The 67,371-nt window shown below is 36.8% G+C and overlaps 6 protein-coding genes across 7 annotated transcripts; 2 read left to right on the forward strand and 4 right to left on the reverse strand.

Moving 5' to 3' along the window:
* Positions 1-350: 350 nt before the first annotated feature.
* On the reverse strand, positions 351-4,424 carry LOC142623639 (uncharacterized). The gene is made up of 9 exons (XM_075797083.1): positions 4,118-4,424; positions 3,916-4,029; positions 2,815-2,883; positions 2,277-2,296; positions 2,154-2,206; positions 2,010-2,040; positions 1,780-1,858; positions 919-1,058; positions 351-703 (listed from the first exon to the last, which is right to left on the reverse strand). Exons 1-9 carry the CDS (start codon positions 4,296-4,298, stop codon positions 656-658), a joined length of 735 nt encoding a protein of 244 aa, XP_075653198.1. The 5' UTR covers positions 4,299-4,424; the 3' UTR covers positions 351-655.
* Positions 4,425-5,589: 1,165 nt separating this feature from the next.
* LOC142626217 (signal recognition particle 19 kDa protein) lies at positions 5,590-10,192 on the reverse strand. Its single transcript, XM_075800010.1, has 4 exons — positions 10,051-10,192; positions 7,796-7,988; positions 7,599-7,698; positions 5,590-5,919 (listed from the first exon to the last, which is right to left on the reverse strand). The coding sequence occupies exons 2-4, from the start codon at positions 7,970-7,972 to the stop codon at positions 5,789-5,791; spliced, it is 408 nt and encodes a 135-aa protein (XP_075656125.1). The 5' UTR covers positions 7,973-7,988; positions 10,051-10,192; the 3' UTR covers positions 5,590-5,788.
* A 2,121-nt stretch (positions 10,193-12,313) lies between these two features.
* LOC142625768 (protein GFS12) lies at positions 12,314-21,418 on the reverse strand. Of its 2 annotated transcripts, XM_075799480.1 has the most exons (16): positions 21,010-21,418; positions 20,815-20,903; positions 18,229-20,361; positions 17,658-17,985; positions 17,355-17,570; positions 17,064-17,136; positions 16,767-16,972; positions 16,615-16,677; positions 15,551-15,756; positions 15,337-15,448; positions 14,699-15,208; positions 14,199-14,503; positions 13,861-14,104; positions 13,715-13,788; positions 13,462-13,597; positions 12,314-12,679 (listed from the first exon to the last, which is right to left on the reverse strand). In XM_075799480.1, exons 1-16 carry the CDS (start codon positions 21,136-21,138, stop codon positions 12,530-12,532), a joined length of 4,974 nt encoding a protein of 1,657 aa, XP_075655595.1. In that variant the 5' UTR covers positions 21,139-21,418; the 3' UTR covers positions 12,314-12,529. The 2 variants fall into 2 exon arrangements, with proteins under 2 accessions (XP_075655595.1, XP_075655596.1); XM_075799481.1 differs by lacking the exons at positions 12,314-12,679; positions 13,462-13,597; positions 13,715-13,788; positions 13,861-14,104 and having other exon boundaries at positions 14,413-14,530.
* Positions 21,419-31,605: 10,187 nt separating this feature from the next.
* Positions 31,606-34,768, reverse strand: LOC142623888 (autophagy-related protein 8i-like). Its single transcript, XM_075797369.1, has 5 exons — positions 34,525-34,768; positions 34,373-34,428; positions 32,655-32,707; positions 31,969-32,087; positions 31,606-31,868 (listed from the first exon to the last, which is right to left on the reverse strand). The coding sequence occupies exons 1-5, from the start codon at positions 34,562-34,564 to the stop codon at positions 31,780-31,782; spliced, it is 357 nt and encodes a 118-aa protein (XP_075653484.1). The 5' UTR covers positions 34,565-34,768; the 3' UTR covers positions 31,606-31,779.
* Positions 34,769-47,627: 12,859 nt separating this feature from the next.
* Positions 47,628-48,131, forward strand: LOC142624938 (uncharacterized). Its single transcript, XM_075798659.1, has one exon. The coding sequence runs from the start codon at positions 47,628-47,630 to the stop codon at positions 48,129-48,131; it is 504 nt and encodes a 167-aa protein (XP_075654774.1).
* Positions 48,132-49,692: 1,561 nt separating this feature from the next.
* On the forward strand, positions 49,693-50,436 carry LOC142624939 (uncharacterized). Its single transcript, XM_075798661.1, has one exon. The coding sequence runs from the start codon at positions 49,693-49,695 to the stop codon at positions 50,434-50,436; it is 744 nt and encodes a 247-aa protein (XP_075654776.1).
* The last annotated feature ends 16,935 nt before the right edge of the window (positions 50,437-67,371 follow it).

Below are 67,371 nucleotides of genomic sequence, written 5' to 3' on the forward strand. Positions count from 1 at the left end.
GTATTATTCAACTTTTTTTTTTCTACACTCTCAACAAAAAGTTTACAATTTCAACTAAATAAATTGTTTTCAAACGAACTCATAGATTTAAATTTAGCGAGAGTACTCGCTTTATTAGAGTCAGTCTACCCCCTTTAGAGGTATATTTTCTTCCAACCCACAAGCCTTTAGTTGATATTATTCTATTCAGGCAATCATAGGATAGTTTTAGTTGCTCTACTTCTCTTTAAAAAACCAAAAAAATTAAATCAACACTCTCCTTGCATACTTTTGTGCTTGGCAAAAGTTAAAACAAGTCCACCCACGCAACTTATGACAAAATTCTCAATGATAGACAATATAGTGACATCAATAGTGAATGCATGAGAAAATCAACAACTTCCCAACTTAGCAGTTGTGAAAAATATAGTGTCTACATTACTCAAAGTTAAAAACACTAAGAAATACAGAGCTTCACCATTACATTGTAATTGGCTTGACTTCAATCGCCTCAACTTCTAAATAAAGAAAATCAGAGATTGATTCAATGGAAGGTTTATACTAATGGCCAATTGATAGACATACACCACAAAACTTATTATCACTGTCAGAACAACACATTCCATAAAATACAACAAAAAGAATTTCCAAAATAGTTTGAAGATGCTTATCATCCTTACTCAACTATCACTTCATGCTTCGGTCCTGCTTTTAAAGATTCGTCCTAAGAGAAAAAAGGATAAGGAGAAAAGCTTGTTAAATTGCAAATAAAAGATACACCTTAGACCCATCTCATATTACCAACCTTTTTGCAAGCGAGTGTATAAAACAAACCATAAGTTATTTTACAAGTGATCAAGAAAATTGATATATCAGGTTTTAATGACTAGGGACACAGAGAAAGTAAGAAAGCTATAATGAGACATTTTTATTACCAACCTTAGTACAAATGTATACATAATGGACATCAGGGTTCTTTCCAAGCACTGTTTCCACGGAGCTTCCATCACCATCCAATGGAACAGGATCAGTCAGCTTCCATTTTGGATGTTCAGCACTTTCTTCCAACACAAGTTTCTCTGCATGTGTTAAACAGTTAGCTCGATTCAGAGTATTATATCATATTTTCTTGTACTTATGAAATTCAAGAGGAAGATTACATTGGAGTTTTCCAAAACAAAAATAGGAATACATAGGCAGCGATTGATGTAGATAGTAGAAACACCTGACCCTCTTTAGTAAGTAACATCTCACCCAGTTGTAATAAAAATATATATAATGCATAATGCAGGAAAAATTTGGGTGGAAGTTTGGTTTTCAAAGTTGTAACATATCATTATATCACAAACTTATAAAAAACTTGGCACACAATTATTTCTCTTTTGCAGAGGGGAATTGGGTAGCTGCCTGGAGATAAAGAGAAGAGGGCTTACTTAAAGTCTACATGGAAAACTGACGTTGTCAATAACAACAACAACAACAACAACAAAAACAACCAAACCCAATGGAAAAAATATAATGTGTCTAAAATTGTCCAAAACCACTAGTTCAGTAGTTCCAATTTTAGGCATCATAGTCCCACATGTAAAATGGTGAATGTGAACCAAGAATCTCAACCTCAACGTCTAATGTTCAATACTTCTTAAGGTTATCCTTCCCCTTAGAAAAAGCAAGAAAGCAATGACAGTGGAAACCAGGCTCAACCGAGAGCCTGGGGAGACATACATCTCATTCTTGAAAGAAAGCAAGAAAAGAAATGTAACAGATTATGATAATAACTAGAATAAAACTTTAATCCACCTATCACATGGAGTTTTATTGTCCACAAGCATGAATCTTTCAACAAATTGAGGCGATAAATTGGAGCTCCATATGTGATCTGCAGCATTATTGAGACTAGTCAGATTAAAAAAACTATATGCAAAGACGTATTACATCCCAATAGCTGTTGTAGCTCAAGCAAATGCATGAAAGTTATGAATGAAAAAGAAAATAGAAGGAAGAGAATAAGGTATAGTAACTATATTTACCAAAATATACACTCCTTTATCCTTGAGGACCCTATAGTTTGTCATCAACTGCTTCAATAATGGTGAACAGATCAAGCAAAAAAAAAAGAGAGAGAAGCAAATGTGTGAAACAATTGTACACTATTGTTTATGGTTTATGTTTACCTCCAAACTTCCTCAAGCATCTTGACAGCATTCTGTCGTGAATTATTTCCACACTATGGACAAAAAATTGCTATAAGCATGATTTCAATAAAGATTGAATCATTACAAACATGCAGTACTCACCAGAAGAGAGTCTAGAGTCCCTGAAAGACCATACAAAACAATTATAAAAAAAATATCAGCAAATGAAATGAAAAGCCAAAACAAAAAGAACAAAGTTTCTCTCCAAACTAGTTTGGAGAGAAACCATACAAACTCATCATATATCTTTATATTGAATGTGAATTTTGAAAATCTAACCGTTAGAATGCATGTTCTTTTTACATCCTTAATGCTTACAAAATTTCAAGAATATCAAAAATCGATTGCTATATCATCAAATAAATGTTATAATTTCAAGTTTTTGTGATCTAAAGTTGTATATAAAAAATAAGTTAATCGATCAAATAGTAAATAACATCCAATTTGAACGAAATTTGATACGCATGTTAAGAACATAAAAAACATGAAATTAAACGGTTTGATTTTCAAAATTCACACCTAAAAAAGAAATATACGAAAAGTTTGAAGAGTTTCTCTCTGAACTAGTTTGGAGAGAAACTTTGTTCAAACAAAAGAACAAAGAACACGCAACCCAAATGCTGTGCATAAAGCAAAGAACCTTTGTCAACAATGGCGTCGAAGGAACCTGTCTGAAAAGCACTCATATCTCGAACATCCATTGTCATATCTACCTACTAATTAAGGAAAGCACAGCTGCAACACGCAGAAGAACTTCATTGCAGAAAACTTCTAACAAAATCAAAAAAATTCAGTACAAAATTCATAGAATTTGTACAAGAACTGCATTTATTAATCTATTGACTATTGTGGTCCATACCATTACATAGTCACATTAGGCACTAATTTCTAAAGAAGGTCATACAAAGCTTCCACTTTTGCAAGGTCTGAGAGAGGTGAGAGAGGTTATTGGTAAGTAGCTTTACACCTAATTTGGTTTATTTTTATTTTTTTTGAGGGTTGATTCCTGGACTTGAACCCATGATGTGTCGCTTTTGGCGGAAGGCACTTGCTATCAAACCAAGACCAAGATCCGACCTATATTAGGCATTAATTTCTAACTGAGACAACTAGGCTCATAGCAGTGTAAGTCTTATGCTTCTTTGTCACATCTAAACACTAGCAAGTGTTATTTTAAAATAGGTCCACGCCCCATTTGGACGAGATACCTGTTGTAACACATTTTGTATTTTTAGTAGGTAAAGGATCTATATAAAGGCAACTTCTGTACAGCTATTGACACACAATAATATACAGCATTTTCATAGTTATCCATGTGTTTTCTAGTTAGCTCAACTACTATACCCTCTTGGGATCAAATCCTGCCTACATAAAAAAAGAAACGCATTGGTGTTTTGGGCTAATGTTAAAGAGCTATTATTATGAAATGGACCCAATAAATCTCAAATCCTATTATGTGTGTGTATATATATATATATATTGAGTTGTAACAATTCAAGTAGCAAATAAATACTCTCCCAATAAAAAAAAAGTAGCACATAATTATACTCTTGATAGGTAAGTAGCACATAAATATATAAGCGACTTAGGCCAGTCGGCGTGAGTTCCAGTCAGCTCAAAAAAAAAAAACTCCTATATAAAAAATCGGAACACATTAATAAATAGCAATTATGAAATATAAAAAATTGAAACACATTAATAAATAGCAATCATCATCATGACCGAAAAAAACAAAGGATACATTTGAGTTGTGGACGAGTAGAGTATTTTTTGCGCATAGCGTCAATGACAACAGAGGAAATATCGATGTTGACAACATCCTCGTACCCATCATCCACCATGTCTTGGCTAAATGCTGTGAAAATTTAATATATAAAAAACATATTTTCTATCAAAACATTGTAAATATAAGAGATCATAGGGATCATGAGCGAGAGAGAGACCTGAGTTGCCACATCCAACAACGAGGACAGGATGGTGACGATGTGGGATGTAGAGATGGATGAGAGGAGCTAAGGAAGGGTATTTCTGGTACCAATCGAAGCTTGATGACTCGTTCGAGTATCGGGTGTCCCAGTACCATGCTTCACCGTATGCTTGTGTTGAACATGTCCCCATCGCCATCTCTCTCTCTCTCTCAGAAACTCTGATTGATTCAGTTTGTCATTTCTTCGATCAGCTACTGGGTGGGTAGGCCTAATGAATGTTTTTTGGGGGGCCGGGTTCGGGTTATGGGCTTATAAGGACCGACTCAATCTCAGTCAGGCCGGCACATCTATTTCTATGGTATTATTTGCTGATTTAGCTGAGAGTCTACTGGCCATTGTAGACCGAAGGTATCAAAGATGGAAAAGTTAACGAATTGATTTATGAAATAATTTTGGAAACTTTTATTGAAAAAACAAAAAAAAACTTAATTTTTTTAACTATTTTTTATATTTTTCAAGAAAATAATATTAAAACTTTCTTAAAATAATTCATTATTTAGACAGTCTAGATCCATCAAATATACTATTCTCATTACATATGTTTCGCGCGTACGATGAGGTTTTGTTTTCTTTAGTGTCATAATTTTTCATTCATTTTAATTTGAGATTTACACATTTTCTTATTAATATTACACAATTAGAACTACTAATACAACCAAGTGTCATGAGGTTAGCTTCAAAAAATGAACAAATATTACACGTTTAGAAAATTTAATTTATAAGTGAATAAAACAATTGAAAAATCAATCAGAAAGTGATCCTATTTTTTAGGCAAAGTTTTAGTGGGAGTTAGAGTTGTATCTTTATCAGATTATCCTTTAGTTTATTCTTTAATTTTGTCTCTACTTAAACATTGGAATGTAAAAGCATTTTTAAACCAAAAAAAAAATGAAATTCCAAACTGAAAAAACCTCTTAAATAGTAGTATAATACACCATTCCTCTTTTCTTTAAAAAAAAAAAAAAAGAAGAGAGAAAAAGAAAAAGAAAAAAATACACCATTCCTCTTTTATACCTCTTTATTTAGAGGTTTGTCCAATGTGATCATGACTCATAAATGAGATAATATTTGCGAGCTCTAATTAGTTCAACTGATAAAATATTTTGTTGTCAAATATGATATTTAAAATTTAATCCCTATCTATGGCAAAAAACTTATTATTAATATCTTAGTCTAATAATAAAAAGCAAAACAAACTAACTTTTAGCTTATTAATCGAACGGACTGTTGCTATCAGTTTTTTGTTATTTGTTTTTTTTTGTTTTTTGTTTTTTTTGGTTATTCTTTTTTTTATAAACTTATTTGTCACCAGCTGGTCAAGGCCTAAGAAGGTCCTTGATATATTCCACATTTCAAGCATATTGCAAGTTACAGCCAGTGTTTTCCCAGGCCAGAAATAAAAGTAACAACAAAGCTGAGCACTCAAGTTAAGTCCTGCCAATTTTGTAGTTGTTGGTTTTACCTTCGAGCATAATGAAAATGAAAATTTTCCAAGCAAACCAGACCAAGATGCTAAACCAATTAAAATGTTACAACTGCTTTGATTCAACCCTTTGAGAAAATTGGAAACCTATAGAGAACTGGGTGTCAAAAGTGAAATTCTTATTAGCATTCACAATATTGGATCTATCTCTTCTTTTTGCCACCCTTGGAAGATTTGGAAGGTCCAGCAGTTGATGTGGCTGCAGGCTCCTGCTTCTTCACCCTCCCAGTATGCCGAGGTACCAACTCAGCAACACGGAGCATCAACTGTTTCCCTACAATATAATAAAAAAAGAGATAAGTTCACAAGATGGTATATTCACTTTTACTAATTTGTGCAGATAGCACTTCCAGATAAGTTACTGATATGGCTACATCCTTTTTTCCTATCCTTTCATGATTGCAATTAGTGAGACAATAATTCTTTCCTTTTAAATTTGGTCTCGTCTATTTCAAAGAAAAATAAAATGAAGTACAAAATCTCCCTAACAACATAGTTGGCATAACAAGTGCCAAAAGCCCAGGCAAAAAGTTGAGAATTCAGAATGCCTATAAGCAACCATGATGATTTCGGATAATCTATAATGTCAAAAGGAAGCGGGGGGAAAAACATCCTTCCATACATCCAAAAGGTGAAGTCTTACCAAAGAATTCTAAAGAGCTTTTAAAAAACAAAAATACTTATAACATAAAGAAGATCCCTTTGGACTCACCTCTAACCAGTAGAACCTACGGGCAACTAACCCCACCCATCAGAACCAGTTGTCAGGTACTCTAGGGACATTCACCCTAATGGGCTAAGTAGTTTATGCTCATGCCCAGAAGCAAGTTCCAAAGAGCTATCTTCAAAGATAGAAATATCAAACAAAGGACTAGTTCATACAATCAAGCAATGCAGGATATCCTAAATGCTAAAACAAATTGCAAAAACAAGCATTTTCAAATGAGGTCAACCATGTGTTAATATATTCACAGCTGAAGCACTATTATGCAGGGCTAGTTCACTGAACTGAACATTGTAAACATGCTAGAAAATTCAGACTTTAGCCCACGTGTGCCAGATGAGAGGATAAACGAAGGTGAATTGATTGACCTAAGGTAAACCTTTGGGGGCAAAAAGGAGCAGTTACAATTTGCAAATCAAGTCTCAGATTCATCCACTTAGCAATGACACTTAGGAGGATTCCCACAATCAAAGTTTGTGGAAGATGAGAGGTTGGTAGCAATCAAATCAAGAAAATGATTAAATCCTGCTGCATTCACTAATAAGGTTGATTTCCACTACATTCCAAGGACAATGGAAAACCAATGATTGAGATACTTTATCAACAAGTTTTTATCTTCCCCCTCACTATTAAGAAATAAATCAAACAACAGAGAAAACTACGAAGACATCATGGACTCTCAAAATGGGGCACTCAACCACAAAAAAGGGTGATAACATCACACTTCTGAAAGAAAAAAAATAGAAATTCCTCATTAACCCCTCTACGAAGCCAGATAATAATATGTGCAGATCTAATACAACATCAATAACTGTCCACATCAATTAGCCAACAACAGCAAGCACCCTCTGATGAATATTTAAGACAGGAAAGTACTTGAAACTCAACAGTGGTGCCACAAATAACATGGAACCCCCCACCCAAAAAATAAGCTGCATAATTTAGAAAACCATCATCATTCCTTTACATCAGGTTACATATATTTGAACATAGGTATAGAAGTCCATGTTCTTCAGGCAAGCCGCACACACACATACCGGAAAAGGAAAAAAGAGAGAGAGAGAGAGAGAGAGAGAGAGGATTAGCCTGCAAGCCTAAGTTTTCAGAAAAAAAGGATCACAATGTATGCATAGTTTATTCAGACATATAGTGGTTTTTCAAAGTAGGATAGCCAAGAAAGAACTAATTACAGATTTCCATCTCAAATAGGAAGGGTAATTGGCCCTTACTGGAAGTTATAGCTGGATTGCACAGAGTCCCATCCTCCCTTTTCAGCAATACCCTCACTCTCCCTCTTTGCATGAAATCACGTGGATAAGCCTTGTCTAACTGCAATAGTCAAACACTTCCCAGATCATTAAAAAAAATAATTAAAAATAAAAGAGAAGCATAACCACTTTTCATTCAAAAAAATTAATAAGCAAACCTCGATAGCACAAGGGAGTTTGAGATGGCCGCAACAATCGTTGATCTCAAGACAAGTAGGATTTTCACAAGCATTGCTCAAGCTTATCCGCCTCCCTTCGGCCACTGTCTTCTTCGAGTTTATGTAAACTGGGTAAAATACAGTCCATTTCTTTATATTCGGTGTTTCTCTGTCCATGTCTCCAATCAAAACCCTACCAAAATTATTACATGAAAATTCAAAAGGACCAAAAATCAGATCAGGTAAACCCCAAAAAATTGCAAAGCAGAAGAGACACCAATTCTTAAAAAGGATAACAAATTTTAGGGTCCATTAGTTACAACTGTTTTTATTTTTAATTTTTTAAATAATAATTTTCTGTTTGAATAATCATTGAATGAAAAAGATGAACTGATTGATAAAACTAGTTGAATGTTTGGCAAAATCTGTGAAAAAATTTGTTGTTATTAATTGAGTGTTTTGTTGACATTGGTGTAAAACTGCTATTTTGATGACAAATAACCAAAAAGGACATAAATATTGTTTACCAAGTGTGTTTTTTCCTTTTGGGTAATTAATGTTAACAATTTTTTAAATAGATACGATACAATTTGAATCTATGGCATCTGCTTCATGATGATATCTCTTTATAATCAGGCCACCAATTGGCTTTGTTCTAGGCTGGGTTTGAACCTACATCCCTTGTTCAACAACAAGAAACTTTACCAGTTGAGCTAACTAAAAGTCTAAAACCCACAACATTTAATGCTAGCAATAATTGTAACAACCTTGATGATGATGAATGAAAGCTTTTCAATGCACTTTAAAAACCAGTTTCCATTTTGCTTTTACATGATCCAAACCAAGGGGTCTGAGTCTCAAACAATTACCAAGTTACTTCAAGTTAAAGGTTGAGATTTCAAACACAAAAAGATGAAATGCAGTCATACAGATAAATTATGAATTAATAAAATTACAAATTACCATCACAAAACTGGTAAATACAAATAAAAGAAAGATGCCAGCAGCATCATGTCTTAAGAGACCCGGAATCCACTGTCAAGGAACTAAAAAGCAAACAAGGTCTAATCAAGTCCTAGCCTGAAGTTGATCTCAACAAACATTGAGATGCATAATAAATTAACAACTATTCCCAAAGAAAGAAAAAAAAGAAAAAGAAAAATAAAGAAAAAAAAAAATCTGCCAAACCTCTAAAGTCATCATGTCCAAGAGATTTTACCTTCAATTCAAGGTTCCAATTTCATGTTACAAGCTCTTACTAAAGTTAGAAACAAACGTAAACATTTTTTTTTTTTTAAATCCACCAATCCCCCTAGGATGGTAAACAGACTCTAAACCTAGCTAATAGTCCCATCAAAACAAATCAAAGTCATGCGTAAACAACGTATTGCTGAAATAAAGTAAAGAATGCAAAACAGCTATTCATTCAAACCATTGGATGCGTGATGAATTTCACACACCCCAGGGAAAAATAAGGACTTGTGACTTGTGTAACAAAATGATAGGAATAGTTTTTCAGCAAATAAAAAAGGACTTGTGTAACAGAGCACTGACACAAACAACTGGGATCCCACATTGGGATACCATAGGATCAACAGTGTAACAAACACAATCCAAGAGAAAGACATAGCTTTGAACTTCACTCCCTTTTTTTTTATTTTTTTTAGGTATAACTTTTTCAAACAACTTCTATTTTCAAAAGGCTGAAAAATAAGCTGTACCAAACTGACACTGAAATGGGATTCATATGTATTGACTAATGACTACAAACGTTATGTAAAACAGCTTCTATGCACTTCAAGCCACAAGCCTAAATATTGTTTGCACATCAAATTCTGAACATTCAAAGGCCTCTCAAATACTTCAATTTTCTCCAGAACCCAAAAAAAAAAAAAAAAAAAAAACCCAGATCCATGCATAGTCACAAACCCATGATCAAACTGAGAAACCCATTTCTAAAAGCATATGAAGACCTGATTTCTACCACCAGACACACACACAAACCTGTATCACATTAAGTAAATGTTTGTAATTTTTTTTTATAGCAAATAGCATAAAAAACATGAAAATTCTTCAAATTGTTAACAATTTTTATTTTGATAGTTAAAAAAGAGCAATACCCAGATGAGAGAGTGCTCGAAAAAGCAAAATGAATTGACAACCGAAAATCAAGTATTGAACAAAAATAAATCCAAGGGCGGGGGGAGTTGTTAGGGTTTTGGCAGCTGAGAGAGAGAGGGAGAGAGAGAGATTACCTGTGAGACAAATCCTGAAAATCGAAGGTGAAGAGAGATCACAAGCTTCGTCGAATCTGATTTATAATTGTAGCCTTTTTGTTGCTATTTGAAAATCCGTGTTGAACTTGCATTTGCTCCAAAATCCCTTCTATTTAAACGCAAAAGTGCAAAACATAAAAAAAGAGCTTTAAAAAAAAAAAAAGAAAAAAAAAAACGCAAAAGAAATACGGTGCGCCGTTGAGTGTGTGTGTGTGTTTTTTCAGCTTAAGCATGAGACAAAACGACATCATTAACGGACTCGATGTTTAATATTTATGTTTTTTCTTTTAGATTTAATTTGTAACATCATAAAATATTTAAAATGTAACTTTTAAAAAAAATCTAAGAAAATCCTAAATGCACGTTCAACAAAATAGACTTTTTCTTCTCAAAAAAAAAAAAAAAAAAATTTAAAACTAACATTTATATTTTATAAAACTTTTTTTTTTTTAAACTATAAACCATATCCACTCAGTTTTTTCCCTCACTTAACAAAAAATAAAACAAAAGGAGAAATTGTAAATATGGTAGAATTATGACATTATTTTTCAGTACGAAGTAGGTAAAGAAATTATTTTCATTAAAGCTTTGGGCTGCCGTAAAACAAAATGTATCCTTTTTTTTAATGGCAAGAAAAAGTAAATGTAACTTTGATTTAACTGGAAATAATGCTAATTTTTTGAGGTTTATAATGTCAAATTATGGATTTAAGTGGCAATTTAGTATAATTTAATTTTTTTATTGGTTAAAAAAAAAATATAAACAAAACAAAAATATAATTATCGGAGGTAGTAAGTTGTTAATATATATATATATATATATATATATATATATAGGTGAAATTAATAGAATTCCAAATTAGAGTTTCTAATTTTGTGTCATATGTCTAGATTTATGTGGGAACCACACTATAATTAATTATCCACTTAAGTTTGTGTCATATGTCCACTTAAGTTTTTTAATCTTTGTACTAAATGAGTTGATAAGTGCAAAATACTAAGAATCTAATATTAATAAACTATAAAATTTAAAATAAAAAAACTAATCACATATACTTAATAAAAATCACTACACATTTTATCTTATTAAAAATTAAAAAAAAAATTATCATAAGTAGTATTAAATTATAATATGTGAATAATTACGTTTACTTTTTTAAAAAAATATATAGAATTTGACTAATTATTTATATTTTTATGATAAAAATTGTGTTTAATTTAAATGTATTTATACATATGCATGTGTTACATGCTAGTTTTTAAAAATTATTTGACTAATTATTTATATTTTATAATAAAAATTGTCTAAATTTATGCGGGAACCACACTATAATTATTCACTTAAGTTTGTGTCATGTGTCCACCTAAGTTTTCTAATCTTTGTATCAAGTGAGTTAATGAGGGAAAATTTAAGAATCTAATATTAATGAGCTATGAAATAAAAAATAAAAAACAATTACATATACTCAATAAAATTCACCACATAACAAAAATTACTATACGTTCTATCTTGTTAAAAATTAGAAAAAAAAATGATCAAATTATTAAATTTTAGGTATGAATTTTAATACGTGATTAATTACATACGTTTACTTTAAAAAAAATAATTTGATTAATTATCTATATTTTTATGATAAAAATTAAGTTTAATCTTAAATGTAACAATTAATGGATGCATTACATGCTATTTTTTAATAATAATTTGACTAATTATTTGTATTTTTATAATAAAAATTATGTTTAATTTTAAATGTATTCATGCATTTGCATGGGTTACATGCTAGAAGTAAATAATAAAGTATTGCTAGTGATAAACACTTATTAAAATCAATAATAATATGCCAACTCAACAGGTGTGAAATTTGTTGTCAAAACTATTGTCTATAGCATTGCTCAATTTTATAACACAAGACAAGTTTCTCTACTTAAACTCCTAGAATTACATGAGGGTTCAAAATTAAGATACCCATCATTTATTCATTTGTGATCATAATTCCTAACTGTGATTTAAATTCCACCCAAACACCCCCCCCCCCCCCCCCCGCCGCATGGAAAAAAAAGCTCTATTGAGCACATTTTATTAAAGGCCAGCTAGATGACCATAATCAAAATCCTACATTTTACTTGAATTGAACAAATTTCCTCACATAAATTTGGTTATACAAAATTACAAATGCCTCACACTATCAGATATGTTATTTGCAGCACACTCTGCAAAAAACCCCCCCCCCCCCCCCCCTCTCACCCCACAAACAACAAACCCCTTTTTTTTCTCTCCTAAAGGAAAAAATAAAATAATCTTTCAACTGTACATGCCTAGGGAATAAACTGATGAAGAGAAGACAGAATCTGCACAGCGTTTTTGTAATTACAATGCGAAGCTCCTTTCTCTGAAATTAAGTAAGAGCCATTCTCAAAAATGAAAACATGTAGTCTTTCTTTGTGGTATCAATTTGTATCTAACAACAGATTCTCAGAAAACCGTCCTCTGTTCCAACAAGAAACAATCGTGAGAAAGGTAGAATACTAATACTCGATAACACTGATACATTTTTCGTTCCATGATCTGCCATGTAGAGTTTCTGAGGTATGACCCGATAACGCCCATCCTGCCACATGACAATCACAAAGATCCATTAAAAAAATAAAATAAAATAAAATTCATAATAGAGAAATAAATTCATAACTGAGAAACCATACAACCATATTGTTAGAGGGAGAATACTTCACTAGAATTGCTGTGCTGAAAAACAAAGAGGGCGTGTAATTATTGCTGTCTAACTAAAAGACCAAATGGCCAGGTTAGGATCCTTTAAAACCCTAGGCATTTTCAGTTGAACCTTTACAATCTGGTAAATTATGGTTTGCTTGGCCACTTCATATATTTTTTGCAGTGTTTTGTTCACAACTGTAAATATTTTGATTGTATTCCCGTGTACATACATATACATGCAACTTTATTTAAAATTAACTGAATTTTTTACAAAAATAACCTTGCATATTAAAATACTAGCCTAATAGACTACTATGACTTAAAACCTAAAAAGACAATTGACTTGCAAACATAAATAATACTATATTAAAAAAAAGTCTTCTTGTGTCTTCCGCATCAACAATTCTTTTAGTAGATACTTCCACTGAATACTAATTAAATCATTATACTCACGTGTTGAGAGTTAAAAGCTATACCAAATAAAGCTTCGGTATTCTCAATTAAACATGAATAGTGACAAATTGATATTTGATAATATATTTCAACCTAGTGTTCAAACAATAGAGGGCCAACATGCCTACTGCACGTGACATGCAGAAAGCATTAATATAATTGTTATGCTAATTAAATGCACATAGTAAACATTTGAGAACTGAGAAAATACTGCTATAAACGTACTTCATCAGCAGATTTAGATAAAGACGTTAGTCCAATCCTATTTCTGGAAATTGTTATAACATCTTGGCCCCATAAAGAGAAACCAGACACGCCATCAGAATGACCTTTGAAAATAGTGGGCTGCAGTGGCCAATTCCTGTGAGAAAAAATTATAGAGGCAATTAGGAAGGGAAGGGCTTTAGAATACAACATTGATTTTGAAAGGGGTCAATTAAATAACAACAATTATTAAACAGAGAAGTTGTGGAATTACCTTCTCAAGTCCCAGATTCGTAAAGTCCTATCAAGAGAGCTTGAAACAAGCAAATGGTCCTCTGGTGCAGCCAACTGCATGTAATAAGGTTAATGAAACTCCAATTCAAACTAACATGGGTTTTTCTTTTAGCAAATTAAGCACACCTTTGTCACATATCCATCATGAGCTCGCCAAGAGGCAATAACATTTCCACTCCTTGGGTCAAATAACCTACAATGACCTGTACTTAGACCAGCTGCAATCCAAGATGGCGAAGCAGAAGCTCCATCTGCACGCATGGTGTCAGACCCACTGGAGCATATGGCAGAAACAAGAGAAGGAAAACCAGACTCAACATACTCCCCCCTCCACAGGTGCAGCTTTTGACCTTGGGTGATATCAATGAACCTGCATGGTATAAGGAAAGATCAAGTCTGAACTGCATCAGTACATTATCTATGTAAGATTCAAATGCAATCCGACTTTAAATGCATGTATTCACCTGAGAGAACCATTTCCAGTGCCAACTACAAGCATCTCAACAAATTCTAAGTGATGCATACAAGTATACAAGTTCCCATCAAAGGCACTAGTCAATATCCCACTTGTATTGGAATTTAGCAGATTACCCTGGTCAGCATTATTCATTGAAGCAGGAGACAAAGGGTTTGCAAGATGTGTGGAATCCACCAAGGGTTCAGAAAAAACAGTAATAATTTTCCCAGTTCGGCTATTCCAAATGTGTATGGTTCCATCACAAGATGCTATTCTTCCACTGGACGACATGAGACAAATGTCGTTCACAACCTAGAAGTTGCAGACAGTTAGAGACATCTGGTTAAGAAAAAGCATTATGCCAAGAATCATAACAAAGTTTAGGTCTGCCAAATATCATTCAGAACCCGTAAGTTCTGCTGGAAAAGACAACCAACAATGTGATTGCAATGAAATATATAGCATACAAAGTTTCATTAAAAGCGCAAACGCATACAATAAACCAACCTCTTCATGACCATAATAGCCAGATACACAATTGAGTCTCGTGAGTTCCCATTTCTGAACAGTTCCTTTAAATCCAGGGCCAATTCCTGCAGTAAAAACTGTAGACTCATCTCGGCAAACAGCTAAAGATCTTAATGCCCCATGATGCGCACGGACAGAGTGTATTACAGATGCTCTTATCTTCCATGGAAGTTCATCTTTTAGACCCCCTACACGACCAAGAAAATCAGGCCCATCCCAGCTAACAGCTGGACTAGGGAACCAAAACCATGGCTCACGCTTCACAAGATTTGATGTTGATGCATCCATCTCAACTGGACTCTTTTGAACTTCATAAATCCATTTCTGAGGAATCAAGTTTTTGGCACCTCTACCTCCTTGAGATTGTGGAATTGACCATCCAACCCCATTAAGTAACAGCTTAGCAGGATTGTATTCAGACCTTGAGCTGAATAAAGGCCTTTTAGTATTTTCTGAACCACTTCGAGGTGATTCTCCTGTACATTCCCACTGAACCATGACAAGTTCAGAAATTTGAAGTGAAACAGATTGTGTGAGTGCGAGCACATGCGTGACACAAAACTTCATACAAGCAAACTCATACTATAGACAAACTAAAAACCGTGAAGCTATCATACCTTCCAATTATGACACCGTAAAAGATATTGCTCAAGAAGCAACCATGTCGCACAACACTGTCGAAGTTTCTCTATCCCAAGAAGAGATGCAAAAGAAGGGTACAGAATCAACCTGCAAATATGCTAAAAAATTCAATACATCCTAATTGTAGATGATAATTTTCAATTTAACTAAGCTTCTAATCTGGTGATGTGAAATGTGATCAGCACTCACACAAGGTCCATACGGCTTTCAATTTGAACCTCCCCATCAATTTTTGCTTTAGAAACCTTCACGCTTCTGTTAAGAGGAGATCCTCCAATAACTTCCTGTGAGAAAGCAATCTCATCGAATAGCTCTTTAAGTTGTGGCAGAACATGCAATGCTGTCAGATCCGATCCAATCCGCTGACAAACTGCCATGAGAGTAGTAGCAGCAACCTGGCAGAGAAAGGAATATTGCAATATTGGAATTTTAAAACTAATAGCTCATATTTGAGATGTAAAAAAGGGAAAAGGTGGGATTGACAGAATTACAAATGAACTCATTATAAATTCCAGCATAAGCAAGGAAGGTCGCAACAATTGATTGAATTGGATTTTTTTTTTTTTTTTTTAATTTCTCTACTTACAACTCCATTAACACAACACAGATTACGAGGAACTAAAGTGAGCAATATGAGGAGTAGACATTTTGATGGTGTTGATTAGAAATGCCAGGAAATATCAAATTTTTGTTGTATATATGAAATAGCAAAACTAATGGAGGCACAGAACAGGTGAATGCCTGATCTGCTATGCATTTGTGTTTCATATCCAATTGAAAAAGGCAAAAATTTATCAAGAGCCTTGTAGCTCAACTGGCACCTCCTGGTTTTTTCAATGGAAATATCCAGGGTTTAACTCCCCGATCCCCATTGTAACTATCAAAATTATCGAAAAGGCAAGAATCTCACTGGAATCTAGTAAGTATCACATAAGTGACTTAAATAGTTTCTTTTAGCCAATAAGCTTAATCTGAAAGGGCACTCCTCCCCATAAAAAAAAGGCAGAGGGAGAGATCATGGGTTCAAGATCCACTAAGTGTGTGTAACTTACCAATTAAAAAAAATGAATAAATAAATAAAAAAACAGAGAGATAATTTGGCCAAAAATTGATTAATTCTTTCTTTATGATTTCATCCAATTATTACAAGGACAACTCCAGGTTATATCAAGACAAGCAACAAAATAAATCCTATAAATCCACTACAATGAGTGACTGCACCCCATGCAAATTAATAGAGAAATTTGAAGCACCTGAAGCACTGCAAATTCCAAATTCTTATGCATAAGAACCATAACATGAAGGCAACTTTGATCCTGCATAATGAAAAGAGAGGTATATTGTTAACTCTCAAATGCTCCAATAAAACAAAACTGGAACAAAAATGAGAATAAAAATGCCATACATCAACTAGCTCTTTTACGACCACCTCCCTTGGCAAGTACGCAACCAGGCCATCTAAGGTCATTAGACAATCAATAAGTGCTAGAGCACTCCAGCTCTGGACAGGCTCAGGCTTCTTCATAAATGAGACGTCAATGCAGGAACGAACAACGTGTTTTAGCAATGGTAGCAACTGTTTGACAACAAATGTCTCCCCTAAAAGACCACCTGAAAAGTCAACATATTAAAGTGGCTTAGAGGCCGAACATGCCAATTCCAGAAAAGTCATCAGAAGCAAAACCCAATGAACCAAGAATACCAATTCTAACCAGGACATCAATTCCATCAGCACAGAGACCTTTCCCAAAGCAGTGAATTAGAGGCAAGATTGTCTGATTCAACAACTTGAAATTAGAACGCAACAAATGCAATGAAAAATTACTTATGCCACAGTTTGTCTCTGTGGGGGTGTTGTGTGTGTGTGTGTGTGCGTGTGCGCGCACACTTTCAGCGTTGAATCTCTGTATACACATAGATAGATATAGATTGGCATACTCAAATGCCGGTTTCTATTAAGTCACAAAACTGAGAATTTTAGGATAATTTTAACCTGATGAATGGTAACAGGTACACCAAGCTCTTCACTAGACCCGATTAGCAGCACAGAAGCAGCAGCCGCTGAACTCTTATGAGGAGCAACGTACAAGTTTGATATGACCAAAGGATGTATTGCTTCAAGATATGCTTGCTTACCAATCCGATCCCAAATCTCTCGCACAAATGAATCTTGAAGAATAGAAACCTTCAAGTGTGAATAACCTGTAGTCTGAAATTAATATCTCAATGAGTTGGAGATCAAAAAAGAAAGCCCATAAACCAGAAATTTTTTTTAAAATCAAACTTTAAAACTAGCCTGTAAAATCTTCTGGATAGCAGGCAAGATCAGTGCCTTCACTGCTTTTGGAGTCAAGCATTTTATGAATTCTTTTAGTAGTATATAAGCCCATTCAGCTTCAGTATCAGACAGAGGAGTCACTACTAGCGGTAAGCAGTATGGAGCACACATTTCAGCCGCAAATGTTCCCATTTTCTTGAGTGCTCCTTGCTTTGCAAAATTTGCAGCATAACAAAGGCGGGAGCCATCTTTAGCAAGAAGTTGAAGGGGAGAAAGAAACAAGTATGATGATTTAACCGTCGCGGGAAAATAAGGTGAATCTAAAAGACTTTTAGCAGATGGCCTCCTAATGATTAGAAGCAATGAACAGGAAAGAAAATTGAACTTCAGTAATACATAAAAGTGCCCCACAAACATGAAGAAGAAACATATAAGAACACCCCCTTCCCAGAAAAAAAAAAAAGGGGGGGGGGGGGGAAGGGGATAAACCAAAATAAAGAAGGAAGCACTAGAATTTAACATGCGTATTATTACAATCTTCAACAATGCATGGTATCATATTTAAAAATAGAAAAAACAGAATAAATACCTCATCCAGTCCTTCTGAATGCATGCTTCAACAAGTACTTTAGTGTGAGGAGGAAGTTCTTGAATCAATCCAGGTAATATTCCACTCTCCAAGTACATGACCAATGAAGTTGAATCGAAAAGTGGCTTCCTCAAATGAAGTTCTGCTAAAACACAACCTACAGAAAATATGTCCCTTGCAACATGTTTAAAGCAAGTCCTTGAACAAGATGACCCCAGCCTCCAAAGTAGTAACTCTTGATATCCCATGGAACCTTCACCCTCCACCTCAATATGCTCAAGAAGATAACTCAGATCAATATCAAATGGCAACCTGTTGTTGCCGATAATCTCAGAGAGTGTAGATATACTTCTCTTGAAATTTTCACCTGATAGCTCCCCTGTAGGATTGACATCCTTCCCAAAATGTTCAGGATCACAGCCATAAAGAGCAGTCAAATGCCTAGCTTGTTCAGAAAAGGCAGAGGCTTCTTCTAACTCTTGTAAATAAGCAGTATCAAAGAGGAGAGGTTTCTCACTCTCTACTTCATTTGCTCGGCATTGATGCATAGTTGATTTACTGGTGCTATCACATGCTTTCTTGGTAGAACCCCGACGCATGGGGTGTGGTTGAGTGAAGAGCTGGCGGCGTCCCACTGACCTTGGCATTGTGGGCTCTGAAGAAGGCAGCATAACATTTTTGGCAGCAATAGCTGCCTGACCCGAAATTTTGTACCCAAAGGTGATATCAATCCAATGATGGATTTGGCGCGAGACTAGGTCACTTTCCAAAGCATCACGATGTAATTTAATGAACTCCTCAGGACTACCTGCCCATGAAGGTATGGCCAAATCAGTCATCCCAGCATGCAGAGAACTAAAAACTTGGGGATCACAGTAAAACTCTGGAATGCACTCATCAGGGGTCCATTGGTACAGCCTTTGCATGGTAGAGGGATACTCATTGGGTTCATAGACTGAACGAACAGCTGTACGCAGGACACTCAAAGGTAACCTCCTTGCTTTGTAACTGCAGACAGCCAATTCAGAAAGGCATTCATCCGAAACATGGTGGGGGATTTCAGATGTCGAATAGGTGAAGTCCAACTGTTCGTCCCCTTTTGCCAACCGCCATTTGCTCTTGCTTAAATCCCTCCAGCCTTCATCAGAATTCTCATCAGGTTTCATGCTAAAATCTATCACCCAAGGCATTACAGTATGAAATGTGTGGTCACCCCACCGTCTCCCAGCTAATCTATTTAAGATGAGTAGGTACTCAAAATTACTCATCTCTCCCCTCCACCACTTATTAAAATCATAATGCCAGTCTATAGACGTGGAAAGCTTCAAATCAGCATAGAGACCTTGAGAAAGACAATCCTCTATGCAACAACCTATCTTCACAGGGGCAGTATCAGTGCATTCATTATCTCTTGTACTTAAGTCAAATCCTAACAAAGACTTATCACAAATGCTCAGCCAAGACCAGCATGACTCAGTCAACATTATACTGGATGGGCATATATTACCATGGGCAACCCCTAAACCATGTATGTAAGCCAGCGCTGAGAGTACCTGATACATTAAAAACCTTACATGCCACTCCGATTTTAAAGCATTAGGACTATAATGGAGAATGTTTTCCAGGGTGTATGGTGCTTTCGGAAGCACTAAATTAATATGACCAGACGTCTTGAGCATTGCAAGAACAGGAGCTATATTTGGATGCCTCAGGGAACCAGGGAAGTTACTCTCCTCAAATGATGGTACCCCAAGTAAACTAAGAAAATTCATGCTATCTCGCCCTGTAGGTTTCCCGTCTATCAATAGACTAAGTGAGGACAAAACGTGATCTTCCAAAGACCCAGACAAGTAGTTGGCAACAACCTCTTCAAGAATCGATTGGGAACAAATCCCAACACGGGCAATTGGGGCCAACGCAGTAATTGTCCTAAAGCAAGAGAACCTACCGGAATGGTTACATGTAGAACTCTCTAATGAATTCTTATCACCACCACTTGACAAACACTGATTATCAGTCGATAAAGTAGTTTCGTTGCCGCTAATTCCCACTCCAACCTCTCCTTGATCTCGATAAATATCATCAATCCTATGATTACCACTTCCTTCAACATTTTCATCAACATATTCATTACTGCACCCAAAAAAAAAAAAAAAAAAAAATATATATACATATAGTTTTAGTTTTTCCATATCATTCACTTAAATTCCAAGAATAACTAACTATTCTCCTTATTGTTAGAATAAATTATGATATTATATATTAGAATATTCCCATAAACAAGTACTTACCTAATACTACTGTGATTTTATGGTCATATATTAGGTTTATTATAACACACAATTCAATATAGCAAAAATGTAGTCGCTAAGAGCTTTCTTGTATAAAGTAGGCCATCAGGCTGAACCACGTTAATTCTGTTGCTTGATTCGGCTTTTTGTTTCTCTCTACATCATTTTATTTGTTTCTTTCTATTCTAACAATTGAGCAATTATCCCTATGCTAATGACTTTACATAAACAAAGATAGCTGATACAAAAAGAGTTTAAAAAAAAAAAATTGAAATGGAAGAGATGGTATAATTACACATATTTGGTTAAGCAATTGTGATCTTTACTGGGAAGATACGACAATATGAAGTGAGAAGCTGAGGCCTCCCCACTTGGATTACACATCTGCACCAAAACAATGACATCAAAACACAAATCCAAATTGTTATAATAAAAAAAACACACAAAGCATTGAAGAGAGAGAGAGAGAGAGAGAGAGAGAGAGAGAGACCTGAACGACGGCAGTGGAGGCGAGAGGGAGAGCGGAATGGGAGAGGGCATAGGAGAAAACGAGTTGCTGGTCTGAGAAATCCGACTTGATTCGGCGTTGCAGGCACTCCAAGCACATTTCTTCTTCCATTTTTTATTTTATTTTTTTTCACTTTTATTCACAACTCGCAAGGAGCAGAGCCACTACGATCCCTCCATGATTTTTATTTTTTCTTCGCTTTCTTTTTGATTTATGAGTGAACTGGGTGAGAATGTTTGAGAATTAGAAATCTGGAAGAACTAGCAGTCCAACGCTTTGATCGACAGGTGGAAGAGAAGAAGCGGAATTATTTTCATTTTCATTTTCATGCTTTCATCATCGAAACGCACAGTTTAGAGAAATGTTCTTGCCTGGTAGTTGGTACTGGTACCTAGCCAAGCTCAAGTTTTTTTTTTTTGATGAAAACAATATATTCACGGTAACTCAATAGTTTTTTTTTTTTTTTTTGAGAAGACGGTAACTCAGTAGTTAATCACAAAACAAAGTACTATTATTAACTTCTTCAGTACAAGTTAGAAAACTTGTAACTCAATAGTTTTTCTCAACATAAAAAAAAAATATATATATATATATATAACAGTAGTGTAATCCAGTATTTTTAACAAGATATTCGCGGTTTGAATTTTTACTCCCCACTTAAAAAAAATTGTGTATGCAAACATCACAACTAAAATTTTTTCACCTTTTCATAGATTTATGCCAATAATTAGAGACTAAACTATAGCTTTGAGTTGATTAAATAAAATCATTTCTGTTTATAAACCTATAATAGTAATAATAATAATTGATGGGGGTATTTTCGAAAATTACAAGTTAACTTAGAAGCAGAAGGCAAGAAGATTATAACAAGATATTTTTAACAAAATATTCGCATTTGAATTTTCCCTCCCCACTTAAAAAAAATGTGTATGCAAACATCACAACTAAAATTTTTTCACCTTTTCATATATTTATGCTAATAATTAGTGACTAAACTATAGCTTTAAGTTGATTAAATAAGATCCTCAAAAAAAAAGTTGATTATATATAATCATTTCTACTTATAATAATAATAAGAATAAAAATAATAAAAATAATAATTATTATTATTGTTATTATTATTATTATTATTATTATTATTATTATTATTATTATTATTGATGGGGGTATTTTTGGAAATGATAAGTTAACTTAGAAGCAAAAGGCAAGGAGAGCCAACGACCTCTGTAAGGTCGTCGGCTTCACGAGAAGATGACAGAAGATCTAGGGTGACTATAATAAGAGGTGACGTACATTTGGCAAATTGATGACATGTTCCAGAGAGGACGGACACATCATGCCCGCATGCCAATGGATAAATCGCGCTTGCCTACCGACGGGAGGAATTGGAGCGACTGTAGGCCATAAGACCGACGGGATGGAGAAGCCGACGGGTCCTACATGGCCATGCGTGGTCCCCACACATGCTCATATATGGAAATGTCTTGCACATCACGTACCAAGACCCTATCACGTTCATATGTCTTTCTTATATGAAAAGACACCCTAAAATCATGAAAACTCTAATACCAGATACCTTCCAAAAGGAAAGATCCCTACTTTTAAGGGGTCTCAATTCACGAATTTTTTTTTTTCAATTAGCCTTAAATATCAAACATTTTCGTTAGTTGTAACATTTCAAAACAATATGGGAAACTAGCATCTCGAGTTTTTAAAACTCGAGATCAATCTACAACTCGAGCTTTTAGAACTTGAGCTCTAGTGTTTGTCATACCCTTATGTGGACAAATTTTCCACATGGACCAAATTTAGCCACGTAGAAATTGAGTTTATAAGAGTTGAAATATGCACACTTTAAACCAAAAATGCAGCCACTTTCAAACGCCTCACTCAAACACTCTCACTCAAACACCTAAATCACTCATCCTCAACCCCTCGGCGTGCAACAAAACTCACCTTTACCCTCAAACGCTCTCCTCAAATGCATGTGAATAAGTGTTAAGGGCATACTCCAAACTATAATATGGGTGAATATATGTGGTCGAATCAATGTTTAGGACATCACATACTCTAATTTCATGTGAACACGGAATCTTAATGTTTTGCCATTTCCCACAACTACATGTTCTTTCCAGTAACCGAATTTCATAACTGTGGTTTTCCCTTCCAATGCTATACATGTGTGAAGTAACTACTTGATATATTGTACATTCATTGCTAAATGCCCTGACATAGTGTTTCTCATATTTACGTCTATTTTCCAAATACGTGGACATAGCATATGAACTCCATCTCTTACCCTCTAACAAATCATGAGTAATTTCTCTGTGCCGATCGTGGAAATATGCAACAAGTTTGGACCAAGTGAACTCAACTATTGTGGCAATAGGAAGGCCCTGTGCACTTTTCAGTACACTATTGTAGTACTCTGATATATTGGTTATCATTGCCCTAAAACGTCTCCCACCATCATGTGACTAGGTTCACATATCTACAGACTCGCTCATTAGGTATGTGTATGGAAGATAATCTTTTTCACTGCCGTTCTTCCCTGTCACCTTCTTGTTCTTCCTAATGGCCTCAATTTCCATCTGCTTAATGGACTCCATTATGTTATCAAATTTAACTGCCTGAGTAGCATATCCTGCTTTCAACGCCATTGACTTTAGAGTCGAGTTCTGAAAATGTGTGTTGAAATTGCTAGCAACATGTCAAAGGCAATATCTATGAAATACATGTGTTCTTCCATCTCTATCTGATTTGTAGGCCAGGCTACAATGGCGTTTTCTATACCAAGATGTCAGTCAGAAATTATGCAAATGTCTTCGTCAAGTATCACATTGCCAATAGTATCTCTGAGGCATTGTAAAAACCACCTCCAACTGGACCTTGACTCATAATCCACAACAGCAAAGGTGAGAGGGAATACCTTGTTGTTAGCATCGGTTGCAATTGCGACCAACAACTTTCCTTGATATTTACCATACAGATGGGTCCCATCAATACTGATAACTAGCTTGCAATATTTGACTCCATCAATGCAAGGACCGAAAGACCAAAACACATGATTCAAAAATACGGTGTCATCTACACTAGTGGGTGTGGTACGATAGGACACCTAGGTATTCGGATCCTGATCAATATAGGTCATTAAGAACTTTTGCAACATTTGGTAAGACTCTTCCCAATTCCGAAAATATCTTCCCAATCGTCTTTTGTTTCGCATCCATACCTTATAGTAAGAAGGCTTATGGCCATCATATTTCAACTCTATCATAGATCTGAAATGCTTAATTAGGGTAGTGTGATCCTCACATAACTTCTTAAGGATATCTGATGCAATAAAATTACAATTCATCATTCTACCATCTTTTCGCAACCCAATCGATATACACATGTGAGGATCCATATACACGGTGATCAATAGTCCGTGGAGATTGGGCTTCATGACTGCTGTGACATACCACTTCCATGACTCATCCAGCATTTCGCACAAAATTTGACCTTCGTCGATATACTGATCATAAAATGTTTGTTTTCCTTGAGGGCATAAAATTTTAATACGCACTTCACCTCCACTTTATTAACAAAAGTCAACCATTTGCACAAATTCATCCCCTCTCTCCAAGTAGACACAAATGGTATCTCAATATTTGAAGGATCAACCATATTTGCCCAAGTATTTGCAGAAAATGACAAGGTAGGAGGTGCGTAGGTAAGGATTGTGTCCGTAATGTTTTGAACACTAATAACATTGTCTACATCAGGTTCACTATGGTCAAATATCTCATCGTCATCAATGTCTCTCTTCATACTCATCTCTATCGACAAAATCTTCGCCACTAGCATCCGGAACTATAATCTGTAAACTTGTGATTGTTTGTTGGATTTCCTCGATACCAACTTCTGCAGACAGCTCCAACTATATGTACAACTCAATACCACTTGCTTCAGGTATTCTCTCTAACTTGTCAGACATAATCTTTACATGTTTGTCTGCTTCTATCGCCATATACTTGTGATTGATTTAGTGCTTCAGGACTCATATGGAGAATGATAAGTAATTTATATGTTGTGCACAACAGGATTCACATACAATTCTTCCATAATTATCATCTTCAATTCATCAAGGATCTTCAACCTACAATCAATTTGGATATGAGAGCACTTTATACCCGATCCTTCAAATGACAATCCTTTGTTCGCATTGACATTCTTGACCAACGTGGTGTAGGATTATATCAATTACAGTCATTGTGAACATGTTAGAGTCAAGTTGTGGTTGTTTGTTGGATTTCCTTGATACCAACTTCTACACACAGCTCCAACTGTATGTACAACTCAATACCACTTACTTTGGGTATTCTCTCTAACTTGTCAGACTTACATGTTTGTTTGCTTCTATCGCCATATACTTGTGATTAATTCGGTGCTTCAAGACTCATGTGGAGAATGATAAGTAAGTTGTATGTTGTGCACAACAGGATTCACACACAATTTTTTCATAACTATCATCTTCAATTCATCAAGGGTCTTCAGCTTACAATCAATTTGGGTATAATAGCACTTTATACCCGACCCTTCAAATGGTAATCCCTTGTTCGCATTGACATTCTTCAGCGGACTAACGTTGTATAGGATAATATCAATTACAGTCATTATGAACCTGTTAGAGTTAAGTTACTATGTTAGTTAGAAAACATTTTATCTAGTCAAACTACACAAAGTACAAATTCAAATTCATTCAAAGGACATGGATTTCATTACACATTTCATATCCAAATCCTTTTTCAGTCATGTTAAGACTACCTATTTCATACCCAATTCAAAAACAAAAAAAACAAAAAAAAAAAGCCAAAATCCTTGTAAAAGTATACAACATTTTATCTAATTACGTACCCATTTCATACCCAATACAAAAAAGCCATTTCATTACACATTTAAAGGGCATGAATTACATACTCATTTCATTACAATTCATTCGAAGGGCATGAACTTCACTACCCATTTCACACTCAATACAAAAAAATAAAAAAGTCAAAATCCTTGTAAGATCATGATAAAGATAAAAGCTTAGAAATGATGAAAAATTTTTGATAACAAAAACCATGCAAATAAATACTCAAAAAATTTACACTAACAAAACAAAGTTCTATAATTCACAATATTGGTATCTTAACTAAGAGTCTGTTTAGATACCACTTATTGCTAAAAACTGAAAACACTATAGCAAAATAATTTTTAAATGTGTGAATAGTGCCGTAGGATCCAGTTTTAAAGTTGATTTTGCTGAAATCTATACTTGCGGGTTCTGTGAACAATGCATGGGACCCACATAAAAAAACGCAGACGTACGGTCTGCCGCTCTCCAAACCCAGCCTAAGTTATGTTAACTATCTACCAAATAAATAGTCAAACTCTTTAACTCACACCCAACGACAAATAATACCCAACTGCAATGACAATCAAATCCAAACCCTTCTAAGATATAAATTTGTTGAGAGGAAGGAGCAATGACAAAGAGAGGCAATGTGGTGTGAGAAGTGTGAGTGTTATGGGTGAGTGAGGCAGCGAGTTACTGAGGAGTGTGAGGAGTGTTAGAGGTTGAGTGTTATGGGTGAGAGAGTGTTCAGTGACTTACTAATGCGAATCTGTTTTTTATAAAATTTTGCCCAGCAAAAATTGAGTGTATAAGACTCGAGATCCAAGTATATTTTAATTAAATTTCGAGTCTTATAAACTCGAGATCTATGTGGCATAATTGTATTTCCTAAAGAAATTCGAGTCTTAAAGACTCGGTTTTGTTTTTTAGAACTCGAGTCTTTAAGACTTAAGATTTATGTGGCATAATAGTGTCCAACTTAACAAGTAGGAAGCGAATATTTAAGCCTCGAGTTTTATATGAAACTCGAATTTCCAAAACTCGAGATGCTAGTTTGCAAATACCTTTCAAACGCGTGTTAACTTACTATACTCTATCACCTCACTATGCTAGCTTGCAAATATCCCCCTCGATTCACTACTCACCACTATAAAAGCACCAAGACCTCCTCTTTCCTCAGGGTCGCATAAATTCCCAAACTCTCTCACGACAAAGTTCTTAGAGGTTTCTCATTCACTAACTTGACATTCGGAGAGTTTTTGGCCAGTACCACGTCGGTGCTTTCTGTTGGGTCCTTTTGCTCTTTTTCACATGTAGCCATTGAAGCGATTTGGAGCCTATAACTTACTGATGATTTGAGCACATCATAATAATTAATATCCACTAACCTTAATATTGTTTAAAGTTATATTTAATTTTTACTACATTATGAATTATTTACATTATAAAAATAGTTTGATATTTTATGAATTATTTACAACCTTATACAATTCAATCTCAAGTCTAAATAAGTATATCTTTTGCATGTATATATAATGCTATTATACATACACAAATAAAGTTGCATACTCACAAGTTTGTTCAAGTATACACTATAATGTTTGAGTTTTGCTCACTTAATAATTAAGGTTTGTTGATGCTCATTTTGGGAAAGCCCGGCAGCAGGAAAAAGCCTAACTACATGGGCAAGAAGAGAGTTAATGCATTGAGAGAAAGAAACTCATGAAACCCGAATGGTAGGAATGATGAGACTTAGGCCCATAAGTAAACAAATGGGCCTTGTGAAAGCAAATGGGCCAACAGGAGCTTAAATGAAGAAGCAGTAAACCCATGGGCATTATGTGATGTAGAAAAGTGAGAATGGGCCACATCAGGCCTGAAGTAATGAAGTAAGAAAGTAAGGGGTTTATAGAAAGCCCATGAACCCCAAGGATGAAGGATATAGTAATTAGATTAAGGAAGCTTAAAAGGAGTTAGTAAAAGTCCATGGGACTGTAGAGTTGGAAATGGGCCAAGGATGTCCAACAAGGAAGAAATGGGCCAAAGGAGTCCACAAGCAAGGTACTGGGTCTAGGAAGCCCAAAGTAGCATGAGTATGAATCCAATAATCATATTGGGTCATTGAAACCAATTGGAAAAAAGAATGTGTAGCAGGCCCAAAAGAGGCCCAGTAGGGGCGGTTCAAATAACACCATAGCAGGAATGGCAGGGTGGTATGGCAGGAATGACAACAAGATTACGGAAGGAGCAAGAAATGGGCTTAAGAAGGGAGAATCCATAATCAAGCAAGGCCCAGCTCTTGAAAGGAGCAAGCCAATAAAGAATGGAAAATCAAAAGACAGTTCACGCCATAAGAGGTCGAGGATGAGCGGCAGAATGCACAGATAAACCTCCAGACCATGGCAAACGCATGAACAGCAGACAAGCTTTTGATGTACACGGAAGAGGAGCACACACAAGGCCCAAGCACTACCAACTTGTACCCAGCCAATACAGGGATGGTGGGTCATGAGTTAGAGGTAAGAGGGGGTATGGTCTGGCGATGGGGAGAAGGGGAAAGCCTATTCTGGGGTTCCAGCTTGAACTCTTTTGGAGGAAATGTCCTGCTGGGATGACATACCACCCAAAAAAGGAAGGATGAGTTGGGACAACTAGGTGCATGCCATGAGGGATAGCAAGAGAGAATAGCCACACCGTAGAGGATAAGAATGCTATGGTGAACAAGCAAACAAAAAAAATTTCTTTGTCTGGTAATGGATAATGGTATAGCCACACAGGTAAATGGTGGTGGCTAGGCTGCTGACAAACCAGTGAGTGGTCGAGAAGGACACCTAAATCCAGACAAAAGTAGTTAAAGGCTAACAGGGTAAAAACCAATCACGGCAAGCAATATATATAGGGCTCTTGCTGTGCACAGTAGAAATCAACATAATCGCAACAATAGCGATCATTAGGAGAGAATCACAGTATCACCATCACCACAATACTACATGAGTAAACACTAAGAAAGAAAAGAAAAATGAGAATCAGAAAACAAGGATGGGTCATGGGTTAGAGGTAAGAGGGGGTATGGTCTGGCGATGGGGAGAAATGGAAGGCTTATTCTGGGGTTCCAGCTCGAACTCTTTTGAGAGAAATGTCCTGCTGGGATGATATACCACCCAAAAGAGGGAGGATGAGCTAGGACCACTAGGTGTATGTCATGAGGGATAGCAAGAAGAATACCCACACCGTAGAGGATAAAAATACCACGGTGAACAAGCAAACAAAACAATTTTTTTTTTTTTTTTTGGTAATGGGTAATGGCACAGCCAGCACAGGTAAATGGTAGTGGCTGGGTAGCTGACAAACCAGTGAGTTGTCGAGAAGAACACCCAAATCCAAACAAAAGCAGTTAAATGTTAAAAGGGTAAAAACCAATCACGGCAGATAGTATATATAGGGCTCTTGCCGTGCACAGTAGGAATCAACATAATCGCAACAATAGCGATCACTAGGAAAGAATCATAGTATCACTATCACCACAACACTACACGAGTAAACACTAAGAAAGAAAAGAAAAATGAGAATTAGAGAACAAAGAAGAAAAACAGAGAGTGTAGCACGACAAGCATACACCAGTAGGCTTACCCCTTCTCTCCCCCTAAAGGCCTACTTTCTATTGGGAAAAAAGGATTCTTCCAGGCACAAACCATTCAGGCTCGTTCCCTCAAAGTGAATAATTTATACAGCAGGATCTTCTTGAGAGGTTATTCACATTGAGGAAATGGTTTCCTCCTTAATCTTGGTCTCGTAACACAACTTATTACTGCAGATTGACCCTTTTCTTATCTGATTTAATTACCATTGTTATTTCCCTCCATATTTCTGCCATTCCTTTTACGACGCGTTTTCCATTGTTGCATTTTCATTTTAATTAAGGACCCTTTATTTGTCTTGTCTAACAGCAAACGCATTTCTTTGCTTTATTCTATTACATTCCGCCTGCCATAGCTCTGTTGTAACAGCTACGCCTGCCATGGCATGTGATCATTTTTTCTATAAAAAAGGGGCATCGTTTGTGCACAAGCTGGGCCAGGGTGAGTTGCAATTGGACCAGTCCTGATTCTCCTACCTAGAATACTTGGGCCTCAGTACAGCAGGAGGCAGCTCAGCTCAACATTTCAAAAAGGACCCACCACAAGATTAAACTTGGCCTGTTTGCTAATTAAACAAATGTAATCAAGTTTTTTCTCAAACTATGCCCAAAGTGTTCATAAATAAGTTGATTCATTTATAGCCATCAAGCGTTAGACCTAAAAACTAGATTGCTTGTTTGGTATAAGATTATTTTCATTGGTTTATTGTTTAAAAAAATAAGCAAGACAAAAATATAGTTTATCTCAAAAAAAAAAAAAAAAAAACTATAAAAGAATTGTACATTAGACTAATGAGCTGTAGCGAAAGAAGAGTTTTTATAGTGAATTGGATTTTGTGATAACAAAATAGTGATAGTAAATTTTTTGTTTAAATGTTGATGATATATTATAAAAAAAACAAAAATGATTATGTCCCTTATTTACTGTTTAGTTAGGAGGACATATGTAGGAAATTTCTTCTCAAGAAAGGAAAATGCTATAGACACAAGCTATTTTACAAACTGTTGATATAGTAAATGGTTATTGGTATATAAAAAAATGATATTAATGATGAGTCTATATAAAATCCAATAAAAATTTGTCACATCAACAATTTACAAAAATATTGTAAAATATTTTGCGGTGGCGGTAGCATCACTCCTCAAGAAAATAGTTTATTCCTGTTTTTGGCATCGAGGATGCAATGGGTTGTCATATTTTCTTCTTTTCCCACTTTTATGATTTCCTTAACTGGCTCTATCTTTTCAGTCAAAAAAAAAAGAAAAAGATTTCCTTAACTGGCTTTCCTTTTCTGATCTCTATTTCCTTAAAATGCTTCCAGATTGCTCACTCCACTGGCAAATATTGATCTTTGATTGCCGTGTATGATTGGTTTCATTTGAGATTATTAGAATTGGTGGAATGATGGCATGAAATGTAAGACATTTACCTCAAGTATAATGTAGTACTGGCTCGCATTGGTATTTGCAGGCTTCCAGCCTTACAGCTGCGCCTTTTTTAGTGCAGCCTTACAGCTGCTTCTGTGTGTAAATTTTAAACTACGTATTTTGATTCTTTGTTCAATAATATTATAAATTCTATGCTCTGCCCCGACATTTGCACATTTAGATGCTACTACTGTACTAGCAAGAGGATTAGCTGCCAATTTGCCAAAGGTATCTATCCAGCAGTCAGTCAGTACTATATATTGGAATATATCCTTCACACAAATATAAAAAAACAATAAAAAAAACGCATATAATTGAACTTTCAAATCAAAGTTAGTATAACAAAATGGTTGATGCAGTTGCTGCCAAGACTGCTTACCAAGTAGGAGGCAGGTAAGCAATAGGAGTGGCTATGTTTACCATGCAGCCATTGTTTCCTAACCAAAAATAATCAAACCCCCACCAAAAAAAAAATTTGAAGAAGAAAAATGAAATAACCTATGCATAGGAAGAGCCACCTCAAGAAAATATTGCATTATTTTTGCCTTTCTAATTCTAGGTAATATCAAAGTATGAAGTCTATTCAGGATTTTCGTTTAAAAATGATAAAAAGAGAAAAAATGTGGAGCCATTTACTCTTATAAACAGTCAATTTTATTGGAAGCATTATAAAATACATGTTCTTTACAAATGAAATTATTGCGTCAAGCCACATGGGCATGCTCATGTTTTGGAATCAGTGGATCACAAGTACTTACAAGAACAAAGAATAGGCATGTACATTATTGAGGAAATACGGAATATATTAGCCAAAGGTTTTCTCACTGCTGTAACACATATACAAAAACCCGTCATCATCCTTGTAAGATTCGTATATGGAGCCCATAAGACTGGCTGTAGATGAAAATCATTATCAATATGTGTTAGGGTGTTTCTAAAACAAGGCAGAAGCTAACCCAACTTCAGCAAGAGTCAACAAAACTGCTCAAGTTACCTGTTTGAGGCAATGTGTTTTTGATAAAAACAAACAGAGCTTTTCCTGGAGCCAAATGTAGTCTGCTACTCAAGATGTGGATAAATTGCCCAACAGACATGTCTCGAGGAACCAGGAATCTAGAATAAACAAGTATATACAAGATACAGCTTAGTCTCCTCTATGTTAGAATCTAGAAAAAGAAAGGGCCAATATCTATCAGTTAACTAGATGGCGATTCAACAGCAATTGGAACTCATAATCTGCACTGAATCATTTTGATTTCATCAAAATGATAGAATAATGAGATTCATCTAGGAACAAGATTCTGTTGTTCAACATAAAGAGCAACAGGCAAAGAACATGGAAGAATACTCCAAACACTAAGCATAACTGACAAAAGCAAAGCTCTCTTAGTTTCTAGATGAAGATGTTATCCACACTAAATGAGACTAATAACATATAGAAATGCATTAGCAAATACATTACGACTGCACTAAACCAGGAAAATAACCTAAAGTCAGCAACCTTGTCTATTTGTCGCATGTCAATATCACAAAAATTGCGGCCAAAATGTAAAAAAGTTCTTTAAGTTGAATCCCACATGTATTAATATGGCACGAATGTTGCTTTTAACAAAACAAAGTTAGTCTAAAAGCATTGCAAGAAACATAGAAAATTATAATAGCTCAAGTGGTAGAGCCTACTTTTTCTTTTCCATTTCAGGCAGGTCTGTCCTTGAGTATCTTTCAATGATTATCTGCAAGAACACACAAAGAGAAACCTTAATGAGCTGCAACAAATAAAGTTTTTAAGAGTGAACATAATAATTAAAAATACATTAGATATTTCAGCAAAAACAAAAGCAGAGAGCCAGAGACTATCACAAATTTTTTAAAGTTGAAATTCACATAGGATCTGGGTTCCTATATGTGCCAAAAATGATAACCAAATCCAAACTAAAGGTAGCCTCTTGTCACAGAATCATCATTTAAATTTGATCCTTTACTTGTAAAGAGGAAAACCTGAAGCTTCAGAATTGATCTTATTTAATCATTTATTTAGTTTGGACGGTGATGTTTTGGAAAGTTTGAGATCACTAGTAATAAAAGAGGCTTTTAGAGAGCCATTGCACTCACAAATTCAAACTTCGATTACTCAACAAACATTCAATTTAAGCTGCTAAGACATCTCAACTTACAATCACATTAAATAACATCAACCTTTTGACCATGGCCTATTACAGATTATAGCAAAAAGGGCATAAGCTAATGCTTTTTCAAATTATCATGACCAAAATATCGACAGTCCAACATTTGTACATCCCAGTTTCTCTTGATATCTTAGAGACAATGACTCATATTTTGAATGCGAATGTAACACCAGTCACTACTTTAGAAGCCTCATGGGTAAGGGTATATTGGGAAATTCAATTTAGGGAGTTCTCAGCGGCTTGCTCCCATGGATGAAGACACTGAACCGCATAAATCTCTGAATTGATTTTACTTTCTTTTCTTTGTTGGGGGGAAAAAATTAACGCATGCCCTAAGGGTATTGTCTAGCAAATATTTTTAAAAACTTTTTATGGGAAAAAAAAATGTAACTAACTTTTTTGAGAAATAATATATCCACAACATTTTTACAACAAATTCTAAGTGGCAGATTATTACTGGTTGTTATTGTTGGGGCAAAAAAGTCATATTAGTGTTAGATTTAAATTTAAACTAATAACAACTAACCACCTGTGATTTGTTGTAAAAATATTGTGAACGTACCATTTTTTTTTTATAGCTTTTTATATTTCCCATTAAAGTAATATCAAAAGTCAAAACTATCCTAAAATGATCAATTAACAACTGCCCATGGGCATTCGTTAACTGTACTCTCTTTTTATGGTCTTAACTTATCTCTCTAATTTTCCCACTAACATTGCTCATATCTGAAATCTTCAACATTTTGCCTACATAAGAAAGGAACCATTGGTAACTTTCCTGATATTAAGGAGCAATCATCATGGAATCTACACCATAATTCAATCCAATTGTATCTATAAAAATAAAGTTATTGAATACTCCAAGAGTACAAGCATACTCCCCTCTCACATGAATCATGGTCCCACTATGAATTTAATTAGTGAAACCCACAATTATGTGGGAGAGGAGACTATGCAGTTATGGTATTCCAAGATTATTCAACAATTAACCTCTATAAAAATGAAATAAAATAATCTTGTAGTGCTCAAATTCCTATATCTACTAACCCATTAAATACATGATCTATTCATAAAATTATAAATACAGATCAAGTAAAAATAAATAACTAATTCAACCCAAAACGAATAATCATGCAAAATTTTTTTTTTTGGCCACGTTACAATTACTAATTTTAATGCAACACTTATGATAAGGCAATTTAGAAAACTTACAGGGACTCGGTCAGGGTATTTCGAAATGATATTTTTTGAGTCTTCAACACGTTCATCTGCACCAAAAATAAAATTAAAAAAAAAAAAAATCCCTTGGATAAAGAAATATAAGAATTTGAAGGAAATTTTGAAGTTTGTAGAGAAGAACGAACCAATGGAGTATTGGTCCTTGAAAGAGTTAAGCTTCCCCATAGATTGTGGTGTCGTTTAGAGGGTTTGATTCAGAGAAAGGAATTGAACTTTCTTTTTTGCTTTTGGCGAAATGATATAGGATTTGAAATGGAGGGGATTTTTTGGAATTTTCGGACAAAGACAGCTGGAGAAGATGTGTGGTTGTGTTACGAAATTGTCGTCTGTTGCTTGATTCTGCGGTGAGTTCTTTTGTCCAAAGTCAAATGAAGGAAAATGTTAAAAAACAAGCGCCGATTAGGCCTTTACTAGCGGTGGATATGGGCCTGTGTGATTTGGGCTTAGATGTGTAGACAATGAGTGATGGGCCTTAATTACATTGTTGCTTCTATGGCCATGGTTAACAATTTAAAATACTATTTAGACAATTGCAGTTTATAGACCCAAGTTTGAGAGAAATTATATGTTCCTCATGGTAGACCACGTCATTTATCCACCATTTCAGTAAAAAACTTTCACCTATTTAAAATTGCTGAGTCAGTATTCAATTTTTATTTACAACTCCACAATTTTAAACATGTGGGAGTCTTTTACTGGAATGGTGGACTATATCACTTGTCCACCATGAGGACCTTATAATTTTTCCAAGTTTGAGGTCATTTTGGTTTGGCGTAATAAAATTGAATACAAATCTTCTATACTGCTTTTGTGTCACTTTATATTCCACAAATCAGAATTTATTATGTGGATTGATTTTTTTTTTTTCATTTTAAGCTTTATGATTGGTAATGCATAAAATACTATTTAGACAATTGCAATTTATACCCAAGTTTGAGGTAATTTTAGTTTGGCATACTAAATTTGAATACAAGTCTTCTATACTTCTTTTGTGTCTCACTCTATGTTATGCAAATCATAATTTATCATATGGGTTGATTCTTTTCCATTTTAAACTTTGTAATTAGTGAAGCATAAAGAGAGATAGAAGATTTGTATTCTCTAAAATTTTGACATTTGCATTCATATTGTTATGTATCATCTATACTATTATTTAAGGGGCTTTCATTGTTTGGATTCCTCATTTTTTAGTTCAAAAATACCCATACATCCATATGTTTAAGTAGAGACAAAACTAAAGGACCATTTGGTAAAAATATAACTCTAACTCCCACTAAAACATTGCCTAAAAAATAGAACCACTCTCCTATTAATTTATAAATTAGATTTTCAAAATAAAAATTATATATATAAAATAAAATAAAAAATACAATTTTTTTTCTACAAAATAAGACCACTTTTAAAAAAAAAAGCCTCATCGTACGCGCGAAGCGCATGTGATGAGGCTAGTTTAGATTTAAGTTCTTTGTCAATGTATCATAATGAGATGTCTATTAAGTGCCAAGTACAAAATAAATATGTTGAATTGATTAATGTTACGTTTACAACAATTTCACAATAAATGCTAAGTAACAATTGACAAGTTGTTATTAATAGTTAAAAATGTGATGTCAGAGGTAGGTTCATATTAGACCCAATAAAAAACTTCCACCTACAATTTTTTGTGAAATTATTGTGAGAATATTGTTCATGCATTACTTTTTTTAATCTTTCATTTAGAAATTGCTTGGCATAAACAGTGAGTTTGAACAGCACATTCATGATTGTATAGGTAGAATATTGTGATTGGTGTTAAAAGAAAATGTATGGTGTCAATAGTAAACCCATATAAGTGACTATGAAAAGAAAAAAAAATGTTATATCCACAATATTTTTATAAAAAATCTTAAGTAGTAGATTATTACAAATTGTTATGGGTGGAAAAAGAAATAATTTAAGTGGTAAATTCAAATTAAAACCAATAATAACTTATTACCCAAAGTTTACTTTAAAAATATTATATAAATACCACTTTCCTTATTTTTCTTAAGATTTTACAAACATGTACTCTTAATAGTATACTATTTTTTTAAAAAAATTTATCAAAAATTAAAAAAGTTATAATTTTTCGTAAAATATTTTTAAAAATGGATGGATTTTTCGTTAAGGACCATTTTTCTTATAACAATTACCTTTTTTTTTTTTTTAAGAAAACACAATCATAACCAACAACTTTGTTTCCTGACATTGTTGTCGCTCAAATTATATAAAGTTGGTCTCACGTCTATTGCCATTGTAGCTAGCTCGATTTTTGATGACGCCTAGATAGCCTTTAGGTGAAAATGAAATCAACCTTTACAATTGACAGTTATCGTGTTCCACCTCCTGCACAATTATGCTCTCGGTCTCGGTTTGGGTCCATCACTCTCTGTACCACTTCTTACCCACGTCGCCACTCGTGAACAAAATTATACAAGCACGTATTTCCAAGTCAAGACTCAAGAGCACCGACCTTTAACAACGGCTTGAGCTAAGTAATTCACTAATTTAATTTGTGCTGTCTTTTTCTTTAGTTTTTGAACCTTTCAGAAAAGTACCCTCCAAATTTAGTCAGTTTTTGACTGGGTTTTGGTGGCTAGCCACCATCAAGGTTGAAGAGTATTTAACACCAACTCACCAACTCACTCACCAACCCACTAACTCAATGAATGTTTCTGAACTACGATGTAAAATCATATACAAACAATATATAATGACACTTGCATCCTTGATTATTTTAGAAATCACAAGAAATTAAGGGAAAGTGTCACAATAGCATTGTTTATTGAAATATATATTAATCTACTCTTATTTCGAAAATATGTAAGAATCTATCACTTTTTTGATACTCAAGTTTAAGAAACTCGAGTTTTCTATAGTACTAAAGTTTTATGGAACAATTTTGAAAATTTTTTATGGTACTTGAGTTTCATGAACTCAAGTTTTATAAAAAAAATTTCAGCAATTTTTTCAAAAAACTCGAGTTTTACAAACTCAAGTTTAAAAAATGTGATAAATCCCTACATATTTTCAAAACAATAGTAGATTAATATAAATTTTAGTAAACAGTGATATTTGGTTATTTTGGCCGGAAATTAAGGGCAAAACCCTTGAGATCTTTGTTGGAGAACAATTTAGGCAATGTAGGGTAAAAGTAACTTGTAAGATGTTAATTTAAATAGCTCAGTATAATTATTTCTTCTTTTTCTTTAATCTTTTTTATTTATTTATGAAGGAATGCGCTATTTCAATTAATTACAATTATGCACCGTTAATTTCGGGGATAATTTCAAGATATGTCATGGAGGACAGGGAAAGTGTGGTTAGTAGAGGAAATTAAAAAAAGAGAAGAAGAGGGTCATGGTGAGTCATGGAAGTTCAACCAAGGTGCACAAGTCATGGTCACCGATGATGACCCATCTAAATTCTAAAGGTCTCTTGATGAGAAAATTATCATACAACGGCTACATGTGATACTATCTCCTTTTGATGACTTATCCAAAAGTCTTCATTTTTTTTTTCTTTGAAAATGTATTTTCTTTCATTAGGTGGATATGAGTATTTATAAGCATGACATGTGACACATGTGGGAGCTTTAGGACAAATAGATTACAAATTGTTCTATTAATAATCTTCTATAATCGGTAGAATTCCCCAAAATTAATAGTTCCTATTGACATAAATGCTTCCTCATGGTGTCTTATACTGATTAGTCTTTGTCTCATGACTCATGACCCACCAAACCACGATCTCTTTTGAAATCTCTAGACATGATATTCTTATTGTTATTATTTATTTTTTGACTATATTGCAAAATTGACTCTCTAAGTTTCAACTTTTGTCATTTCAGTCCTCTAAATTTCAGTTTTGTCATTTTAATCCTCTAAGTTTCAAATTTTGTCAATTCAGTCTTCTATTACCCTTCAATTAAGTGTTGTTGTTAACCAAACCAAAACGACGTCGTTTTGGTGTTTTTTTTTTTTTTTTTTAACTTCTTAATTTTACTAAAATACTTTAATTACAAAAAAAAGAAAAAGAAAAAAAGAATCTAATGGGAACGACCCTTACTCTATCCCAACCCAAAAGAAAAAGCTAAAAACGCCGAGAAGCTTCACTGTTTTCATGTAGTAGCTTTATTTAATTGGCCCACACCGGTCCTCGTTGGTTATAAATAGAAAGGGCTCAGAAGTTGAAGGAAATGATCAATTAGAACCTCTCGGGACTTGGACCTCACAGATTTGTTGGAGAGTTCAGATTCGGTGGATTTTTCGTCGAAGAACAAAATCTCAAGGAAAGCTACGGTGACAATGATGAGTATCGTTCGCCGGAAAAGCGCAAGGAGTCAGAACTGAGCCGGCTCGGAAACTCAACAGGAGATGAAGAAGACGAAGGCAGAGAAGAAGAGGTAGAGATTCAAGCAGCGATTGGTGAAGTACGAGGAGTTGCCGGAATATCTGAGAGACTATGAATACATATTGGACTATTACCGGTGCGAGTGGCCGCTCAAAGATGCATTTCTCAGCGACTTCTCCTGGCACAATGAAACCCTCAACATATGGACGTATGTGAGACCAATTCTCAACCTTCTCTTCTTATCTGTACATGTATCGATGATGTTTTTGATTTTCAAAGGCAGGGGAACGTCGTCAATCCCTTTAGATTTTTTGTTTTGTTTTGTAATTAAAGTATTTTAGTAAAATTAAGAAATTAAAAAAAAAGCCCAAAACGACGTTGTTTTGGTTTAATTAACGGCATCACTTAACTGAAGGGTAACAGAAGACTGAATTGACAAAATTTGAAATATAAAGAACTGAAATGACAAAACAGAAACTTAGAAGACTAAAATGACAAAAGCTGAAACTTAGAGAGTCAGTTTTGCTTTTTAGCATTTTTTTTTTTTTTTTTTTTTTTTTTTTTTTTTTCAGGAACCAATCAATCAACTTTTATTAAAACATCTGGGAGATGTCTCGAATGACAACAGGTGATGTATCAGCTGGGACCTCTTCTTGCTAGTCATGATGGACCTCAAATGCATAATTTTATGAGATTCGTGGATAAGGGTCCGTTTGGATATAGTTGAAAACTGAAAGCTAAAAACACTATAGCAAAATAATTTTTAAATGTGTGAATAATACCGTGGGACCCATTTTTAATGAAAAAGTTGCTGAAAAGTGAAGTTTGTGGGTCTCGTGAACAGTGCACGAGACCCATTGGTGTGCGAAAAAGTCAAAAATCACGGCTAAAAATAAAATAAAATAGAAAGGCGTGAAATGCTAGCGAATGCACTGTTTATGGACAATGAACAGTGCAAGAGGCGCTGTCCAGGAGAAAAAAAAAAAAAGGCTGAAACGCATTTTAACAAAACGTGGACACGTTCAGCCTTATCCAAACATTACCTAAATGCATAGATGTACCGGTAAGAGTACGAAAAAAGTCAAAGCATTATACAAGTTGAATTCTAATATTTTCCAACTATCCTCTAAGCACATTATTGTGACTGCTCAAAAAGATTTTTTTTTTCCAAGATTAATAATTTATATCTATTATAATTAAATTTTTTTTTTAATTTTTCAAACAAATAAAAGGAATATAATTTAGAGATAATTAGTAATTGTAATTTTTGTTCTGAATGTGAAAGAAAAAAAATCATATATTTTAGGAGTTCTTCTTTTGAATTCAAAATGAAATTTCTTATTTGACATTTATGACTCTATTTCTAAATAAAGTTATCATCCATTAATGAGGATATTTTTTAATCACATAAAAGCCCAGTTGAAAAAGAGGAATCCTCTTATATATCTTATAAATAATTATTATAACTAAAATGTAATTTGTGATTATTACTTGCTCTGTGACACAAATGGTACGTTAATAGCTCTTGTAATGGAATAGTTATTCATGTGTAATTGCAATTCGGTCATTTGGTTGCATCTTTATTACATGAATTAGTTATTCCATTGAAATAACTATTCTTTAAATTAAAGAATAACTATTCCTCTTTAAAATGGATGTAATAGCTATTGGAAAATTCTTAGGTACTCCCGGAGCACGGAAAAATGGTGCTCCTTCCTCTCACATTCATGGTGGACCCCATCATGAATTTAATGAGCGGACCACACCATGAATGTGAAAGGAGGGAGCACCATTCTCTATATTCCGGGAGTACCTAAAAATTACTCATAGCTATTAGCCTATTCCTTAGTGCATATAATAGGTTTTAAAATTAATATATTTCCAAACATATAAATTTTCCTTATACATCATCATTTACAAGCTTTCCATATGTAATAACCAAACTTATGAATAGTAATAGTTATTCCATTACAATGTTTTCTATTCCTAGTAATAAATATTATTATTCCTAATATAATCTACATTCAATATACCAAACGGTCCAAACATACCCTAATTGCCTTGGTGTTGGCATGTGAGTGTATTCTTTTATCTCATCCTTCTTCCCCTATGTGTGTGTGTGTGTTTCTCAATTGAAAAAAGAAAAAGAAAAAGACATGTAACTTGTGCAGCTACAATTTTAGGTACACTAAAATTTGTAATCATATGTTTAGTTAGTATTTTAATAATTTTAAGTCTCTTTTAATTGTAACCTATATTTTAAATTTTTTTAGAAGAAGCTTTTTTTTTTAATTTTGAAAAGAAGCTTATATTTAACTTAACTCATGATAATTTAATGTAATTTTTTGTTAGCACCTATTTTAAATATTATATCATAAAGTTTTAAGGAGGTGTTTTGATCATAATTAATATGTATATACTTACCATTTAGTCAATACAAATACTTATCAATTTTGTGGGTACTAAAATGAAACTTATAAGATGCCCATATAGTGCTTTTAGCGTTAACATATTATCCCAAGATAAGCCTTAAGGTGGTTTAGATTATAGGTATTTTTACAAAAAAAAAAAGGGATTAGATTAGGTGTATGATTTTTTATATGGTTCATTTAATATAGGATTCTTTGTTTTTTTTTTTCAATGAATAATTAATTTGGCACAAATATTAAAAATTTTAAGTTGAACACGTGGCGCAAAATTAGATCTCAATTGAAATCCAATTTAAAATTTAATTGAATTTTCTCTTAGCTTTGGTTTTAAATACACACACACACACTAGTATTACTCTCATGTGTTGCACGGTTTTGACTATAAACTTTTAGAATAATTTTATTCAAAAATAATAAATTGATAATCACTTGAGTCTAGATCATAAAAATTGTATATAAAGTATTGTTCTTAAAGGCCTCAAACAATTACACAACATATTTATATATAAAAAATTCCTAAATTTAATAATTAAAAATGCAAGAAAACCTTTATTTAGAGTTATATTTTGCTACACTTATGACCTCTTTTATCTAAAGAGGCTCTGCTTAAAGATGAGTGGAGAGTTGTGAAAATTTTAATATTAAAGGAGTCCTAAGGAAGAAAAATGATATAGAAAATTGTTAAAAAAATTTATTAGTTCAAACAAAGCAGCAAGATCATATTGAGGTGTGGATTAATTTTCATGATGTAGATTTAATATTACTTGGTTATAACAATCTTGTGAAGGAACATGTTGTTGGTATTCATAACATGCTATATTTTGTATTTTTTTTCATGAATATTCAAATGTCTTGTGGGTCCAAACTATAGGCATGAATATTAATATTTGTAAAAACCAAAACAAAAATTAACAATCTCTTCCGCACACATATAATATTACTAACAAAAAAAATAAAAATGAGAAATAGTAACATAAAAGTTTTACTATTCGAGAAAATTAATTTAATCTAATAATGCACATATAAACATGACACAAATACAACCCATAAATAAAAAGATAGAGAATACAAAATTTAATAATTCTTAAATAATATATAGATAGAGAGTAAACATTCATAGAGGTTTATATAATGGATTTCATGAATTTAAAATTGTCTTTATGACTCATAAGCAAAACCTTAAAAAAAAAAAACACAAAAACAAAAGAGGACAAATACATACTTGTAATAGTGTGGATGGTAGGTTTGATAAATAATTCTACCATAGATTTCACAAATGTCGAATTGCGTAAGTAATAAGAAAAAAAAAGAGAGAATTAGATTTCCAATCAACATAGAAATTATAAGAGAATGAGAATTATTGATAATGGGGAAGAGAAAAAATTGATTAGAACAATAAATAGTGTTTTTATCCCCCAAAAAAAATAGAAAAGAAAAAAAAAAGCAGAAAGAAAAAGCTATAAAAATAAGAAGAAGAAGAAGAAGAAGAAGAAGAAGAAGAAGCTATCCATAGGAATAGGACAAAGTTTAGCTACAAAATTGGTTGTAACTTAAGGCTACAAACTCACTCAATAAAATAAATATTACAATATATTTTGAAAATCTAACCGTTGAATTGTATATTCTTTATGCTCGTAATACATATGTTAAATTTTGTGTTAATTGGATATTATTTACTATATGATCTATAAACTTATATTTTGTACATAATTTTAAATTATAAAAACTTGCAATTTAAAAAATTTATTGATGGCATAGCTATTGATCTTTAATTTTCTTGAAATTTTGCAAGCATGGAGGATATAAGAAGAAGATGTAATCCAATGGTGAATTTATCAAAATTCATCTCCAATAAAAAGATATTAAGTAAGTTTGTAGCCTAAGGCTACAACTAATTTTGTAGCCAAACTTTGTCCATAGGAATACATTAAAAAACTATATATATATATATATATATATATATATATATATATATATATAATTTTCAATTGTGATGAACTTAGATTTCTAATCAATCTAGGAATAACTATTTACTAACCCGTGCTATACACGGGAACTTACCTATTTGTGAGGCGGACTAAAATAATTTTATAAAATCTTAAATTGATTAAAAAATTATACCATTGCATGATTTGCTTGCAATAGAGAAATGTAAGAGAAAGACGGGTTACATTCAAAAGAATAATCATTGATTGTAACTAATGAAAGTAATCAAAAGATTAAAAGCCTACAAAATATAGATAATATATGTGTGTGTGTGTGTGTGAGAGAGAGAGAGAGAGAGACTACACAACAGAGAAATATAAAAGAAAGATGTGTTACCATCAAAAGAATCATTCAGATGTTAAAATTTTTGAAAAACCAAAATATATTAAAGAATCATAAGATTTACTTCCTATAAATTTTTGAAACAAAACAAAATGTATATGATTACACAATAGAGAAATATAAAAGAAAAATTGATTACCTTTAAAAGAATAATACATGGTATAGTCTTTGAAATCTGCTAAAAAATATTAGGGTTTGTATTACTTTTATGGCAAAAATAGCCAAATAGCATCTTTTTGCAAACTATGTTGCAATCTACCATTGTTTCATAAATATATAGGGATCTAACACTTTTTGGGTACTTGAGTTTGGCGAAATCAAGTTTTCTATGAGTTTATGAAACTCGAGTACCATAAAAAAATTTCAAAATTTTTTCAAAGTATATATTTTTCAAAAAACTCTAGTTTTTGGAACTCGAGTTTCACAAACTTGAGTTTTAAAAATGTGGTAAATCCCTACATATTTCTAAAACAGTAGTAGATTGCTAATTTTTTTGCTAAATAGTGGTAATGGGCCATTTTCGCCATACTTTTATAGTGTTCAACGTTTGAGTTTGAATTTAAGTTGAATTTGTTAGAGAGATAGAGTTTCTCTCATTGTGAAGTTGATATTGTTAATTAAAAAAAGTTAAATAATTTTGTTTAAAAAAAATAATAATGATGTGGCAAGTTCTGGAGAGATCAATAAAAAGTCATAGGTTTCGGTTTTATTTTTTTATACTAGTATTAGGCCCGTGTGATACACAACTTAATTAAAAATCATGTGTAAATTAATGAAAATAAAAAAAATATTTTAAATAAAATAAAATTGATAATAAAAATAAAGTAATCTTTTACTCTATTTTTTTTAATAAATAAAGTAACATTTTACTTTAAGTTATATAATGAATGCATATTATGTAAGATTAAGTTTTTATAAATAAATTCACCTAAAAAAAAGTTTTTATAAATGTTGAGGACTCTTTTTTCGCCCCACATGACACTACTTCATTGGCACCCCATGCCACATCAACATATTATTGATTTTTTGGGTAAATCTATTTAAAACTCAAAATAAGCTCATATTTCATTCAACTACATAGATTAAGCTCACATAGCCCATGAGATCCTTACTTCAAGAGGCGGATTCACGGTCCACATTTCCTTTTCATCAATTGGGATCATAACCCATGATAACATCAACATTAACATCAACATATGGATCAGGCTCACACAATGAATCAAAGCTCATGGCCTATATTACCTCTCTTATATTCATGGAAAGCGGCTTTTTCAACAACAGCCCATATTCACACAAAACCCAAGGTACGTCGTCTCATCTTTGGCTTATGATCTAAGCTCATGAGACTCTTTGGGGAAATTTTGGGAGTCGTGGTTTGGAGGGCTAAAAGGTATTTTCAGTAAAGCTCCAGTGGTTTAAAGTTAATAAAAGAAACATGTTACTTGGCGTGTCTTCTTCAACTCCTTGAACTCTTACGAGTCCATGTGTAGCGGATAACATATGGTAAGCATTTCTTATCACATAACACTTAAAATGATAAAACTCCCCATTACTCTTTTCCTAAAACTTAATTTTCATCACGTGACAAAGACTCAATATCTCCAACCATCTAACTGTTGAGAAAATAACTGTTCTTTTAATCCCCAACTGTTGCTATATAAATTTAAAAACTTCATTATATTATTTTACATAAACTACATTATTACTTTCAGCTAAAATCGAACTCAAACACATGGCCTAATCTGATTGGCTATCTTTAATCTCCAACTATATACAAAATATTCATGATATCATTGATACTTAGCTGTTGTCTGCCACAATCAAACCATATATTCCTCTGTCAACTGTTAGAGTAAAGCATTAAATACTCTTCTTGCTCACCAAGATTAAGTCACAACACAATGAGACATTGACTAAATCTCTAAGGCTTCATTAACTATCAACCAACCATTCTCTTATTTACTAAAAATGTGTTGTAATAAAATCTTGGACCAAAAATACAAACACTCAAAAAGGAAACATTTCCAGCAGAATGCCAGCAGTGTATTCAGCACTTGATACCTGGCTGGAACTAATATCATTAGCCTTTTAATGCTCAAATCTCATCAGCCTGACATCTGACCTCATCTGCTTTTGCTCCAAGCAACAGTTGTCTTATGACAGCTATCTCATGATAGCTATCACAGCTTTTCCTAATGGCTGAGACAGCCTTTTTAAAATAGCTGTGACAGCTGACCTAACAGCCTGAGCATTACTGATTTTTCCTCATTTGGCTAAGAACCAAAGCCAACTAAGTAACTATCTTTTTCTTGCTAAAACACTTTCCTTTTTCTGTTGCTCTTTCCCCAGCAGCTACTGCCCATAATAGCAAGAATACCTTAAAGCTAAACATATCATTTTTGGCCAAATCCTATGATAAATTTTCAGAAGATTTTATTGCTAATTGAAACAGATTTTGGCTGAGATTATTTGCTAAAATACCCCCTTAAACTCAGCTAAATATAACCCCCTATCAATACCTCAAGGGGACACCAAGGGAGAAGAACAACTCTTCACAAGCTTCTCTATTCTCTCTCCCTTTAAGAATCTTCTGAAGCTCTTAATGAAGTTCTAAACTTCTGAGTTTTTTAGTTTTTAAATTAGGAACTAAACTCTTCAGCCCTTAGCTCATAAACACATTTTCATAAGCCTTCATACATCCTCTAGCAGTAAATCCTAGCAACATGACTAAACACACTACAACACTATTACCCCTCTTATACTCATTTTCTCATTCTCCATCTTCAGAAAATACACCTATCTTACTGCTTCTATCTTCAAATATCTAAACACATCTCCATACTCTTCTCTTACAAAATCTTTTCTCTTGGAAAGCAATCTTTACAACTTCTCAAGCGGTTATAATCTCATATTTTTACTCTTTAACCTCCATATCTCTCATACTTCCATATATCATACATATTACAAATACTACATCCCACAGAGTGAGGGGCAATTGAAGAGGAAAAATTAAGAACGACGGAATCAAATGAAATGAAGGTAACGGTACTGGGTTGACGGGATAAGAGTCAATGGATCAAGTATTACTTGACGTTTCTAGAATGTTAAGTAATATCCAAGGATTCTTAAGTGAGGCATACGTGCGCCCCACAACTAACACTAAGAGTCCTATTATGAATAGAATTCTAGATCATACAAAGTTCTACGATCTGCACTATTGATCAAGAAAACTCCTATAAGGAAAAGAACTCTAGAAGGAAAGAACTTGGTGAACAAGGCGTAAAATTCGGCCTTATATTGCTATAAAAACCTCAAAACCCTCATAAATCAAGGTACGCATCATTGACTCAACTCGGGCACTCTAGGGTTGTGAAAAAGTTCTAACTTGACATTCGGAGGGTTTTTGGCTGGCACCACACCGATGCTCGCTGTTAGATCTTCTCTTTTCGTTTTGTAGGTGTTGTTTCGGTTTGGGAGTGTGTGCAGCTTATTGGTGATTTTTCGGCATCATCAATTGGCGCCATCTGTGGGAAAAGCGATTGATCAGCCTTTGCTTTATCTCTGAGACAAGAAGTTGCATGGTACTCACTCGATCGATGGCAACAACCAACAATCAGGGCAACGAACCGCACGCCACGGCCTTGGAGAGGCAAGTCCAAACACTCGCGACAGCGGTCGAACGCCTAACCAAGCAAAATCATGATTTGGAGGAGCAATTGCAACAAAGGAATGCGCACCTTGGCACACAAGAGGAGGACCAGGAAGGAACAAGTGCTGAAAGGAGAAATCAGGAAGGACCCGAAGGTAGCCATGCTCTGAGCAGACCGGAGAGGCAGGACACTAACTGACCATCTTTCTCGGACACTCTCCCTCCTCACATAGCCACTGAGATGCAGATGATGAGGGAACGGATGGATGTGATGATGAATGCCCTCAAGGGTCGAGTATCCAACGACCTCGATGACTTGGTCTAGCAAACCGATTCACCTTTCACAGCACTTGTTAGTTCATGCCCCCTTCCCCCAAAGTTTCGCATGCCTCAGGTAGAGAGTTATGACAGGTCTAAGGACCCCTTAGATCACCTAGAATCTTTCAAGACCATGATGCACCTTCAAGGTGTGCCGGATGAGATCATGTGCAGAGTCTTCCCTACTACGCTGAAGGGACCTGTGAGGATATGTTATAGCAGACTGACAGCAAATTCGATCAGCACTTTCAAGGAGTTAGACGCTCAATTTGTCTCACACTTTATTGGAGGCCACCGATACAAGAAGTCCACAGCCTGTTTGATGAGCATTAGGCAACGGGAAGACGAGACGCTAAGGTCATACATATCCCATTTCAACAAAGAGGCTCTCTCGATAGACAAGGCGAATGACAAGATACTGGTAGCAGCTTTCACAAACGGGCTGCGGAAGGGTAAGTTCTTATTCTCCTTATATAAGAATGACTCGAAGACAATGTCAGATGTGCTCTACAGGGCAACGAAGTACATAAACGCAGAAGATGCACTGCTGGCTCGAGAGGAAAAGCCTAGAAAAAGGGAAAGACAAGAAGATGCACGATCGGATAGGGGGCGAAAGATGACTAGAACTGGAGAGTGACGGGAGGATCGACGATCCAAACCACCCACGGGAAGATTCATGAACTTCACCCCTCTTACGGCCCCAATCGACTAAGTATTAATGCAGATTAAAGATGAAGAAGCCCTGACGTTTCCCGGCAAGTTTAAAGGAGATCCTAACAAGAGGCCAAGGGACAAATACTGTTGTTTTCATCGTGATCATGGCCACGACACGGCAGATTGTTATGACTTAAAACAGCAAATTGAAGCCCTTATTAGGTAGGGTAGGTTGCAGAGGTTCGTAAGGAAGGAAAGAACGGATCAATCCCAGGAACAAACCCCCCGACGGGAAAACGAACGTCCTAGACCACCTGTAGGAGACATACAGATGATTGTAGGGGGCATTGCTTCTGCAGGGTCATCTAAAAAGGCCCAAAAAACATACTTGCGGATGGTTCAAAGCGTCCAGATGACGGGTTCCTCACCAAAAATGGCGCGACTTAATAACCCCAGCGTCGGGTTTTCGGAAGAAGATGCATGACGCCTTCACCACCCACATGATGACGCGCTTGTCGTCAGCGTACGGGCAGGGGATTACAACATGCATCGAGTTTTGATTGATAACGGAAGCTCGGTAGATATCCTCTACTACCCCGCGTTCCAGCAAATGGGGATTGGTAAAGAGCGGCTGGCTCCAACAAATGCACCACTCGTTGGCTTCGGTGGGACAAGGGTATACCCTTTAAGCGTCATCACGTTGTCTGTGACGGTGGGAGATTACTCCCAGCAAATATAACAAGTCAGGGGCTTTTCTGCTACAAAGTAATGCCTTTCGGCTTAAAAATGCAGGAGCCACATACCAGAGATTGATGAACAAGATGTTTGCGCACCAAATTGGTAGAAACGTGCAGGTTTACGTAGATGACATGTTGGTAAAAAGCACTTGAGAGTCCGATCACATGAGCGACCTCCAAGAGACTTTCAACACTCTTTAGTCATACAAAATGAAACTGAATCCGAGCAAGTGCGTGTTCGGGGTAATCGCAGGAAAGTTCTTGGGATTTATGGTATCCTAAAGAGGCATCGAGGTCAACCCAGAGAAGGTGAAGGCAATAATGGAACTGGCTCGTCCAAGGACGGTAAAGGAAGTACAAAGTTTGAATGGCAAGATAGCAGCCTTGAATAGATTTGTATCAAGGGCGATGGACAAATGCCTCCCCTTCTTTCGCACACTGAGAAAATCATTTGAATGGACGAACGAGTGCCAAAAGGCATTTGAAGATTTAAAGGTGTATCTCTCCGCTTCGCCGTTGCTCAGCCCATCTATGCCAGGGGAAGAGTTGTTCCTATACCTTGTCGTCTCCTCAACAGCCATTAGTGCAGCTCTTATTAGAGAAGAAGATAAGGTACAAAGGCCTTTATATTTCATAAGCCGGGCACTGAGAGGAGCAGAAGAAAGGTACCCTCAGATGGAGAAACTCGCCTTCACATTGGTGACCGCGGTACGGAAACTTAAACCATACTTTCAAGCACATAGCATAAATGTCCTAACAGATAAACCCTTACGAAGAGCAATGAGTAGCCCCGAAGCTGCCAGATGAATGGCATTGTGGGTGATCGAGCTGAGTGAGTTCGATATTCGATATCAACCGCAAGCGGCTGTGAAGAGACAGATATTAGTAGATTTCATCACTGAGTTCACCATCATGAAAGACCAGGGGGCAGAGGAGACTCAAATATGGAGAATCTATGCGGACGGATCTTCCACTAAGCATGCTGGAGGGGCCGGAGTGATACTCCACACCTCAGAAGGAGATAAGATCGAATGCATGGTCCGTCTGGACTTCTCTACCACCAATAACGAGGCAGAATACGAAGCCTTAATAGCAGGACTGGACCTCGCGATAGCCGTAGGAGCTAAGAGTGTGATCATATACTCCGATTCTCAAGTCATGATCAGTCAGGTTAATGGAATCCACGAGTGCAAGAATGAAAGAATGAAGAGGTATCTTGAGGAAGTGAAGGGTCGAGCGAACAATCTCCAGATCAAGTTGGTTCAAATCCCAAGGGAAGAGAACCAAGAAGCCTACCGACTCGCAAAGGCAGCTTCAGCAGAACCTATGATCATCCCCGACCAGGTATTATCCTTCGTCCAACTCTCATCACTATTAGATGGCACTAGCATGCAGGAGGTAAGCAGTGAGCATTGTTGGATGGCTCCAATAACAGCGTATCTCAAGGGAGGCAAACTGCCAGACAACAAAGAGGTCGCAAGAAAGTTGAAAGTTAAAGCCGCCCGGTTCGTGTTAATTAAAGACGTCCTATACAAAAGAGGATTCTCCTGACCGTACTTGAGATGCCTCGACCACGAAGAAGCGGACTACGTCATGAGGGAGGTCCATGAAGGAGTTTGCGGCAACCTTTCTGGATCTAGGTCTTTGGTGCACAAGCTACTCCGCCCAGGATACTACTGGCCAACAATGCATAAGGATGCCAACACATATGTCAGAGCTTGTGACAAGTGTCAACGATTTGGCAACTTCATAAGGCAACCAACGGAAGAGCTTACACCTACGACGGCCCCATGGCCATTCGCACAATGGGGGTTAGACATCATGGGCCCTTTCCCAACAGCGATAAGGCAGTTGAAGTTCTTAGTAGTTGGCATTGACTACTTCATTAAATGGGTGGAAGCGGAGGCTTTGGCCACTATCACGAAGAAGAATATTCGAAGTTTTGTATGGAGAAATATTATTTGCAGGTATGGTATTCTGAGGGTACTAGTTTCAGACAACGGAAAGCAATTCGACAACGATGCATTCAGAGATTTTTGTTCCCAGCTAGGGATCAGGAATCACTACTCGTCACCCGCAAGCCAATGGACAGGTGGAAGTCACAAACTGGTTCTTGCTCAAGATTATCAAGACCGGCTCGAGGGGGCAAAGGGCATATGGCCAGAGGAATTACCAAGCGTTCTATGGGCATACAGAATAACGGCAAGAACACCAACAGGGAAAACACCGTTCCGATTGGCGTATAGTAGTGAGGCCGTCATACCGGCAGAAGTGGGGCTAACAAGCTACCGGGTTGGAAACTTCGACGAGAGCAAAAATGACGAAGTCATGCGTTTGCAACTCGATCTTGTGGATGAAGTCAGGGCAGCAACGGAACAGAGGCTAGCGCGATACCAGGACCTGATGGCGAAGCATTACAACTCTAAGGTCAGGTCCAGGGACTTCCAGATTGGAGATCTTCTCCTAAGAAGGGTACTCGGCGCTGCAAAAGATGCCTCCCAGGGCAAGCTTGGACCTAACTAGGAAGGACCATACAGGATCGTTTCATGGCATAGGAAGGGAACGTACTACCTAGAGACACTAGACAGGAAAAAATTGAGTCACCCATGGAACACGGAGCACCTGAAGAAGTATTACCAGTAGATGGAGAACGAAGACGACATCAGCGTCACCCTCCTCATTTCCAGTTTATTTTTTCAAATAGACAGTTGTAGTTTTTATTTTCTACAAGTATTCCTAGGGCCCAGGGGGCAATTTTCTATTTTTATGAACACTATTCTACTTATCCATTACAATAAGAGGAGGTTTCTTCAGCATATAAGGAATGTTTTTACACAAATCAATTTAGTCCACAAAATGGACAGACCATCCCAAGAAAGATGAAAATCCATCAAGTCCATAAAGTGGACGGACCATCCTAAGAAGGATGAAAATCCATCAATTCCACAAAGTGGACGGACCATCCCCAGAAAGATGAAAATCAATTCAGTCCACAAAGTGGACGAATCATCCTAACTAGAATGAAAATCTGCTGTCCACAAAGTGGACGGACCATCCCCAGAGGGATTAAGGTCAATTCAATGCACAAAGTGGACGGACCATCCCCAGAGGGATGAAAGTCAATCCACAAAGTGACGGATCATCCTAACTAGGATGAAAATCCATCAAGTCCACAAAGTGGACAGACCATCCCAAAAAGGATGAAAGTCAATCCACAAAGTGACGGATCATCCTAACTAGGATGAAAATCCATCAAGTCCACAAAGTGAACGGACCATCCCAAAAGGATAAAAGTCTGTTCAATCCATAAAGTGGACGGACCATCCCACAAAGGACGAAAGTCTGTTCAGTCCACAAAGCGGATGGATCATCTTAATTAGGATTAAAATCCGTCGAGCCCACAAACTGGACGGACCATCCTAGGAAGGATGAAAGTCCAGTGGACGAGTCCTTTAAGTGGATGAGCCCACTAACCAGATAAGAATATTTTTACGACGAACCTTAAATTATGGATTGCATAAAAAGATGATACAAAAGAGACAAACAACAAGTAGATGGATAAACACACACAATCAAAATACTTGAGCCCCACAAAAGGGGGATATATGTCCTCATACAAAAATCACGACGGATAGAGTTGTCCTTAGCATTACCAAAAAAAAAAAAACTATGAAAGGAGGGTTTCATTCTTCTCTTCATTAACAACTTGATCGGCGTCACCTTCAATAAGCGTCGTTTGCCTCTCATCAAGGGTCATCTCTCCGTCTACATAAGGATCATTGGCAGCAAACAAATCTCCATGCTCTCAGAATGGACGGATTGAGCTAAGGTCTGCCCTTGAGTCTCGATTGTAAAGTGGGACACGTCCAGATCCGAATATGAGGCTTTGACTTGACGGAAGGCATCATCAAACCCTTCAGCAAAAGAACTTCCAAGTTCAGCTAAGAGAAGTTCAGAATCACGGTACACATGTATCGCCTACTCCTTTGATTAACGGAGCTGATCCTTGACATCTGTGATCTCTTTTTCTTTATCTCTTAGAATCTGCGTCAGTTGCTACGTCTGCTTTTCCAGTTCTCCTCTTACTTGCTCGGAACAGGTAAGTTTTTTCTCCATACCTACCTTCCAAGCCTTGAGGCCGTTGAGTTCTCTCTCCATCGCTTTGGATTTTTTCCTAAGACGGTCCAAGGATGTCTCATGATTCAGGCAGCGACCCATGAGTCCTTTCATCATCAGCATTGCCTGAAAACCAAAGGGCCGTAAGATTGACGAAATCATGATAAAAATAACAAAGACGGATAAAAAATACCTGAGCAATACTAAAGAGGCCCATCTCCTCCATGGCTTCAGTAGCATGGTTACCAAGGTCCTCATAGTCGTCGACGGTAAGGATAGATGAAAGTTTCTCCAACGCATACCCCAAATCCTCTCGGAAAAGGACGGTCAGTTTCTCTTGGACGGTGTCTGAACCCTTCATTAAGCCTTTGCCCTTTCCTGGTCCTAGGGGAATGACGGCTTCCTTGGGCTCAGCTTCAAGTCCTACGACGAGTTCAGGCGTTATCTTCGTTTTCTTGGTCTGACGGTCGGATTTATCTGGCTGTTTCCTTTTGGGCGGAACGGATGATCCCGTCCCTTTGGAAGGCTGACCGCCCTTCTGTTTTTTCTTGGCAGCTTGTTGCTTGATGAAGGCTCTTCTTTTGGCGTCGTCCATTTCTGAAAAAGGCAATGAACACACGACGTTATGAAATGAGAAACAAATTAAGGAATGGACGGGACGGACTTACGTTTACGAACTCTAGTATCGTATCAACGGGTGACAACGGAAGGTTCAGGATCGTCACAGTACCAAAATAATGTATCAAGAGTAACCAATTTTGCCCACGTCCTCTCCTCTAGCTTAGTCTTGTTAAAAATACGCTCTAGGAAACTCCACTGCTCTAGTGAGACTTGCGGACGATCTCGAGCTGCAAAGAAAATAGCTAAGGTAACTACAGAGACAGATAGTTAATTTTGAGTTTAAATAAGTGAAACTAGACGAGTGCATACCGGACGGGGGCATTATGCCCCATGTTGTATCAACGGACATACACTCATTATCACCTGGACGACACATCCACTCGCTTCCCTCCATGAAAAAATATCGGCTCTTCCAATCCCTATTAGAGTCTGGGGTATTGTGCACAAGCCTCAACAACGGGCTCCTAGCCACGAAGTTGTACATGCCCCTGGATTGTGTAATCTCGGTGGGACGGTAGCAGTGAAAGAATTCTTCCACCTTCAACCTCTGAGCTCCGTCAGACATTGCCCCGTACAAAACCTCCACGCCGAGAAAGACCCTCCAGGCGTTCGGGGAGATTTGTGTGACGAACAGGCCCAAATACTGAAGGAGGCGACGGTGAAGAGGGCTTAAGAGAAATCTGAGCCTTGCCTTTAGCATCTGCTCATAAACCCCGACACCTTCAACACCCCTATAGTAGCAGTTTTCTGATTTATGGGGTAGACGGAGGCGAATATTGTCAGGTATTTGGTACTTGGCCCTAAGAGTTTTAAAGTGAGGTTCTTTGATTGAGGACCTGAAGTCATTGACCGTCCACAAGGGCAGCATTACGAACTTCCTAAACCCGTCAGGACCTATGACGAATTGAATGGGAGGATCAATGCCATCTAGGCCGTCGCTAGAAGCATCCTTTGGCCCGTCCATATCTAGATTCTCATCAGCTATTGACGGAGATGTAGTGGACGGATTCCTTTCTTCACTTGAAGTGTCAGGGTCTTTCTGGCCTGACGGGAATCCTTCATCGTAGCTCGCCCCGTTATGGACAAACGAATGATTACTCGACGCACTAGAAATTTTTTTTAAAAAAAGTTCCTTGAAACGAATACATACCGGTTAAAGTCGATAGAAAATGTGATCGAACGGTGAAGCTTCCTTTGAAAGCGACGACTTTTCAGCAAAAGTGATAGGCAACGGATGATCTAGTTGGACAGTGTGGAGGCTTGACAAAGGTGACGGTGGCGCTCTGACCCAAAGATTTCCAGGGGAAGTGAAAAATGCGGAATGGAAAGGTGAGTTTATATAGAAGATGTGGCACGGAATACGAAGAGGTGCTTCGTTTTGCGTGATGGGCAACTGAGCAAGTGCCATGTGTCAGTGTCATTAAATGCCCCCTCAACCAGCCTGTCACGAAAACATTCTCTTCCGTCAAACGCAGTAATTCGTCCCTCCAATGGGTCCGTCTATTTATATTGTGATGAACCCATGGAGTGAGGGGGCAATTAAAGAGGAAAAATTAAGAACGATGGAATCAAATGAAATGAAGGTGACGGTACTGGGTCGACGGGATAAGAGTCAACGGATCAAGTATTACTTGACGTTTCTAGAATGTTAAGTAATATCCAAGGATTCTTAAGTGAGGCATATGTGCGCCCCACGACTAACACTAAGAGTCCTATTATGAATAGAATTCTAGATCATACAAAGTCCTACGATCTGCACTGTTGATCAAGAAAACTCCTATAAGGAAAAGAACTCTAGAAGGAAAGAACTTGGTGAACAAGGCGTAAAATTCGGCCTTATATTACTATAAAAACCTCAAAACCCTCATAAATCAAGGTACGCATTATTGACTCAACTTGGGCACTCTAGGGTTGTGAAAAAGTTCTAACTTGACCTTCGGAGGGTTTTTGGCCGACACCACACTGGTGCTCTCTGTTAGGTCTTTTTCGTTTTGTAGGTGTTGTTTCGGTTTGGGAGTGTGTGTAACTTATTGGTGATTTTTCGGCATCATCAAATACCTTAAAAATCAAGTTATTAACATTAATTACAAAATTTTCTTTCAGTTATACCATAAAAATCATGTTGTTAATTAAGTTTATTAGCTTTTTCTTTATCCAAAAAAATTGATATTTATCCAAAAAAAATTAAATTAAAAAAATATAAATATATATGGAAAAAAGTAGATAAAAAATTTATTATAAATTCCTACCCTTGTGTATATCCTCCCAATGAAAGTTGTGATGAAGTTGATATAAGCAAGAAATGAAGGAATTTATTTAAAATCAAATACTATAAAAATCAAGTTGTTAATATTAATTACAATTTTTTTTTCCGGTTATACTGTGAAAATCATGTTGTTATTAGCTTTTTTTTTTTTTTAAATCCAAAATTTTGATATTTATCCAAAAAAAAAAAATTAGAACAAAATATATATATGAAAAAAAGTACATAACAAATTTATTAGCAATTCCTCCTTGAGTGTATATCCTCCCAATGAAAGTCGTTTTTTATTTTTATTTTATATAAATGTTTTCTTTTTACTTGTAGTGCAGGAACTAAAAAAATAAGAAAGTTGCTACTTTTTTTTTATATTTTTTATATTTTTTATAATACACTATATGTATAAAAGAAGAAGAAGAAGAACAAGAAGAAGAATGATTAGATGGATTTAATGAAGAATTTGAATTATAACACACTACACTAAAAAAAAAGGATTAGATGAAGAATTTGGATTGTAATCAAATTAAGATTTTTATCAACTTAAAATTATAGGAGAAGAAAAATTATATATATTTTTAAATCTAAAAATCTAAGTGATTTATATCAAAATTTTCACGTACGATGCAAGTGAAATATTAGATTTATCAACTTATAAATCATATAAATTTACTAAAAATCACATATGATAATTATATATTAATATGCTTGTAGGGATTATAAATCCAATATCACATGTATATGTGCCTATTGGGCCAGAGGCCCAATCCGAGGACATTAAATAGTCTGAGGATAGGAAATATCTACCTAAGTGGCTGTATTGGTGACTAAAGAGGTAAAATCTGATCAAGATCATCCAAGAGGTGGTCCGAGGAGGAATCCTTCCTCGGCTAAATAAATCCGAGGTAGGAAGGTGTGGCCCACCACCCTGAAGCAATGTTCTAGGAGATCCTGTAAGTAAGGGTATACATCGTGAATGCACAGGACAAGGAAAGAGTTATGAAATATCTAAGATAAAACTGCTACCACAGCATTAAATACTTTGCAGCTAACCCTCTGACCGCATTAATGAGGAAGTGATGCCTGAGCATTAGAGTTCAGCCTTACAGCTACTTCCAAAGACTTCAGGGAACTACTTCCAAAGACTTCAGGGAAGGGTTGATGGGACAAGTATCCAAACCAATAGTTTGATCCATATGTGGAGGATGTAGGGAGGAAGAAAGATGATATAAAAGAGGAGGAGACATTCAAGGAGATGAGAGAGGTGAAAAAAGAGAGAAAACATTGCAGCCTGAATATTTTTGTAATCTTCCTTTAAGAAGAAAGAAATATAAGAACCAGCTCCTTGACTTGAGTCCGAGGACAATTTTTCATTGTACAAACTAGTCCATCAATATTTTTTTGTGATCTTGGGCCATTACTGTTATTAGTTAAGCTCATAAGAAACTAAATTTCGAACCCACTCTTTACAAATTCATTGTATTGAGCTCTTTGGGCCTATAATCTTCCTATTATTGGGTTTAGGTACAAATTGTGACCTTACGATACTTATTAATATAATTAATATAGAATAAATAAATCATAATATATACTTATTAATATAAAAATTAACGTTAATAAAAAATAGTTCATTACACATTGTAATTTTTTATTAATATTGTGGGGAGTAAAAGAACCCAAGTGGGCATATGGGCCTTTGGGCTGTAACATGGAGGGCCGACCTGCTCCAGGATTAAACTCTATGAGTTGGCCCATACGCCGAGGGTCCGAGGATACAGCCGAGGGAGAGTTTCACCTCGGACAGATCCAAGAGAACTCAAGATTTCATTATAAAGGTCAAGGCACAACTTTGGAAAGACTAGTGGTTAAAAGGGGACATCCTGAATCTTCTAGATGCACCAGTATTAAAGAAAATATCAAGAGTAAAGGCTGCCACCTCCGCATTAAAGGCTCTGCACCTACCTCCCTATTAAAGGCTCTGCACCTACCTCCCTGGCCGCATTAATGGGGAGGTGACCCCTGAACAGTGAGGTGAAAACTTCTAGTCACTGTTCAAAAAGTATCAGTGAAGGAAGTATAAAAGGGGGGTAAAGGCCAAAGAATGGGGGGAGGAAAAACGAAGAAAGAAATTAAGAAATTGTAATCTTGAAAGAAGAAAGAGAAATAATAAAGAAGTAGTCCTCGGCTCGAGTCCGAGGAGATCTATTTATCATTATCGTTCGTTATTTACTTGTGTTTTTTTATAAAAGCCTGTTATCAAGCTCCCAGTACTTCTAACCTAGGTTTCAAGCCCATACTCTACAAATTTTATTGTTTAAGGCTCATTGGGCCTGAGCCCGTGATTGTCTTTGGGTCAAGGTGCAATTGTGCACTTACAATTGGCGCCGTCTGTGGGAAACCTACTCTAGAAGAGGTGGGGATAAGATGGCAGGCTTAGGTTCTCACCATGCAGAGTCACAGGGATCACAGCCGGAGGATCTTTTCGAGCGTTTTGAGTGTCGAAGGGATCGTGAGGGAAGCGTCCATACAGAATACCCAGGGGCTAGCCATACTCATGGTAAGGGTAGCACTACCCATGAGGATGGAGCTAAAGTCATGCAGAAGGAGATTAATCATTTGAAGAGAAAGTTACGCCGCGCCAAACGCAGGTCTTCACCATCCTCATCTAACCCTTCCTCAGAAGAGGATAGGGGAAGTGGCTACAGCTCAAGGTCACGCTCCCCCACCAGTGTAACATCCTCCGGTGAGGAGGACGACCAGCCAACTCGCAGACGTAAGAAGCTTCGTTCTAGGGGCTTAGGCAACGATGCTATGAGTAGGGCGTTGCACCAACTCTCCAAATCTCCGTTTACGCGGAGGATTGAGAAAGGAAGGCTTCCTAGGAGGTTTACCCAGCCCACTTTTACCATCTACAATGGCCGGACTGATTCGGTGGAGCACGTGAGTCACTTTAACCAGAGGATGGCGGTGCACTCTCACAACGAGACCCTGATGTGTAAAGTTTTCCCCTCTAGCCTGGGACCTGTGGCTATGAGGTGGTTTAACGACCTTAAATTGGGGTCTATAGGTTCGTTTGGGGAGCTTACTAGAGCATTTTCTTCGCGATTCATTACGTGTAGCAGAGTACCTCGGCCATTGGACTCGCTATTATCCATGACCATGAGGGAAGGGGAGACGTTGAAAGCATACTCCGACCGTTACTAGGAGATGTTTAATGAGATAGATGGCGACTTTGATGAGGTTGCGCTCAATACCTTTAAGGTGGGTCTTCCTACTGATCACGACTTGAGAAAGTCTTTGACCAAAAAGCCCGTCCGCAGCGTACGTCGTCTCATGGATCGTATTGACGAATACAAGAGGGTGGAGGAAGACCAACAGTAAGGAAAGGGTAAGGAGAAGGTTATCCCGCAGGAGAGAAGGGATTTCAGGTCGGACAGGTACCACAATAACAAGCCGAGGAGAGATTACGTTGGGCAGTCCGGCTCGGCAACACCTCAGGCCGTGAGCACTGTGTTCCGAGAACCAGTGCATCAGTTGTTGGAGAAAGTTCATAAGGAGCCCTTCTTCAAATAGCCTGGTAAGATGTCAGGGGACCCTGCGAAGAGGAATCAGAACCTCTTTTGTCAGTACCATCAGGATGTGGGCCACACTACCGAGAATTGTCGGACCCTTTGGAGTCACTTGGAGCAGCTTGTCAGTGAAGGAAAACTGAAGCAACACTTGTGCCAACCTAGCGGGCCGGGCAGTCAATCTGGCTCAAACAATCAGAGGAATAATTCATCTCGGCCGGCTTTAGGAACAATCAATGTTATTTTTGCTGCACCTGGTAGGACCGGTTCGGCTCCCACCAGGGTGATGGCAGTTTCCCATCCTCAGGCCGAGGAGTCGGGCTGCAAACCGAAGAGGTTGAAGCTAAATCTGCCCGTTTTAGGGTTTTCCGAGGAGGATAAAGTAGGGACTATCCAGCCCCATGACGATGCCCTTGTAGTTACGCTTAGGATAGGGAATTATGATGTGAGGAGGGTGATGATAGATCAGGGCAGCGGTGCAGATATCATGTACCCTGATCTATTTAAGGGGTTAAGGTTGAAGCGGGAAGATCTTACTCCTTATGACTCGCCGCTTATAAGCTTTGAAGGGAAAGCCATTGTGCCGAAGGGACAGATCCGTTTGCCCGTTCAATCCGGCTCAGAAACGGTTGAGGTGGATTTCATTGTGGTTGACGCGTACTCTCCATATACAGCCATCCTCGCCAGGCCTTGGCTGCACGCTCTTGGAGCTGTCTCCTCTACCTTGCATGTTAAAGTTAAATTCCCCTCGGGGGAATGTGTTGAGGAAATCCTCGGCAGCCAATCGATGGCCAGGCAGTGCATATCGGCTGCAGTACTGCATCAGACAGAAGCCGAGTCTTCGGCTTTAATCACCAAAGACTTATAGCAGTTAACAGCTCTTGATTCATCTGGAATGGTGACAGGAGAGGAGACACATTGTGAGGAGTTAGAGAAATTTTCAGTAGCCGATGACTCAGAGAGGTTCTTCCAGGTCGGCATACTTTTGCCACACCAAGAGAAGATCGAATTGTTAGAATTTCTGAAGAACAATATTGATGTTTTTGCATGGGATCCTTACGAAGCTCCAGGCGTCGATCCGAGTTTCATTTGTCATCATTTAAATGTCAACCTAGCTATTGTTCCGAGAAGGCAGCCACCTCGGCATTCTTCCAGAGAACATTCCGAGGCTGTGAAGGAAGAGGTGCTTAAACTTAAAAGGGCTGGGGCTATCAAAGAAGTTTTCTACCCCGAGTGGTTGGCCCATACAGTTGTTGTTAAAAAGAAGAATGGAACGTGGAGGGTATGTGTGGACTTTACTGATTTGAACAAGGCCTGTCTCAAAGATTCATTCCCAATGCCGCGTATTGATCAACTGGTGGATGCCACTATCGGACATCCTCGGATGAGTTTTTTGGACGCCTTCTAGGGTTACCACCAGATTCCCTTGGCATTGAAGGATCAGGAGAAGACTGCCTTCATTACACCGACGGGGAATTATCATTATAAGGTCATGCCATTTGGTTTGAAGAATGCTGTGGCTACCTACCAAAGGATGATGACTAGAATGTTCGAACAGCAACTGGGGAAGACCGTTGAAGTATGTGGATGATATGGTGGTTAAGAGCAAAACAATACCCTCACACGTGAGAGATCTAGCCGACACCTTCCAGGTGCTAAGAAAGTACAAACTACGCCTTAACGCCTCAAAGTGCTCTTTTGGCGTGGGGTCCGGAAAGTTTTTGGGATACATGATTACTCACAGAGGCATAGAGGTGAACCCAGCACAGGTCAAGGCTATTTAGAATTTACAGCCGCCTCGGAACCCAAAAGAGATCCAAAAACTGACTGGAATGATTGCTACATTGAATAGGTTTATCTCTCAGTCAGCTTACCGATGCCGTCCTTTCTTTCAATTGTTGAATAAATGGAAAGGATTTCAATGGACCGAGGACTGCCTGTTAGCTTTCCAGCAGCTTAAGCAGTATCTTTCCCGGCCACCCATTTTGTCTCGCCCCGAGGCGGACGAGGTCTTATTTGCTTATTTGGCAGTGACCGTCCACGCGGTGAGCCTGGTCCTTATAAGGAATGAAAGCGGGGTGCAAAGACCGGTCTACTACATTAGTAAGTCTTTGAATGAGGCCGAGGTGCGCTATCTGCCCTTGGAAAAAGCGCTTATGGCTGTAGTTCATGCCACGCGCAAACTTCCTCATTATTTCCAGTCTCATACTGTGGTGGTCCTGACCCAATTGCCTCTCAAGGCGGTGTTACGCAGCGTCGATTACTCTGGCAGGGTGGCAAAATGGGGAACCATTTTGAGAGCTTTTGATGTTAAATACAAGCCTCGCACCTCGGTGAAGGGTAAGGTCCTCGCTGACTTGGTGGCAGAGTTTACCGAACCATTGCTAGAAGAAACTCCAAAAGAAGCATACATGGATGGAAAGTTAGTTGGAGTGATCACGCCCGCAGTGCCTTCGATTTGGAAAGTGTATGTGGATGGGGCTGCTAATCAGAGAAGGTCTGGTGTTGGACTTGTTTTAATGTCCCAAGAGGGAATTGTCTTCGAAAAATATTTGAGATTGGCATTCTCGGCTACTAACAATGAGGCCGAATATGAAGCAGTCTTGGTAGGTATGCAGATGGTACGTAGGATGGGTGGAAAGGAAATCCATGTGTTCTCGAACTCTCAGTTAGTGGTCGGCCAAGTGATGGGGACCATGGAAGCTAGAGACCCCAGAATGTAGGAATATTTGGTCCAGGTCAAGCGTCAGTAAGCTGAATTTGACTCCTTCGTCTTAGCTCACATTTCTAGGAGTGCAAACACCCATGCAGATTCTTTGGCTACGTTGGCGACATCCTCGGTTTAGGACTTGCCCCGGGTTATCCTCGTGGAGGATTTGTTGGAGCCAACTCTTACCGTCGTTGGTACAGTTCACATGTTAGGATTAGTGCCCTTAAATCCTATTGTATGATGCTATGTATGATATTATGTATGACATTATGTATGACATAATGTATGACTTAATATTGTATTTGATAAAGTTATTTTATTATTATCTAAAATAGTGGTTACGTGAATATGGGACATTATCATATAGTCCATGAGATGCATTGTATGTGATTTATGTGAAAAGTCACAGAAGATGTAAATCACAAGTTCTTTGTAAACTCAGAATTAATAGTTCGTAATCGGTGATGAAATTGGGCATTTCATCTGCGAAGACTATAACGTGTCAACTAAGATGATTTGTCTTGATCATGGAAGTGGAAGCTTCTAGTTGATATGTTGATATATTTTAAGAGTTAAAACATATTGAACAGATCATTTGTGAGATTTATTATTCTTCTAACGACCGTCAAATGAATAATAAATCTCACGACTTCTATTTGCATGAACTCTTAATCCCGAGAGAATAATGGACACGATCATGAAGTGTAAGTTGCTTTGATATATCGGGAGTGAGATCCGAAATAACGGTCAAAACCTCGCATGTTGGGCAGCCATATTTAGTGTTGATGGAACATATATTCTCAAGATGGAATTCATAGTCTCTGGATAGAGATATAAAATATTCCCTTGAGATAAGTTTAATGGTTTCGATTATTCCGAGAGTTAGGCCTAACCACTTTAGTAAGAAATTACTAAAGTATATATTTATGAAATTGGATTTCATAAATATATAATGAATAACTTTAAAGAATTAAACCGGGTACTCAAGGATAAGATGTAGTAATTTACAAAGTGGCAGTCTACATTTATGACTTTGTGTTACTACGAATATTTTATGAAGGGGTTACGTGTATAATAAAGTTTTGGGATATAATTTATTAATAAGGCCTAGAGTGCAATTATATTTATATAGTGGTATTAAATATAATTAATGGTAACTTTGGACTTGTCAAGAGTTGACGGAAAAGCCCAAGGCCCATTGGAGCTAGTGTCTTATTGGTCCCTTTTGGTCCCACTCCAAGCCACACACTAAAGCCCAATTGGAAAGGCCCAATAGGCCAACCCAATTAGAAAATCAGTTAGTTATAAAGGGAGAAACATACAGAATTTTTATTAGATGAGTTTAGAAAAGAAAAAGAAACTGTGTGTGAGAGAGTGTGAGACACACTTTCATTCTCCCTTTGAAAAACTGATTGAGAGACCACACATCTTGGGCGTAAAGTGGAATTGGAGTGAAGATTAAAAGTGTTCCCAAGTGCTTCTAATCTTTGTTTTGAATTTCTCCACACCAAGGTACGCTATCTTGTTCTTAAATTCTGAAATTTACATTGTGCACGTTATCAATCATGAATGAAATAGATCCTTGTTCGTCGCTTCCGCTGTGTGTTTTGCATGAGATGCAAAACCAGAATTTTTCCTTCATCACATTCATCTGATAAGGCCTGGACTTAGTTGGATCGACCCGGTTATAGCTTTTCTTAGGAGTGATATCCTTCCTGAGGACAAATCTGAAGCAGAAAAGATACGTCGAAAGGCGCCACGTTTCTGGTTGTCCGAGGACCAGAAGCTGTACAAACAATCCTTCTCAGGACCGTACTTGTTGTGTGTGCACCATGAATCAACGGAAGCATTACTGGAGGAATTGCATGAGGGAATTTGTGGGAGCCACACTGGGGGAAGGTCCTTAGCACATAGAGCTTTAACTCAGGGTTATTGGTGGCCCAATATGCAGAGAGAGGCTCAGGACTATGCCAGAAAATGTGATCAATGCTAGAGGTTCGCCCCTAATATTCATCAACTTGGTGGGGTTCTTAACCCTCTCTCCAGTCCTTGGCCTTTTGCCCAATGGGGACTGGATATAGTGGGGCCATTTCCGAGAGCTGCAGGAAACAAAAGATGGCTTCTTGTGGGAACGGATTATTTCACTAAATGGGTTGAGGCCGAGCCCTTAGCAAATATCAGAGATGTTGATTCCAAGAAATTTATCTGGAAAAATATTGTCACCAGATTCGGTATACCACACACACTTATCTCAGACAATGGCGTTCAATTTGACAGCAAGGCTTTTAGGCAATATTGTGGTGACATGGGTATCATAAATAGATACTCCACCCTAGCTTATCCTCAGGGAAATGGGCAGGCTGAGGCCGTTAATAAGGTCATAGTCAGTGGGCTTAAGAAAAGGTTGGACGATGCAAAAGGCAGATGGGTAGAAGAACTCCCTCATGTTCTGTGGACGTATCGGACTACACCGCGCAGGTCCACGGGAGAAACGTCATTCTCTATGACTTATGGAGCCGAAGCGGTGATACCTCTGGAATCTGGTTTTCCCACCCTAAAGACGAGCTCTTTTAGCCCGGAGAATAACAATGGACTATTGGAGAAAAGTCTTGATTTACTCGAAGAACGACGGGATGCAGCCATGGTCCAAATGGCTTATTATCAACAGAAGCTAAAGCGGGGATATGATGCCCACGTGAAGCTAAGGCCACTTGCACCTGGTGATCTTGTATTAAGAAAAGTTGTAGGCACTTCTAAAAACCCAGCTTGGGGTAAGCTAGGACCCAACTAGGAAGGCCCCTATCGCATTTTTTCAGTAGCAGCATAGGGTCATATCGGCTAGCTGACCTAGATGAAAGAATTGTACCACGCCCATGGAATGTAAATAACCTTAGAAGGTATTATTATTAGTAAAATGTGCTTTTGTTAGTTAACGTTTCAAAGTTATGAGTACCTCTGACGCTTGCAGTTACTGCTCTTAAGAATCAAACAGAAACTTGGTTAAGTGTAATCCTCGGACCACAAACCTTGTGGAAATTGATATCTTTTCATTTATTAAACAGAACCTTAGTTATGCCGGGTCCTCGGACCTCCTACTTTGGGAAAATTAACATTTGAAGTTACTACTCTTAAGAATCAAACAGAAACTTGGTTAAGTGTAGTCCTCGGACCACAAACCTTGTGGAAATTGATGTCTTTTCATTTGTTAAACAGAACCTTAGTTATGCCGGGTCCTCGGACCTCCTACTTTGGGAAAATTAACATTTGAAGTTACTACTCTTAAGAATCAAACAGAAACTTGGTTAAGTGTAGTCCTCGGACCACAAACCTTGTGGAAATTGATGTCTTTTCATTTGTTAAACAGAACCTTAGTTATGCCGGGTCCTCGGCCTCCTACTTTGGAAAAATTAACATTTGAAGTTACTGCTCTTAAGAATCAAACAGAAACTTGGTTAAGTGTAGTCCTCGGACCACAAACCTTGTGAAAATTGATATCTTTTCATTTGTTAAACAGAACCTTAGTTATGCCGGGCCCTCGGACCTTCTACTTTGGGAAAATTAACATTTGAAGTTACTATTCTTAAAAATCAAATAGAAACTTGGTTAAGTATAGTCCTCGGACCAAACCTTGTCACTATTCTTAATGTTTTGTCACTGTTCTTATTCTTATCACCCTTTTTTATGGAAATCATTATCTCATCATTTATTAATTTGGATCTTAAGTTCTTCACTTTTAAGTGTTAAGCAAAATTTTTGCAAGGAATGGTCTTCGGACCTTACATCCTGCTGAAAGCAATATATCAGATTGCAAAAGTTTAACTGTCATATGAGTTGTCTAACTTTGGTATTATTTGATGTCTAAATTAAGTTATGCGGCAGTTTTGAAGTCATAGTTAATTGTATGGTGGAGTTGTACTTATTTATTCTGCTTCCCCTTTAACTGTTTGTTATTAAAAGTTCTCATGGCAAGCACAAAAAGAATAAAGTAAAACAAAGACAATGTGAACAAAAATTGAATAAAATTCTTCTTCATTAATTATATACAAAGAAGGGGAGGACAGAAAATTCCTATACTAGGCCCTAAACTAGGGAAGAGGGTCTTGAAGGGAGCTGCTGCCAGCCTCAGTACTCTTCAATTCCAGCTCAAAGGTGGACAAGGCTTGTTTCCCTTTATCTGTTGAAGGCATGGGGGCTCCACACTTTGGATCTGCTCCTTCTCGGCACCATCACACTCGTCCTTCTCTTTGTGGGAACCTTCAGGTTCTGTAGGAGCAGGAACAAGCTCTTCCACTACAGGAGGAAGGGCAGGAGAGGCAGCAACAGGAGGGTCTTCAATTTCCTGTATGTCTAGGGGAAGCCAGATGTTCTCGGGCTTCCTCAGCTCGGAAGCTTGAGGAACCCCTACCGCATTCATGGCCTCTCCCCAGACCTGCTGACAGTACTCTTGGCACAAGGCCGTGAAAGCCTCTGTCAGCTCTTCTTGCGTTCTGGTCACCCCCTCCTGATAACTGGCCTTCTTCGCAGCCTCTAGTGCGTGCTGGTGGGCGCGAGCCTCCTCCTTAGCCCGCGTAAGCTCATTTTCCAAGTCAGAGCGTGCCTGTTGGACTTGGGCAAGCTCGTCATCCTTTTGACGAAGGAGCTTACGCTGCCCCTCCACTTGGGTTGTCATCGTCTTCAAGCTGGCCTTGTCACCATCTCTTTCTCTTTTCAAGTCGGCCAGCTGGGACGTGATTTTCCCATTCTCTACTAGGGCCTGGCTTAGAGATCTTTCTGCCTCTTGCCTTAGCTCCTGCTCCATCCCAGCGCGCTTCCGAGAGTCGTCCACGAACTTCTCGGCAGCGAAAACCTCTTGGATGGACTGCAAAAAGGATAGGAGGTTAAATACAAGAAGTGTTTACAAACCAGTATAGAATGTTAGTGTAAGATGGAACTTACCAAAGCTAAACCCCTCTTCAACGAGAGGAACAGCTGCGGCTGGCCCATCTTCTCCAAGGTTTCCATGTCCTTGGGAAGCAGAAGAGGGCGCTCCAGCACCTCGGCTAGGTGGTGAGCGTGGCCTTGCTGGACCACCCTGATACTAGAATGGCAAGGAACGGGAGCGCCGTCTAGTCTCAAGTCAGGAGACCAGGTAGCTGGTGCTCGGCGCACCTCGGCCACGTCTCTGATCTCCCCGCTTTCAACTGAGCGGGCGCGCCCTTTGCCCTTGTCCAACT

The sequence above is a fragment of the Castanea sativa genome, chromosome 2, assembly GCF_040712315.1.
Source record: "Castanea sativa cultivar Marrone di Chiusa Pesio chromosome 2, ASM4071231v1".
Lineage (NCBI taxonomy): Eukaryota > Viridiplantae > Streptophyta > Magnoliopsida > Fagales > Fagaceae > Castanea > Castanea sativa.

What these genes read in the sequence shown, in the direction of transcription:
- LOC142623639 (XM_075797083.1), bottom strand. Translation starts at nt 4,298, where the DNA reads ATGGCGATGGGGACATGTTCAACACAAGCATACGGTGAAGCATGGTAC. An exon ending in CGACGCCATTGTTGACAAAG is followed by an intron (nt 2,297 to 2,814) that starts GTTCTTTGCTTT and finishes ATGGTCTTTCAG; the next exon opens with GGACTCTAGACTCTCTTCTG. An exon ending in AATAAAACTCCATGTGATAG is followed by an intron (nt 1,059 to 1,779) that starts GTGGATTAAAGT and finishes TAACACATGCAG; the next exon opens with AGAAACTTGTGTTGGAAGAA.
- LOC142626217 (XM_075800010.1), bottom strand. Translation starts at nt 7,972, where the DNA reads ATGGACAGAGAAACACCGAATATAAAGAAATGGACTGTATTTTACCCA. An exon ending in AACTCCCTTGTGCTATCGAG is followed by an intron (nt 7,699 to 7,795) that starts GTTTGCTTATTA and finishes TGACTATTGCAG; the next exon opens with TTAGACAAGGCTTATCCACG. An exon ending in CAATCCAGCTATAACTTCCA is followed by an intron (nt 5,920 to 7,598) that starts GTAAGGGCCAAT and finishes ATTATATTGTAG; the next exon opens with GGAAACAGTTGATGCTCCGT.
- LOC142625768 (XM_075799480.1), bottom strand. Translation starts at nt 21,138, where the DNA reads ATGGAAGAAGAAATGTGCTTGGAGTGCCTGCAACGCCGAATCAAGTCG. An exon ending in GAAAGCCGTATGGACCTTGT is followed by an intron (nt 15,449 to 15,550) that starts GTGAGTGCTGAT and finishes GCATATTTGCAG; the next exon opens with GTTGATTCTGTACCCTTCTT. An exon ending in TACGGTGTCATAATTGGAAG is followed by an intron (nt 15,209 to 15,336) that starts GTATGATAGCTT and finishes GTCATGGTTCAG; the next exon opens with TGGGAATGTACAGGAGAATC.
- LOC142623888 (XM_075797369.1), bottom strand. Translation starts at nt 34,564, where the DNA reads ATGGGGAAGCTTAACTCTTTCAAGGACCAATACTCCATTG. An exon ending in CAAGGACCAATACTCCATTG is followed by an intron (nt 34,429 to 34,524) that starts GTTCGTTCTTCT and finishes TTTTTGGTGCAG; the next exon opens with ATGAACGTGTTGAAGACTCA. An exon ending in CCTGAAATGGAAAAGAAAAA is followed by an intron (nt 32,088 to 32,654) that starts GTAGGCTCTACC and finishes TGTTTATTCTAG; the next exon opens with ATTCCTGGTTCCTCGAGACA.
- LOC142624938 (XM_075798659.1), top strand. Translation starts at nt 47,628, where the DNA reads ATGATGCACCTTCAAGGTGTGCCGGATGAGATCATGTGCAGAGTCTTC.
- LOC142624939 (XM_075798661.1), top strand. Translation starts at nt 49,693, where the DNA reads ATGGCATTGTGGGTGATCGAGCTGAGTGAGTTCGATATTCGATATCAA.